Raw genomic sequence first — 72,089 nt, forward strand, 5'->3', positions numbered from 1 at the left:
ATGTTGACAATGACAAAGCTCATTAACACTCATTAACATAGGTGACTCTGACTTTGAAGAGATAAACTCATTAAGGTACCTCTGTTCTTCTTTGGGGCAGATATATCTGGGACTTTGGTCTCATAGAGGTATTCAGTACAGCAGTATTGCCTATCGATCAGTGTCCAGTGAATGAGATTTCAATGTGGACAGGGCATTAGCTATATTATGAAGCCTAAGAACAGAGGTGTCCCTCTGCTCCTGAATCCAAAGTTGGATGTAAAGATTGAGTGACTGTAAGAGTTTAAATTTAATTTCTCTATTTCAGAGGATGTACTCATGAAGGAAATTCAGATCCTGCACTTACTGAGAATAAGAGCTTTTTGGAAGTATAGACCCATGTAGTCTCCACATGGGGCACAAGCATTTGTGGGGAGCACATCTGGACCAAATTGACACTGCTATCAAAAATTGCCAAAGACTCAGACTCACCTGAAATGGAGCATGCAGATGGGCACTAATTGAAAGACTTAAATAGTTACAGCAAGGTAAATAAATTCCGTTTTTTATTTCAGGTGTTGGTCTCTATGTACATACTGCTCTGAGTGTAGGAGAATATGAGGATATAGGTGATATGATTCCCTGTAGAATCACTTCCCCAAAGGATTCATCAGTGGAAAAGTCTTGGAGCAACGTATAATGTCTTATGAATGTTTGGAAGGAACTCAACATAGCTGCCCTGCAAATGTCAAATAGGGGTATCTCTCAAAGTGATGCCCCTGAGGCTCATTCTGTCTGACCTGTGGGGAGAAATGCCAATTGATGTCAAAGTAGGATAGAGTTAGAGATCCACTTAGAGATACTCAAGAGAATATAATTTGATGTTGGACTCATTCTGGTATGGCAACAAACTGCCCAAGTACCTTTCTGATTTGTTTTGTTCTCTTCTCTTCTGTAAAAGGAAAATGCCAATACTAGCGTTACGTCAAGAGAATGAAGTCTCCTCTCATTACCAAAGACATAGCGCTTTGGGAAAAAAACTTAGCTATGTGAATTTGCTGATTTACATCAAATTCTAAAAACTCTTCTGGCCAAGGTAATAGCAACTAGGGAAGGCAATCTTCATCAACAGTGAAGTCATGGAATGTATAGCTAGAAATTCAAGTAGCAAGTTAGTGTATACTAAAAGTTAAGGTCCCAGTAAGAGAGTGGTTTCTTTACTGGTACAAAGGTTCTGATTACACCTTTTGAGAATCTGGTTTTTACTGGTTGAGTAAAAACTGAGTAACTGACCAATGGCAAGATGTGCTGACTGTCACCATGCAAACCCACAATAAGCTAAGATAAAGACTCATTATCAGGAAAGTCAGATGATAATCTAAAATAATGGAAATCTCTGCTGCCTCTGGAGGCATGATTTTCTGGATCAGATGGAGAAACATTTCCATTGCCCCAAATCACAGTTTCTGGAGGGTTTTTTTTTTTTTTTTGTCATTTGTAAGGATGGTTGTACATCTTCAGAGTAGGAATGTTCTAGGCTTGAGGCCTATCTGAGTACAAAGCCACGCAATGAGGCACTTTATGGTTAGGGTGGCTAATTGATGAATGGGGTGATATATAGAAACCAGAATTGTCGGAGACATTTGGGGACAATGAGTGTGTAGAAAAAGAATGCTAGACGGCCATCAAAGGGTATGTGAGAATTGCATGGAGATGGTATCAACAATGGTTCAAACCTCTAAAGCATCCCATCAAAAGTAGCTTTTGGCAGGAGTGAGATTGGGTTGAATGGCGCTGGGTACCATGGCTTTTCCACTGCCTGTAAGGATGTTTGTGGTATTTCCTCTTGGTAGATGGTGTATATATACCCAACATCTAGAGGGTTGCCATGGAGTCTTTAAGGGAGTGATTCAGCGACCTTTTTGTTACAAAGGCTGGTTTCATTGTAGGGCTCATGCTTCATAGTGTTGTGGACTTCCTTTGGATAACCCAAAGTGTGGTACCATGATTCTTGCTGCATCAAAATGGTGGTTGCCACTGATGTTAATGCGCTGGCTGCTACATCAGCCTCGGCCTGTAGCAAAATTCTGGCCTTCATCAATGAGAGCCTGAAATTGAACCTTGTCTTGCTGAGGTAATTTGTTCTTAAAATCCAAGCACTTGTATTGTAATTGAACGGAGAGTTTGAGTCATTGGGCTTATAATGTAATCTCTTCTCCTTCATGGAGAAGGCTTTTGTGTCATGCTTGCTCACTGTTTCTACACCAGTGACACCATCACAGGACCTAACCTGATCAGCCACACCATCACTGGTTCATTCACCTGCACATCTACCAATGTAATATACGCCATCATGTGCCAGAAATTCCCCTCTGCTATATACATCGGCCAAACTGGACAGTCCCTACGTAAAAGAGTAAATGGACACAAATCAGATATTAGGAAGGGCAATATACAAAAACCTGTAGGAGAACAATCTCTCTGGACACATAGTAGAAGATTTAAAGGTAGCCATCCTGGAGCAAAAAAACTTCAAGACCAGACTTCAAAGAGAAACTGCTGAGCTACACTTCATCTGCAAATTTGACACCATCATTTTAGAATTAAACAAAGACTATGAATGGATAGCCAACTACAAAAGCAGTTTCTCCTTTCTTGGTGTTCACACCTCCACATCAGGTGCTAGAAGTTGGCCTCATCCTCCCTGACTGAACTAACCTCATTATCTCTAGCCTTATTCTGACCTGCATATTTATACCTACCTCTGGAAATTTACACTATATGCATCTGACAAAGTGGGTCTTTGCCCACGAAAGCTTATGCTCCAATACATCTGTTAGTCTATAAGGTGCCACAAGACTCCTTGTCGTTATTTCCTGCAGTTATGCAGTCTTCTGCGTCCGTCAGTGATTTTTTATTAGCCTTTATCAGGTTTGTAGTCTATGTTTGGCCTGATGATGCTTGGCTTACTTCATTGTTGATTTCTTGTCTAAGATATTAGACTTGTGTATAGTATGCATGTGGGGGTGGAAGGTGAGGCAACAGCTTCCATGGGGAAGGCATATGGGGGAACAGGCGCCACACTCCTGGAAGGGGCAGTGATGAGGACAAAAGGGGCAGGACCCAGGGCAGCCAGCCATTGTCCCGAATGCACCCCATGCTGGCCCCTGGGCAACCCTCAATGCTGCCCAAAGCATAGCATGCTCCCCTACCCTTCCACACTTTAGCATTGGCTGGAGCATGTGGCAAGCACTCTGACACTGTAATTGTCCTTGGTGCATCCCATCATGAAGACCAATCTCTCCTTTTCTCTCCAATTCTCAAGTATGTCCCCAAATATACAAAGTGATTAAATCAGAAACAAATTCTTTGCTGCTTCTTTAAGAAATCTCCTGCTTCTCCTCTAGCTACACATGCTTTCAGACTTTTCACATGCTTTTCAAAAATGTTATTTTTAGCATATTTCATCAGATTCTTAGCTTACCCCTTTCCATTTTCCCAGATTGGCCACAAAGTGAGAGATTTGCCAGCTGGCAATTTAGACAGGAACCACTCCGGGAATGGTTACAAAGGTCAGTCCTGCTTTCCTGAAATGTGTTGATATAAGTGGGTTGCCAATAAAGATCATCTCTGAACGGAGCTGTTTAATCCTGCCTCATGTAACATATTAAGGGAGAAGGACACCTACCACCTACCCTAGGGCTCTTTCCTGCAAGAATGAGCATGGTGGCCTCAACCCAGGAAAGCACTCAAAACACATGATTAACTTTAAGTATGTGACTAGTCCTATTGGTTTTAATAGGACTGTTAACAGAGTTACTATGCTGGCTGGCTCTGTGAGCAAGGTATTTCTGTAGACTGCTCCTCCCAGATGGGAAAGACCTCAGAGAAAATTGAAGTGTGTATATTTCCTCTCTTAGGGAAAGAGTGAAACTGTAGCAGCAGCAGGAGTGGAGCTTTCTTTGTACCCTCATCCAGTTATAAATAGATGTACTGTTAAACTCAGCTTGTGCCAGAGTCATTATTCTAGGAACGCTGCATGGCTGTGCCATGGCTAATCCACCAATAATGAGGCCATGAGGTGAGGTAACAGGATTATTCACATGCTTCAAGTTTAGCTTGTACTTAAGAGCTGTGCTGGATTAGATCAGAGTACTCAGCACTTTTCAGGTTCAGCTTCTAATATGCTAAGGCACATGCTTAACTTTAGGCACACCAATGATTTGTTGTACCAAGATCTGAACAATATTACACACTGATATAGACTCATACAAATCCTACTAATGTAAAATGAAAACTGTACATGAGCAGCTGAGGGCAGAATTTGGGCCCATGTGGCTAACAGATATAAACTGATATTCTTTGTTTGGTAATTGCGGCCCATGCCTGAGTTCTATGTTGGGGCACCTATAAAAAAAGAGGACGCTGAAGTGGTTGCATTTCAGTAAAGAAACCATGATAGATTAATCCAATTTATTACCATCTGAATTGCTGTGCTAATTTTGCATACCTCTTAACGTGTATGCTCAGGTAAAAGCTACAGAAAATTAACTAAGCATGAAATTTTCACTTATAACCAAGAAAGGTACTTCATGTAAAATGATAAATGGTCATCAGTCTTCTAAATGAAGGACAGTATGCAAAAACCCCTGTCGTCACTATACCATTTCAGTGGCACACTGCACAGGTACAAAGGTCTGCCCAAGAATACTTAATTGGAAGATAAAAGTCTACTCTGGGTCACAAGGTAACCCTGATTCATTAATGTTAAAATAATGACATTGAGCCATATTCTCAACTTGTTCACTTTATTCTGTGGTACTGAAACAATCCAACTTTAACCAAAATATAAAAGTTTACAAGAGAATTTTATGGAGCAAAATATTGTAATCCTCATTTAATAAAAATTCCTTCCATTTGAAATCACAACTGATCATCATCCATTTGAATTTTAACTATCCAATTTTGTCTCACAATGAAGATAACATGTAGTAAATGTAATTTGTCACCACGAATGTATATTGTTTAATCATATGAAAGTTTTGGTTTATCATGAGCAAATATTTATAGTACTTTTAATACACAGGAGCCATTCTTGACAGAAATGATGAAACAGATTTATCATTCTTGACAAATTATATTACAAAATGTCCTCTCATGGCTGCCCACAATAGAAACAACAAACAACAACAACATATTCAACAGGAATGTCACCTGTGATTCTCATTTTTTTTAACTTTATACTGTGGAAGTCTAAAATCTCTTTCCATAGAGACCATATAATACTTAGTATGTGAGTTGGTTATAAGAGTAATTGTATGAATGACTGAAACCTGTAGCCCTTTAAATCAAACTAAGTAGTGTTTTATTAAAGTGCCTAGCAAATCAATCTAAATCCAAGGATAATAAAGCCCTAATCAGGTGGTAGAAAAAATAATAGGTTGTCATGCATGAGGAAAAATAGGCAATCATGGAATGTTTTCTTTAATTAGGTCGTATAAAATGGAAGGACTGAGTGGGAACTGGCAAGACATTCATCATGAGCAAGGTGGGAAATTATTTTGATTCCTGAGGGAGAAAAATTGAATGTGATACACTAAGATTTGACTGGACAGAAAATTAAATCTTCTTTACTATGCATGTTACTTATTTTTGGTATCTTATTGACAGGTACGGTGTTTGGAAGCAGAATATATTCAGCCATTCCTCTAATTTAAGTGTCATACTTTACCAACAATATATCTGACTTACCTTGCACTTTGATTATATAGTACTTACATCTTCCATATAGAGTTGATGTTAATATCTACAGAATTTTAGCTTTTAACAAACTTGCAAATGATTAAGGCCTTTATTTTCTAGTTTAAGTGAAAGGGTTAACAATCTCTGATTTCTAGTAAGCGGTCATGTATTACAGTTACTTTATAAATTATAAGCATCAGAAGACATGTATTTTTCAGAGCTAAGAGGAAAATAATCCAGAATTTGGAAATAATGATATTATCTTAAGAGTAAACAACAGTTTCTGAGCCAGTCAATGCTGTATTTTGCTTAACAACTTTATTGTGGAATGTAAGACAATACAAAATATGCTAAAATACATACTTTTAAAGTTTGTCAAACATTCTATCGTTTATATAAAATATTTCAACTTTCATATTTTGCCAAAATTCCAAGTTGGGGTTAGTAGTGTACGTTGTACTTCATATACAGTAATTCCTCATTTAACACTATAGATGCATTTCTGAAAATGATCATGCTAAGCGAAAATGTGCTATGCAGGGTCAATTTTCCTATAAAAAATAATGGAAAAGGTGGGGGTTGCGTTTCAGTTGGTGGTGGCAAAGACAATTTTTTCTTGGTGCTGGGTCGTCAACATCAACATTAGATATCTAGCAACACAAGTCGCCACGGTTTGTTAAAACACAAAGATAAACATGTGAGTGAGCAGAGGAGTGCTGTGACCATGTGTATTCATCCGCTCATGCGTATTACCACTGTTTTCACCAACTTATACTGCCATGTGAAGTAGTCCGCCACTTGATTATTTTTGTGTTATTTCGAGGACTGTCGTGTTATTCGAAAAACATTCATTAAAAAAAATCGTGCTATTGCAAAAATATGTTAAGCAGGCACGTATTAAACGAGTAATTACTGTATCATGCATATAATTTCAGTTGGTTAGTATACCTTATTTCCTAAATTGCTATGTAGTGTTAGCATACAATGTTGTGCCATTGCTGTGTTCTCTCTCAGAAGTGATTATTTCAATATTGGGTTAAGTAATCTTTTCTATTCCTTTCCTATCTCAATTGAGGTATTGTAAGGGTAAATTAATGTTTTCAAGTACTCTGAAACCCTCCAGTTACATATTCCAGTAGAAAAATTATTTATTGGCAGTAGTCAGTCAAGAGAGAAGATCATCATTCTCAATTTTGTATCCTCTATTATACGTAGCAATGCCATAGATACATAGACAATTAAGGGTCTGGGTATGTTTCCTTCAAAAATGTAGAGAATGGGAAAATGAGGAATATTTTACACAAAGTTTCTGAAAGTTTGCATTAGCAATCTCCTTTACTTACTGACGAAACAGTTAATTTTGTGCAGAATGATAAGATCAACCCAATTCACAGTGTAGTTGCTGTATCTGAACATCTGCTAACAACTCTATTCACATTTTTCTCCATGTGAGAGATTTTTCAGAAAAAATGAAAGTGGGTTTCTGAAATTATATACTTTTAGATGACTTAGTGCATATAGAAAAAGAAATTTACTAATATTAACTGACTTAACAGTTGGAATGGCATTCATCTTTTTCATTTGATGCCTGGCTAGTTGAACAAGAATGTGTAAGGATATGCTTCATTTAGAGTTTCTCAGAGCCAAACAGAAGAGTTGCTTCTACCTCTACTTTATCACTTGAAGAAAAAAAAAAATCTACAAATCACTTGTCAGCAACTTTGATCTACCTTGTTTCAGGTGGTTTCCTCTCTGTCTATTATTTCTGCTAAAAGACCCATGAAAATTAAATACAGACCCCGTCAATGCTTGAGTGACCTAGTGCTCCATCATAACAGCAGTGTAATAGCAATAAATCATTTCAACTTTAATCTATTGTTATTGATGAATGTACAATTATTTGTCATCTAATATGCTGAAAATGATGACCAAAGAAATAGATCAACTTTTTTTCTTCTTCCAACTACGGCATTGATGGATTGTATCCCTAAGCTGTTATTACACTTATAATGTACTCTTCTGCAATGACAGCACAGCTAGTTTTTTAATCATTCCATAGTAATCAACTTAAGACAACATAGCAAGACTCATAACTCATGTTCTTTTCATTTTTGGCAGTGATGGGAAATGAAAATGTTTTTATTCTTTTGAAATAATTCTTACCTGACTAGGCTGAAGATTGCTTTAAAATTGTAAATAAATGGTTGTTTATTGAGCTGGAACTGAAAAGTGACATATTAAAATGCCTGCTCTGAAGAAAAAAATAATTTAGGCCTGAGTGGAGTTAGAGTTGGTAAAAAAATACTTTGTTTTTCTTTTAACTAGTTCACTGCTAACTAAAATCTATACTAGTGTGCTTCGTGCTGAAAAAAGAACAAGAAATGCCTCTGATAGGAAAAACAACACCTGATGGGTACCTCAATAGTTAGACTTGATAGGCTGGTCATGGTGAAATCTTCAAGAACTCCTCAGCGGTTTAAATGCTTAAATCCCATTTACAAAAGTGACTTGGGATTTAGGCTCCTAAGAGCCTATGGCTTTTCTGTTTTGAAAATGGGACTTTGTAGATTGTATAGTAACATATTTTACCCTAAGAAACTTGAAAGATTTAACATATTGTGAGTTTGCTATTGGGATTTACTTACTCATAGTTTTCAGTTAATAAAAAGTTGAAAACTATGGCTTAGATGACAACCTGGGGTTGCATCTAATTCATTTGTAAATGCTTTTAGAAGATGAGTCACCCAAGTTCTACTTTCTAGGGGTTATCTTGCTACTGAGTTAACTGACCATTTTCAGTCTGACTTTTGGCTCCTCAAAACAGTGCAATTGACCTTTTACAGGTGACAACTGACCTATACTTTCCTTTTGATTGTGAATCCATTCTTGTCCTTATCTTGCTTACCTTTAGTGTGATTTATTCTGTCAGAAGTGCCACACCAAAAGATGCTGTTGTCATTAGCATTCACATGTTCCAAATCAGAATTGACTCCCTGGTTGCTTCTCTTGAGATGTTATGAGACAATATTTACCCTTATCCTTACAAACTTTCATCTCTCATCTTCTTTTATTTTATATTTGAGATATCTAATTGCTACCGTCAATCTTCCCTCTTTGTGAATGATACTCAATTCTATCTCCCTTCAACGCGGTCTCTGTTTCCTGTCTTCCATCTATCTGCCTCCCTTGACTGTCAGCTTCTGGGTAAACAATATCCATTTCTGAATAATGTTCAGAGACTGACATCCAATTTATCTTTATAAACTCTTTCCATATTTGACTACCCTAAAAGAGTCACAGAATTTAAAGGTCAGAAGTGACTATTATGATCATCTAATCTAACCTCCCATATTACATAAACAATGGAATTTCAACAAGTGATTCTATCATCAAGCACACAACTTCTGGTTGAGCTGGAGCACAGATTTTTTTAAAAAATTAATCTTCTTCTTAAAACTTCAAGTGGAGAAGAAGTTACTACCTTCCAAAGTAATGGTTAATTCAAACCTCAGTTTCATCCTCCAAATCAGAAAATTGGGAAATCAACCTTGACCTAGTGTTTCCTCCAAAATATCCCTTGACTAAGACAACTTATCCCCCTGTACTGCCTGCCTTACCCCATCCCTAAAATATTTTAAGGATTTATCCTTCTGAATCAACCTTGATTCTTCAACTGCTGAAATTTTATTCAGATCATAAACACTGCCCAAATCATTTTCTAGTGCAACCAAAACTTTATTAGATGATTTGTTCAACCTAAACTTTCAGCAATTATTTCTAATGTTTTAAATTCCCAATGTGAGACACCTTCAAGAAGCTTTATTTTCAGAAAGCTCTGGAGTAGCCATTCTTTTGGAAATCTGTCAGATTTATGGTGTCTCAGCAAGGGTACCCCAATAGTAAGGACTCCGTTTTTGTAGTCTTTGAAAACTAAATACCTTTAACTATTTCCACCTTTCACTTAAGAATGTAAGAACGGACATCCTGGGTCAGACCAAAAGTCCATCTATCAATATCCTATCTTCTCACAACAGCCAGTACCACTTGCCTTAAAGGGAATGAACAGAGCACATAATCAGCAAGTGATCCATCCCCTGTTGCCCATTTCTGGCACTTACAATCAGCAGCTAGGAACACCATCCCTGCCTATCCTGGCTAACAGTGATTGATGGACCTATCCTCCGTCTAATTTTTATCTTGTTCTTTTTTTAACCCTATTATAATCTTGGCCTTCATTGGAAGGAACCTAAACCTTCCTTGCTGAAATTTAACCACATAGCTTCTTGTCCTATGTTCAAAGCTTAAGGAGAATAATTTTCTCCCTTTTCCTTGTAACACCCTCTTTGATACTTGAAAGATGTTATGTACACCTCTCAGACTCTTCTTTTGCATACTAAACAAACCCAGTTCTTTCAATCTTCCCTCATAGGTCTTATTTTCTGAACCTTTCATTTTTTTTATTGCTCTTCTCTGGACCCTCTCCAGCTTGTTCACATTTTCCCTGAAATGTAGTGCCCAGAAGTAGACACTGTACTCTAGTTGAGGCCTAACGAATGCAGAATAGAGTGGAAGAATTACTTCCCATGTCTTATTACATCCCAGAATGATATTTACTTTTTTTTGCAACAGCATCACACTGTTGACTCATATGTAGCTTGTGGTCCATTATGACCTCTTGATCCCTTTCTGCAGTGCTGCTTCCTAGACAGTAATTTCCCATTTTGTATAAGTACAACTGATTGTTCCTTCCTAAGTGGAGTACTTTGCATTTGTTTTTGTTGAATTTCATCCTCTTTATCTCAGACCATTTCTCCAGTTTGTCCAGATCATTTTGAATTATAATCCTTTCCTGAAAAGTACTTGCAACCCCTCCCAGTTTGGTATCATCTGCAAACTTTATAAGCATACTCTATATGCTATTATCTAAATCATTCATTAAGATATTATACAGAATTGGTCCCCAAACTGATCCCTGTTGCTTCCCACTTGTTATGCCTTCCAGCATGATAGTGAACCATTGATAACTACTTTCAGGGAATGGTTATGCAATCACTCACCATATAATACCTCCATCCAGATTCTATTTCCCTAGTTCATTAATGAGAAGGTCATGCAAGATTGTGTCAAATGCCTTACAATGTTTACCACATCCCCTTCTCCACAAGGCTTGTTATCATAGAATCATAGAATCATAGAATAATCGGACTGGAAGGGACCTCGAGAGGTCATCGAGTCCAGCCCCCCGCCCTCAAGGCAGGACCAAGCTCCGTCTATACCATCCCTGACAGATGTCTATCTAACCTGTTCTTAAATATCTCCAGAGAGGGAGATTCCACCACCTCCCTTGGCAATTTATTCCAATATTTGACCACCCTGACAGTTAGGAATTTTTTCCTAATGTCCAATCTAAACCTCCCCTGCTGCACTTTAAGCCCATTACTCCTTGTCCTGTCCTCAGAAACCAAGAGGAACACATTTTCTCCTTCCTCCTTGTGACACCCTTTTAGATATTTGAAAACCGCTATCATGTCCCCCCTTAATCTTCTTTTTTCCAAACTAAACAAGCCCAGTTCATGAAGCCTGGCTTCATAGGTCATGTTCTCTAAACCTTTAATCATTCTTGTCGCTCTTCTCTGTACCCTTTCCAATTTCTCCACATCTTTCTTGAAATGTGGCACCCAGAACTGGACACAGTACTCCTGCTGAGGCCTAACTAGTGCAGAGTAGAGCGGCAGAATGACTTCACGAGTTTTGCTTACAACACACCTGTTGATACAACCTAGAATCATATTTGCTTTTTTTGCAACAGCATCACACTGTTGACTCATATTCAACTTGTGGTCCACTATGACCCCTAGATCCCTTTCCGCCATGCTCCTTCCTAGACAGTCGCTTCCCATCTTGTATGTATGGAACTGATTGTTCCTTCCTAAGTGGAGCACTTTGCATTTCTCTTTATTAAACTTCATCCTGTTTACCTCTGACCATTTCTCTAACTTGCTAAGGTCATTTTGAATTATGTCCCTATCCTCCAAAGAAGTTGCAACCCCACCCAGTTTGGTATCATCTGCAAACTTAATAAGCGTACTCTCTATCCCAATATCTACATCATTGATGAAGATATTGAACAGTACGGGTCCCAAAACAGACCCTTGAGGAACTCCACTTGTTATCCCTTTCCAGCAGGATTTAGAACCGTTAACAACAACTCTCTGACTACAGTTATCCAACCAATTATGCACCCACCTTATCGTGGCCCTATCTAAGTTATATTTGCCTAGTTTATCAATAAGAATATCATGCGAGACCGTATCAAATGCCTTACTAAAGTCTAGGTATATGACATCCACCGCTTCTCCCTTATCCACAAGGCTCGTTATCCTATCAAAGAAAGCTATCAGATTAGTTTGGCATGACTTGTTCTTCACAAACCCATGCTGGCTATTTCCTATCACTTTATTACCTTCCAAGTGTTTGCATATTATTTCCTTAATTACCTGCTCCATTATCTTCCCTGGGACAGACGTTAAACTGACCGGTCTGTAGTTTCCTGGGTTGTTCTTATTCCCCTTTTTATAGATGGGCATAATATTTGCCCTTTTCCAGTCTTCTGGAATCTCCCCTGTCTGCCATGATTTTTCAAAATCATAGCTAAAGGCTCAGATACCTCCTCAGCTCCTTGAGTATCCTGGGATGCATTTCATCAGGACCTGGTGACTTGCTGACATCTAACTTTCCTAAGTGATTTTTAACTTGATCTTCTAAACTTACCCTCTCTCTGCTTGTATTCACTACGTTAGGCACACCTCCAGACTTCTCGGTGAAGACCGAAACAAAGAAGTAATTGAGCATCTCTGCCATTTCCAAGTTTCCTGTTACTGCTTCTCCCTCCTCATTAAGCAGTGGGCCTAGCCTGTCCTTGGTCTTCCTCTTGCTTTTAATGTATTTATAAAAGGTCTTCTTGTTTCCCTTTATGCCTGTAGCTAGTTTGATCTCATTTTGTGCCTTTGCCTTTCTAATCTTGCCCCTGCATTCCCGTGTTGCTTGCCTATATTCATCCTTTGTTATTTGTCCTAGTTTCCATTTTTTATACGACTCCTTTTTTATTTTGAGATTATGCAAGATCTCCTTGTTAAGCCAAGCTGGTCTTTTGCCATATTTTCTATCTTTCCTACACAGCGGAATTGTTTGCTTTTGGGCCCTTAACAACGTCCCTTTGAAATACTTCCAACTCTCCTCAGTTGTTTTTCCCTTCAGTCTTGCTTCCCATGGGACCTTACCTACAAGTTCTCTGAGCTTATCAAAATCTGCCTTCCTGAAATCCATTACCTCAATTGTGCTGGTCTCCCTTCTACCTTTCCTTAAGAGCATGAACTCTATTATTTCATGATCACTGTCCCCTATACTGTCTTCCACTTTCAAGTTCTCAACTAGTTCCTCCCTATTTGTTAAAACCAAATCCAGAACAGGTTCTCCTCTGGTAGCTTTTTCAACCTTCTGAAACAGAAAGTTGTCTCCAATGCAGTCCAGAAACTTATTGGATAGCCTGTGCCCCGCTGTGTTAGTTTCCCAACATATGTCTGGATAGTTGAAGTCCCCCATCACCACCAAATCTTGGGCTTTGGATAGTTTTGTTAATTGTTTAAAAAAGGCCTCATCCACCTCTTCCACCTGACTAGGTGGCCTGTAGTAGACTCCTAGCATGACATCACCCTCGTTTTTTACCCCTTTTAGCTTAACCCAGAGACTCTCTACACAGCTATCTCCTACGTTCATCTCCACTTCAGTCCAAGTGTGTACATTTTTAATATACAAGGCAACCCCTCCTCCCTTTTTTCCCTGTCTGTCCTTCCTGAGCAAGCCGTACCCTTCCATACCAACATTCCAATCGTGCGTCCCATCCCACCAGGTTTCTGTAATACCAATGATATCATAGTTGTATTTATTGGTTAGCAGTTCCAGTTCTTCCTGCTTATTACCCATACTTCTTGCATTTGTATATAGGCATCTAAGATACTGATTTGATCTTGCCTCCCTGTTGTGCCCTGACCCTCCTTTCTCCTTGCCATAATAGGCCGTAGTCCCCCCCATTTCCAACCCATCTCCCAGTCCCGCACATTCAGCACTTACCTGTGGGCTTTGCTCACCTGTCCCTGTCGAACCTAGTTTAAAGCCCTCCTCACAAGGTTATCCAGTCTGTGTCCAAACAAGGCCTTCCCGCTCCTGGAAAGGTGAACTCCATCTCCGCCAAGCAGTCCTTCCTGGAAGAGCACCCCGTGATCAAGGAAGCCGAATCCCTCCTGGTGACACCATCTTCGCAGCCAGGCATTCACCTCCAGGATGCACCTCTCTCTGCCCGGGCCCCTACCTTTGACAGGAAGGATCGAAGAGAATACCACCTGCGCGCCAAACTCCTTCACCCGTACTCCCAAAGCCCTGTAGTCACACTTGATCCGCTCAGTGTCACACCTGGCAGTATCATTTGTGCCCACATGGATGAGTAGCATGGGGTAGTAGTCAGAGGGCCGGATAATCCTCGACAATGCCTCCGTAACATCTCGGATACGGGCCCCTGGCAGACAGCATACCTCTCGAGATGAACTGTCAGGGCGACAGATGGGTGCCTCCGTTCCCCTCAGAAGAGAGTCTCCAACCACCACTACCCTACGTTTCTTCCTCGCAGTGGTGGCAGGAGACGGCTCAACCTTGGTGGTGTAAGACCTGGTCTCCTCCACTGTGGGGGGTGACTCCTTGTCTCCTGCAGAAAGTAAAGTGTAACGGTTATGTAACAACACAGTGGGAGGGTTAGGAGCAGGGGTGGAACACTGCCTGCTGCCGGAAGTAACCAGCTGCCAGTGCTCACCCTGCACCACCGCCTCCTTCATAAGTGGCTGGTCAACAGTCCCACATCCTAGGACAGTGACCTCAGTGGACTCCACAGGAATACTGTCCAGGAATTCCTCATGGCCTCGAATGCACCTCAGCCTGGTCACCTCCTCCTGTAGCTCTCCCACCTGCTGCCTGAGAGATTCCACCAGCAGGCACCTTTCGCAATGGTTGTCTCCCCCAGCCTGGAGATCACTCAGTGGGAATTGCAAGCCACAAATACTGCAACACCACACCAGGACCTGGGTAGAGGCATCCATGATCAGGTTCTCTGTCTGGATACAGGCACAGGTGGAGGAGACAGGAGAAGTTCTGGCACAAGCGCTACGGGTCTTCATCACCATCAGTCACTCCCTCTTCAACTCCCCTGTCTGCAGTCCCCTGTCCGCTTCGCTCCCCTGGTCGCACTGCTCTGGCTTTTTAAAGCCTGCTTGCCTAGGTCAGGCCTGCCCCCTTCTGATTCACACAGGGGAAGGCTGAGCCTGAGGCTAATCAGAGGCAATCAAGGGAACAATGGCAGGCTCTCAGTCCCAACTGCCACAGAAGCTGAAACTGCTAGCACTCACCTGGAATCAGACTCTCAATTCACACTTCAAACTGTAAAATTCAAACAGTCAGGCACAGGCACACACTCACACCACAGCTTGTACTCTCACCGGGTAGCCTCTTCGGCGGTGGGGTCGCTTTGCTCTCCCTTTTCAACTCCCCTGTCTGCAGTCCCCTGTCCGCTTCGTTATCCTATCAGGTCGGTTTGACATGATTTGTTCTGTACAAATCTATATTGTTACATATCAGCTTATTGTCTTCTGAATGTTTGCAAATAGATTCCATAATTATTTGCTTCATTACCTTTCCTGGTACAGAAGTTAAGCTGACTGGTTTGTAATTCCTTGGTTGTCCCTATTACCCATTTTATAGATGGGCATTATGTTTGCCCTTTTCCAGGCTTCTGAAATCTCTTCCGTCTTCCATGACATTTCAAAGATAATAGCTAATAGCTCAAATACCTCCCCAATCAGCTCGTTGAGTATTCTAGGATGCATTTCATCAGCCCCTAGTGAAGACATCTAACTTACCTAAGTAATTTTTAACTTATTATTTTCCTATTTTAACTTCTGAACCTACTTTATTTTCACTGGCATTCATATATTAGGCATCCAATCACCATCAACCTTCTAGGTCAATACCAAAATGAAGAAGTCATTAAGCACCTCTGCCATTTTCCACATTTTCTGTTCTTATTTTTCCCCTTTCGTTGATGGGTTTATCCTGTCCTTGGAATTCCTCTTGCTTCTAATATATTTGTAGAATGTTTTCTTGTTACCCTTTATGTCTCTAGTTAGTTTGATCTCATTTTGTGCCTTGGCCTTTCTAATTTTTCCCCCTACATGCTTGTGTTATTTGTTTGCATTCTTCCTTTGTAACTTGACCTAGTTTCCACTTTTCGTAAGACTCTTTTCTGATTTTCATATCATTCTCCTGGTTAAGCCATGGTGCACAGTGCATATTAACATAGTTTACCCTATCTTTCCTATATAGTTAAATTGTTTGCTCTTGCATCCTTAATATAATCTCTTTAAAAAACTGCCAACTGTCTTTGATGATTTTTACTCTTATACTTGTTTCTGTTTGCTGGTGACCCCCTAGTTCCCTGTCAATTTTTTTGACCCAACTAATTTCCATACCAGGCAAATTGATTGGACCTATAGGAAAAATCAGCATAAGGAGAAACACAAATAAACTCAATATGTTGGGGAAGAGACAACAGAGCTTTTGTAAAGAGAAATCATGGCCTTACCAAACGGAGAAGTCTTTCATGATGTAAACAAGCATATCACTTGGACTTTCAAAAAGCCTTTGACCTGGTTCCTCATGAAAGGTTCTTAAGCAAAGTTGATAGTCACGGAATAAGAGGGAAGTTATTATCATGTTGGAAAGGCATAATAAGTGGGGTTCCTCAGGGGTCTGTTTTGGGACCGGCTCTGTTCAATATCTTCATCAACGATTTAGATATTGGTATAGAAAGTACGCTTATTAAGTTTGCAGATGATACCAATCTGGGAGGGGTTGCGACTAATCTGCAGATAGGGTCATAATTCAAAATTACCTGGACAAATTGGAGAAATGGTCAGAGGTAAATAGGATGAAGTTTAATAAAGACAAATGCAAAGTGCTCCACTTAGGAAGGAACAATCAGTTTCATACATACAGAATGGGAAGTGACTGTCTGGGAAGGAGTACAGCAGAAAGGGATCTAGGGGTAATAGTGGACCATAAGTTGAATATGAGTCAGCAGTGTGATGCCGTTGCAAAGAAAGCAAACGTGATTCTGGGATACATTAACAGGTGTGTTGTGAGCAAGACACAAGAAGTCATTCTTCCGCTCTACTCTGCGCTGGTTAGGCCTCAATTGGAGTGTTACGTACAGTTCTGGGCATCACATTTCAAGAAGGATGTGGAGAAATTGGAGAGGGTCCAGAGAAGAGCAACGAGAATGATTAAAGGTCTAGAGAACATGACCTATGAGGGAAGGCTGAAGGAATTAGGTTTGTTTAGTTTAGAAAAGAGAAGATTGAGAGGGGACATGATAGTAGTTTTCAGATATATAAAAGGAGGAGGGAGAAAACTTGTTCATCTTGGCCTCTGGGGATAGAACAAGAAGCAATGGGCTTAAAGTGCAGCAAGGGAGGTTTAGGTTGAACATTAGGAAAAAGTTCCTGTCAGGGTAGTCAAACACTGGAATAAATTGCCCAGGGAGGTTGTGGAATCTCCGTCTCTGAAGATATTTAAGAGTAGGTTAGATAAATGTCTATCAGGGATGTCTAGACAGTATTTGGTCCTGCCGTGAGGGCAGCGGACTGGACTCAATGACCTCTCGAGGTCCCTTCCAGTCCTAGTATTCTATGATTCTATGTATCAAAAACATGGTAAACAACAGGAAACAAAGGGCAAGCATAAACGGTTAATTTTCATAAAGGAAAGAGGTAGACAGGGGCATCACAGGGTGGCAAGTAAAGGAGCAGGATCAAGGAACTATGCCCAGAGTACTCTATGCGATACTTGGTTTCTGTACCACATGACACTCAGAATACAAATTAGATTCCTGACTGCTTTAGACTACAGAGAGCATAAAAGGTGGTTGAAAGCCATCTTTATTCCCTGCTCTGCAATTCCTGTCCGAAGTGCAGAAATGGAAGAGCTGATAATCAGTCCCTTCATGTTAATAATATAGACAACTGGGGCTACATGTTCAGATTGGATTATCATCCAGGTTTGGCTGTGAATCAAGCCCTATGTATGTCACAGTTTAAAAAAATGGCATGAAAAACAAACACTTAAAGGCATCCATAAATGGAGCTGCATGCAAAGCTACAATCAGTCCCTTCTCTCCCCTAATAAATACCAAATTTGCCATAAAATTTGTGAGACCATGTTCTTGAGCCGTTGGCAATTTGTTGAGGGATGCATCCAGTCTTTGTATTGCCATTTATACAGCAGTGATAACTAAGAGTCACAGACATTCAATTAATCATTTGTATTTATTATTTAAATTTATAAATATTATTACAATTAACAGGCATTCATCCCATGATCTGGCACCCTGACAAAAATTTAAGATCAACAATTTCAAAATTACTGCTCCATAAAAGTAAATGCTAATTGCTCAGTGTTTCAACAGTAAATAAAAATCACCCCTAGCAACATGGCCAGCATGCATGGGCTCTCGCAGAACAAAGAAACAAGTGAGGTCCGTAGGCAAGGAGTCTTCTTGAAAAATTCCATCAACAACCTTCTTTCCATTTATTGCAAGTGAGTTTTAATTTGCTTGCTTCTTCTGATCACAACTAGGGCAGAGCGACATCAGGAGAAAAATGGGTCCTTCTATCACTTGGTTCCAAATTACTCAGAGCTTTGAAAGATAAATTCAGTATCTTGAATTTCACTCAAAATGTTTCCTGTGAATAGCATAACTTCCAGAGGACTGTGATATGGGCCGTATAACTCTTAGTTCAAGTGCAAGTGGGCTACTGCACTCTGTCATAGCAAGGCAAATACAACAATAGCTCAGTTTTAAGTCAAAGATACTTGTAGCAAAGGTCACACTGAAAAAAAGTATTTGAAACTAACCACATTACTCCAAATTTTAAAAAATGACTTTCTGGCTAGGTTCCTTATTTGAGTATCCAGTAGGAGGGCTTGGGTCTAACCAACTCTTCAGTTGCAAATACAGATGTGCTCCTTCAGTGAAAGGTGACTAGGTGCTAATATGAAACACTTGCCAACTCCCACTTCTCCCATTTAATGATACTGTCTCTGTGTTGAAATTCAGTCAGATCATCCTAATTTATGCTTCAGTTTCTAGCAGAGAGAGGTACTGAATATGATCCACATACTGATAACATTTCGCCCTGGTCAATCACCCTAAACCCTCACATACATGTGAAACAGGGGGTGGGGAGGGGACAAGAAGGAATCAGTGACACTTGACACAAGAGAGCCCTTACTCATGAGGAACAATTGTGTGTAATTGCCAGTTGGATCCTCTTTACCTGAAAAGAGCACAGCCACTCAAACAATGCCACTGTGATGCATACCAAGCTAATCTGGAGATTTTATGGAGATTTTTATAAACGTAAATTATTGATGTAGGATGAGGTGTTTGTGTGTGGAGTTGCAGAGATCCTTTATGTCACCAACAGCTTCACACTGCAGGACAATCAGGCTATATCTAGACTACATCCCTCTGTCGGCAGAGGGATGTAAATGAAGCACTTCGAAAGTGCAAATGAAGTGGGGATTTAAATATCCTGCGCTTCATTTTCATAATCACGTAATGGCACTCTTTCAAAAAAGCATTATTTCGAAATTGAAACTGCCGTCTAGACGCGGTTCTTTCGAAAATGGGGTGCTTTTTCAAAAGATCCTGTAAACATCATTTTAGTCTAGACGGCGGTTTCAATTTTGAAATAGTGCTTTTTCGAAGGAGCTCCATTACATGATTATGCAAATGAAGCATGGAATATTTAAATGCCCGTTTCATTTGCACTTTCATAGTATTCATCCTTAGTATGCAATCTGTGCTCAGTGGCTGGTTTAAACAAAAACAAACAAAAAGGGGTCCCCGTTCTGTATCTTCATTTGTGACCTCCTAGCTTCCGGGTCTAGAGTGCTGTAGGGTCTCAGCTGGTTCTTGGTAGTTGGCACTGGGTCAGAGCTATGCTATTCTGGATACGGTTTTCTGCAAGGCTGGAAATGACTGAGCCACTGCAGGACAACCAGGGACCAGTTGACAGTGCTATACTAATGAACAACTGTATTTTGTAAAGGTTACAGGGGACAACTCTCCAATGAAACTGGAATCTTCATGCCACCGTGACTCCATTTGCCAGAGTTTTTCTATTGAATCATAGCTCTTCGATAGAACTTTAAAATCATTCAATTTCATATCACTGCATGGGATAATAGAGTTTCTGTAAACAGCCACCAAAATCTCACTTAATATTAAGTTCACCAGGATCTCACCAGGATTCAACAGCAGTACAAAGACTCAATTTGTGGGGTATGGTAGTGAATCAGAGACCCGGCACTATTCTGCTTCTGTCTCCACTCTCATACTTAAGCTCAAAACTTAAATTAAAAATTTGTCTTTAAATCATGCTTTTCCCTGCCACAGGAGGATTGAACAGCTCTGTAGCAAAAAAAGAGAGCCTGAAGCAAAGGCCTGATGTAATGCCTAAGGCCTGAACCAATGTGAGCAAGAGTTATACTATGAATAACAGGCACTCCTGTCAAAAGCAGATGTTTGCCTGCAAGACAGTGTCCAGGAGATGAACTTGGCACTAGAACTGCTATAATACATAGAACATGAAAATGCATTCCACTAAGTCAACACAAGGACACCACGATCTAGCACAGGATAAAATACTTTAACAAAAGTGAGTGAAATCACAGTAACAGGTGCTTTGGAGGAAAGTACAAGGAGAGGTAACAAACAGGTCAGGAAATGCGTAAGATAACACATAATGTACGTATCCCAGATTGTTTGTCTCAGTCTAGGAATGTTGGGGCAACTCAATTTAACTCTTTGTCCAGACGAGGGGACAATGGGACATCCCACTGACTGGTCCACTGTCAGGAAGCACAGGAGTTCATAGTGGTTCAGGAAAATCTGCTGACAATTATCACTGTACATCGTTTGACAATAAACCTGACTTCAGACCTTATCTGACTATATTTTTGGAGACTGTCTTGGAATCTGCTGTGCTGGCTACTCATGCAAAGCCACGGCAACATATAGAAGGAGCACATGCATGCAGCCAAATAGTTACTGTCAGGATACCACTCTGGTTATTTCTGACTGCCACAAGCCCTAGCTCACCACTCATGCTATTCATGCTTATCTTCATCATGCCATGCCGAAGACTTCCTTTTGGTCTTAATAAGAACTTCTAGTCCATTCTATCCACAAACCTCACTCCAAGTATGCTGGAAAAGGATGTCATAGAATCATAGAGCTGGGAGAGACCTTAGAAGGTCATCAACTCCAGCCCCCTGCCCAAGGCAGGACCAATCCCAACTAAATCAACCCAGCCAGGGCTTTGTCAAGCCAATACTTAAATACCTGTAGGGATGGAGATTCCACCACCTCCCTTGATAATCCATTCCAGTGCTTCACCACCCCCCTAGTGAAATAGTTTTTCCTAATATCCAACCTAGACCTTTCCCACTGTAACTTCAGACCATTGCTCCTTGTTCTGCCATCTGTCACTATTGTGAACAGCCTTTCTCCATTCTCTTTGGAACCTTCCTTCAGGAAGTTGAAGGCTGCTATCAAATCCCCCCTCACTCTTTTCTTCGGTAGACTAAATAAACCCAAATCCCTCAGTCTCTCCTCATAGGTCATGCGCTTCATCCCCGTAATCATTTTGGTTGCCCTCCGCTGGATCCTCCCCAATGCATCCACATCCTTTCTATAGTGTGGGGCCCAGAAATGGACACAGTACTCCAGATGTGGCCTCACCAGAGCCAAATAAAGGGGAGTAATCACCTCTCTGGATCTACTGGCAATGCTCCTCCTAATGCACCCTACTACGCAATTCACCATCTTGACTACAAGTGCACACTCTTGACTCATATCAAGCTTCTCGTCCACTGTAATCCCCAGGTCCTTTACTGCAGAACTGCTACTTAGCCATTCGGTCCCCAGCCTATAACAATGCTTGGGATACATCCATCTCAAGTGCAGGACTCTACACTTGTCCTTGTTGAACCTCATCAGATTTATTTTGGCCCAATCATCTAATCTGTCCAGGTCATGCTGGACCCTATTCCTGCCCTCCAGCGTATCTATCTCTCCCCCTACCTTAGTGTCATCTGCGAACTTGCGGAAGGTGCAATCCATTCCCTCATCCAGGTCATTAATAAAGATGTCGAACAAAACCGGTCCTAGAACAGATCCTTGGGGCACTCTGCTAGAAACCAACTGCCAACCTGACATCAAGCCATTGGACCCGACAGTCTAGCCAGCTTTCTATCGATCTTACAGTCCATTTATCCAATCCATATTCCCTTAGCTTGCTGGCAAGAATATTATGGGAGACCGTATCAAAAGCTTTGCTAAAGTCAAGGTACATCACATCGACTGACTCTCTCATATCCACAGAGCCTCATCATAGAAGCTAATCAGATTGATCGGACACGACTTGCTCTTCGTGAATCCATATTGACTATTCCTGATCACTTTCCCCTCTTCCAAGTGCTTCAGAATGGATTCCTTGAGGATCCCCTCTATGATTTTTCCGGGGATAGAGGTAAGGCTGACTAGTCTATAATTCCCTGGATTGTCCTTCTTCCCTTTTTTAAAGATGGGCACTACATTTGCCTTTTTCCAGTCATCCGGGATCTCTTCCGATCTCCAGGAGTTTTCAAGATAATGGCCAAAGGCTCTGCAATGATATTTGCCAACTCCTTCAATACCCTCAGATGCATTAAATCCGGGCCAATGGATTTGTGTATGTTTAGCGTTTCTAAATAGCTCCTAACTTGTTCTTTCCCCACCAAGGGTATGTCTAGACTACATCCCTCTGTCGCCAGGGGGATGTAAATTAGACATACCGAAATTACTAATGAAGCTGGGATTTAAATATCCAGCGCTTCATTAGAATAAAAATGGCTACCGCCTTTTGCCGACGTGGCAGTTTGCCTGCAAAAAGTGGCAATCTAGACGGGGATCTGTCAACAAGGAAAGCCTTTTCCAACCGATCCCTTATGCCTCGTGCAACGAGGTTTACGGGATCAGTAGGAAAAGGATTTCCTTGTTGACTGATCCCCATCTAGACTGCCGCTTTTTGCCAGCAAATTGCCACGGTGGTAAAAAGCAGCAGACATTTTTATTCTAATGAAGCATGGGCTATTTAAATCCCCGCTTCATTAGCAATTTCGGTATATCTAATTTACATCCCTCTGTCAACAGAGGGATGTAGTCTAGACATACCTCAAGAGCTGTCCACCTCCTTCCCATACTGCATTGCTTAGTGCATTTGTCTGGGACCTTATCTGTGAAGACAGAGGCAAAGAAAACATTGAGTACTTCAGCTTTTCTCACACCATCTGTCACTAGGTTACCTCCCTCATCCAATAAGGGCCCCACACTGTCTCTGTTCACCCTCTTGTTGCTAAGATGCCTGTAAAAACCTTTCTTTTTATCCTTCACATCCTTGCTAGCTGCAATTCCAATTGTGCTTTTGCCCTCTAGATAATTCCTCTGAATTCTCAAGCAATGTATTTATACACCTCCCTAGTCATCTGTCAATGTTTCCACTTCTTGTAGGCTTCCTTTTTGTGTTTAAGCTCACCAAGGATGTCTCCTGTAAGCCAATCTGGTCGCCTACCATATTTACTTTTCTTGCTGCTCATCAGAATGGTTCCTTCCTGTGCCTTTAATAAGGCTTCTTTAAAATACTGCCAGCTCTCCTGGACTCCTTTTCCCTTCATGTAAGCATCCCAGGGAACCCTGACCATCAGTACTCTGAGGGAGTCAAAGTCTGCTTTCCTGAAGTCCAGGGTGTGTATTTTGCTATTCTCCTTTCTTCCTTTGGCCAGGATCCTGAAATTTACCATCTCATGATCACTGCTTTCCAGGTTGTCACCCATCTTTATTTCCCCTACTAGTTCCTTCCTATTTGTGAGCAGCAGGTCAAGCAGTGCATGGCCCCTGCTCAGTTCCTCAGCACTTGCATCAAGAAGTTATCCCCAACATTCTCCAAAGACTTCCTGGATTGTCTCTGTACTGCAGTATTGGTCTCCCAACAGATATCAGGGTGATTAAAGTCACCCATGACAACCAGAGCCTGCGTTCTGGAAGCATCTCTCAGTTGTCCGAAGAAAGCCTCATCTACCTCATCCACCTGATCCAGCGGTCTATAGCAGACACCAACCACAACATCATCCCTGTTGCTTCCACCTCTAAATTTAACCCATAGACCCCCAACAGTCTTTTCTTCCTCTAAATACTGGAGCTCCAAGCAATCATACTACTCTCTTACATACAATGCAACTCCTCCTCCTTTTCTCCCCGGCCTGTTCTTCTTGAATAGTTTATACCCTTCCATGACAGTGCTCCAGTCATGCGAGTCATCCCACCAAGTCTCCATTATTCCAATCAAATCATAGTTCTTTGACTGGGCCAGGGCTCCTAATTCTTCCTGTTTGTCCCCAGGCTTCTTGCATTTGTGTACAAACACCTTAGCTAGCCACTTGATTGCCCTGCCTTCTCCATTCGAGTCAGAGGTCCTCCTTTGTTGCTTGTTCCTCCTTGTGTTCCTTCCCGGTATCTGACTTCCTCACTTACCTCAGGGCTTTGGTCACCATCCACCAGCGAACCTGGTGGTGGTGGTGATCGTGGAACTCCCATCTCTAGGACTACGCATCCCATGCCTTCTGGAAGATGGTGTTCCCTTCTGATATCTTCCCTGAGAGGTCCCTGACAAAGCATTCTCTACCACAGTGCCTGTGGAGAGAGCCTGAAAACAGTTACTTACCTCTACATGAATGGGGAATACCTGAGTTGGCCTTCTTCTTCTTCTAGAGGTTACATGCTGCCATTTTTCTTCCTTGTCTGGTACTACCCTGACTGGCTCTTCAGCCTGCTGTGCTTGCAGGATTAAACGCTGCCTTCTATCAAGGAAGACTTCATCTTCTCTGATGGGATGTAGGGTCGATACTTGAGCCTCAAGTCCTCTAATTTTTTCTTCCAAAATGGTGACCAATTTGCTCTTAGTGCACATGAAATCTCTTCTTTCTTCCAGGAGGAAAACAAACATGGCACATGCTGCACAGGTAACAACAGCAGACCTATCAATATCCATACCCGTGTTCCATATGTCGTGTCTCTGGTAACAATTATTGTTATTGTCATCCATAGTGTAAGGTTCAATCCAGAGTTTCAGGACCTGTCAAACAACATGTATGGTTTTTCAGTGCTATCGCTGTAAGGAAAAGGTCAGAGTATTATAGTTTGCTTGGGGTTGAGGGGAGGGTAATGATTAATATAAAGGTATAATTAGTCATGGGATATTTAAATTACCAGATTTCAAAGGCCTTCAACAACCACAGACTTGTTAAGGCCTCAAAAAACTGTCCTTTTGTAGTACTGTTGCTATATTCCAGAGATATTTAGTAAAATGATGTCTATGGAGTTTGTGGAACTCTTTGGGATGGTTCAGGGTGAAACACTATATAATTAAGGGAAGGCTTCACCCTGCACATGAGTGTGAAGTCATTTTGTTTCATGAGAAGTTCTGTAGTATCAACTTACTTTCTATTTCAGAACAGAATGAAAACAAAAAAAAATCCCAAAATCAAAAGTCTGAACAAAAATGTATATCAGATTGATTGGAAAATATTCTGCTTTGATAAAATTGAAATGTTGATTCAGATTTTGAGCTTTATGTTTTTTTCTTTTATTTTGAAAAATAGAAATGAAAAGTAATAGCTAAACAATGTCAACGTACAGTACTCTGCTGTAAAAAAAGACTCTTTCACCCTATTAATTTTTTCTCCTTTTTTTCTTCTCTAAAGGAAGTTTCATGGATATAAATAAACATTTCCACATTTTGCTTTTGGCAAACTGGTAACTTTGATTGGCTGTCAGTGGGGATACTTTGCAAAGGGAAATTTCATTACATTTTCTAGAGATGCCAAATACGCTTGAAAACATATGTTTTCCTTATAATACTTAAACGCCCAGAACATATTTCAAAGTCACATAATACTGCATTTGCTGTGTTTTGCAACAAGATACATTTAAATTTTGGGTAAATTATATTTGAAATATATTTCAAATATTGATACATCACTGTTTATACCATTTACCAGAGTCACTGCACATTTCTTTGGCTCTGTTTCTCCTGCTATCCTTCGTCTATATTTTTTACTGAGACTAAGCTCTTTGGTGCAGGAACTATGTTACTGTGAGTTTGTATCATGTCTAGTATATGAGCTCCCAGTCTCACCTGGAGGATCTTTTTGTAACACATATAATAATCATTTATGCATATATCAGTGCCATGACTTAACCACAGACATCGTCTCCTGAGTCCCTTATTCCTCTGTTTCTCATCTGTATAAAAAGGCACCCTAAAATGCATATCCATGTAGTGCAAGAGTACCATATATTAAACTCTATACATATACATATTTCTATAAAGGGATATTAGTCCTTTAATTTGCTTTTACAAAAATCTTTGGCATTGCTTTCCGAAGAGAGAACAGCAGCAATTCCCCAATACATGCACATACTAAGTCACATTTCCTGAAGTTCTGCAGTGCCTCAGCTATTGCACAGAGATTAAATAGTAATAATGCCTTCTTAATTTAGTTATGCGTAGTTTAGAAATATCATATGCAGTCTGTTTGAAGTCCCTGTTGTATACATACTCATTTCATGGAAATTTGATAACAAATAAAATGATCACCCCAGAGCCAACAGTGAACAAAAGTTTATATTCCTTAAAAGGTTGTTTGTTTAGAACGTCTCTCTTGTTCTTCACCTGTTGCAAATACTGGTAGCGTGTTACAATTGCATCAGTTGCACTGGACATAGTTTAACTGGTTTTTTTTTATCAAAGCACATCATCAAGCAATGAAATGAAAAAGTAATTAACTCATTACCAAACTGACTCTGAAAATTAAAAATATCGAATAGACTTGTATCAGGAGTATATACCGAATCTACATAGGAAATCTGCCTTTTGTTGTTATTAAGCTGTTGGTTAGCTTTAACCATGGCTTTTCCAGAGGAAAGGATGACAAATTATTAACATACACTGGGACTGTTACAAAAAAAAAAAAAAAAAAAAAAAGAGCAGTGCCTCTCTAAATAAAGGACCCAACATATTCAAACGTACACTGAGTCCTATTTACTCTGCTGCATTATTTGTTTGCAGAACTATGCTCATTGCTACAAATTTGCCTAATGCTCCCAGCCTACAGCTATCATTATCAGTTATCTATAAGGGTAATCATTTTTCTTAAAATCATGACCCATTTGATATCTTAAAAACAGCAACATTAATTTTAATTTGTCACATTGTAGGGTATAAATTGACTAAATGTTAATAGCATTCCTCTTGAGTAATCAGTTCTACATGATTAACCTAAAAATTGCCAAAATGTTGTTTACTATTCATTTGTATCTGAAGAAAAAGAGGCACGATGAGTCAGAGAGCTGGATTAATTTACTTTCAGATCTGTATTAAAACTTGCCACAATGATTCATAATCATTTTACTTGATATTTATCCTGACAAAACAACTTAATTTTGAGAGCTGTTCAGAGTAAAGTAATGCTGTGCTAAAGGCATCGCTCGTCTTTTTATTCTTATATTTGGTTTTAATGTAAACATACCTAGTTTTGTGTTTTATATTTATCTTGGTTAAAGTAAAGATTACTTTTTGTAGAATTAACTTTAGGTGGGGGGGGGGTAATATAACAAAGTGTAGTCTATGGTCTTTAGTACCATCTAGTGGATCTCAGTAGTTAAAGCAAGGTGAAATTATATCAAAGAACAGAAACAAAGAATGGGGAGATACCTCCTTACCTCATAGGGTTGCTGTGAGGCTTGATTCATTAATGAATCTAATTTATAGCTCTGGGAGGATAAGTATCTATCACAGGGATAGAGAAAGTGCAGAGCTTCCAGTTGTAGAGAAAGCTAGATTAATTTGATCAGATTTTTAAAATATGAAACCATGTTCTGCAACTACAGAAGGCCATTTTTTTTCTTTTCTGAACCTGGCAGAGATAGGAATAAATTAACATGAAATCTTCTATGATACTCAAATGTTCCCTGTAGGCTCTATGCATTCTTCCAATTGTTACCACAGAGAGAGCAAATAAGCGGGGAATTTGGAGAGAAAAGTGTCCTCAATCATCATTAGCAGTCAAACCAATATGGCACATTCCTTTTTTCCCCAAACACTCAAGAAATCTTTGCATACTACCTGCAAAGTCATGTGGAGGGAAGAGGACCCAACCATAGGCCAACTTCTCTATTTGGGAGGTCTCTCTCCATAGATTTCTGATTGGAAACAGTTTAAAAATAGCAGTAATTTCTGCAAACTCTTGTCTACCACTTGAACCACACAGCAGCAGTAAATAAGTGACTGACGTTGGATGGGAGTCTTGCTCCCAGAAGAGTCAGGTAGGCAGGCCTAGGTCTTGTGTGCAAATGTCTTTCAGAATATCATTTGTAATCCTTAGATTTGCAGATTTAAAGAGCAAGCCACTCAACATTTTTCAATATCTTCACTTCTTGCATGTTGGATTTTGCTATGGAAGCACACTCTGTGGCCCACCAAAGTCCTGGTTTTATTTTTTTCTACAACTGTTTCTTGCCCCAACCAATTTTTTGGGGAACAATTTGAATTTGTTGTGGAAGCAACATTTGTCTATATCTTCTACTACCACTATGCATCATGGTCAGCTGTCAGCCATTTCTGCTGAGTAGAGTCCTAAGGGATCATGTGTGTCCATTCACTTGCCTTCACAAAGATTCTAATGGCTTTAAATTGTATTATACAATTTGGGGAGGGGAGGTAGTTTAAGGATGTTCCTAAATAATCTTATGGAACTTAAGTTCATTTTCATAAACTATGCCCAAGTTACATCAACAATATTTTGATCCTCATTTTGTATTCCTCTCTCTTCCAAATGGACAAACATAGAGAGTGGCGTGGGACTGGCATACAGTTCCTGGGTTGTAATACTCAGTTATTAACTTACTCTGCAACCTTGAGAAGTCACAATCTCTCTGTGCTTCTATTTCTCATCCATGAAACAGGTATAGTATTTATCCACAATGTATGAAGTGTATAATCAATGTGTCAGATTATTTGCTGGTATAAATTGGTATAACTGCAATGATTAAAATATATCCCAATGTACACCAACTAATGACCAACTGATGTAAAAGCATTTTGATACACTCAAATGAAAGAACTTATGTGTGCACCAAGATAGTGGCGATTTCTTTTTAGACATATGAGCTCAGAGGCAAAAGTTGGCCAGCACAGCGACTGGCTTTTGCTGCCCCCAGTTGGCAGCCCTGCTAGAGCCGACCAGCATGTCCTCCAATACAAAAGGAGCAAAGGGGGCAGCTTCAAATAATCACCGAAGCCCTGGAGTTTCCAGCTGCAGCCACCCCAGATCCAGAGCTCCTAACCATGGCAGCCATGGAGATCTGCCTGGGGGTCTGGTCCACAGCCCCACCGCTTCTGATAGTGACTCTGCTCCTTCTGAAGACCCAGAGGCAACCCCATGCCTTGCCCAGAAGTCTGACCATCCCAGGCTGTGTACCAGCAATCTCTAGCTCCTACTTTCACCTTTGTCAATCTCTCAGTAAATTTACGGTAACTAACAAAACTTCACAAATACCATTTCTTTAAGCAGTAAAGCTAGTTCCACTAGTGACTAAAAAGCAATACTGAGATATAGCAATCTTCTCACTATTCCCACCCTCCTCATCAATTGTTTGGGGGGAAATATCATCTACGGCTACATCATTGAAACTCCACACTCTCAAATCCAGAACCTTTCCTAGCACGGGTTTCTGAGTTACTAGCAAAGTGTCTTTTGTTAATATTAATGGTTTTATTTGAAACTCTGGCCTCTTTTTAGGGGACAAAAAGGCAGAGGAAGAGCCCCGAGCAGCTTCTCTCATTGATACCCAGTAGAATGTACTGTGTCCTTCCTGGAGGGACCTTTGATTTTGCACCTGATTAAATAGTAACCAAGGATTAGAGTCATGCTCTTGGGGACTCACTGATTTGGTTGACTGACTGAAAATTTCCACAGGGTGAAGAGCAATTTACTTGTGTGCCCCAATTAGCAGTGCTAATTGGGGCACAAAATCTGTGCAATATTGGGCCCTATTTTTTAAAAAATCAGCCAGAGTTCAGGACATAGCAAGTAGCCAATCAACCAAAGGAGGATTTTTATTTTTTGAATACATGTTCAAGTCCTTTTCTTCCACTACTTATAAACACACAGAAGTGGTCTTTAAATGGCATAAAACATTTAAATGCTAAATAGTATTTTGTATTGTTTTGTTAAACTTATGAATTAAAACCTACATGATTAAAACTAGAATTGTACTTTACTTGCATCACATATTTGGGCAATTTGAGATTCTGTACTTCATTTTTTAAATCCTGTCAGAGCCACCGAAGTTACTACCAGCTGTGCTACTTAGAGGAAGAAAAATATTTCATTGTTCTCAGTGATATGATACCTACCAGGGTATTCTCTGGAGAAATCTTTAGATTATACGATCATTTTTTTCTGGTACAAGAAGCCCTTACCATTCGCAGGGGATATGTTCTTAAGATCACCATGAATGGAGAAATCTGTGAATATTGGGGACAGGAGGTGTTCCCAACACAAAACAACCCCTTTTTTCTACCTACTTCTAGTTTCTGGCATTGACCCCATACAATAGCGATGAATTGTGATTCTCATATTTATATCTATGATTATGTGTCACAGTGTCATAGTACCCGTGGCATTTTCTGGTAATATACAACTTTATTACTAGAGCACACTGAAAAAGCATCATCACACTGCATCCTGTGCTTGGGCTGGTGTGGTGCAGAGCACCATGAATATGTGAAAGCACAGATACCAAAACCGTGAATAGTGAGGGTTTCCTGTATATCTAATCATGTAACTGAGCCTGTATAAGAATCTCTTTAGGATCCTGTGGACTGCCACTTTAGCTGCATTTTTGTTAAGTATCAAAAAGAGCTAAATAACAGGTGGAGGGAGAACTGCAATACAGCATTTCATTACAAAATTTGAAATATTATTACTAACTTTAGATGTTAGGGATTTTAATCATTATGTTCTACTCGGAGATAATTTTTATAAAAACATGAATTTCGTAACTAGTCCTCATGTGCAATTACTTCAATGCACACCAGAAATCACAGGTACTAAATACATGATAGTTAATAAGATTTTTCTGTAGCATTATTTGGTTATCTATATGCACAAATGGCCATGCAGATGCTTGACTGCCTTGAGCATGCCCTAACATTTGTTTTGGACCACAATTGTGGTTAACTGCTTGGGTAAAGGCAAACATGAAATTACATGTGTATTTTTGCACACACAAATGGGGTCTCCTATTTGGTTGAATAAATAACCAGTAGATATTTTCCCCATCTAATTTTAGAGATATTACAAATAACATTCTGTATTGAAATTCAGATATATATTTATTCAAAAGAACATGAACAGTTAGCAGTCTATAGAATGAGATGCTTTGTGCTTTTTATTATGCCATTTGCCAGTGTTGTAAGAGAGTTATTGCATATCTTTTATGATTAAAAAAACTCATTTACAGAAGCAGAAGTTAATGTTATGTTGAAATTATTATTATCATAAAAGAACAATTATATCATTTCTATTAGCTTCTAGCGTAAGTCACCTTATGTATTTAATTCAAGCTACTGAAAATGCAGTATTAACACAGGGCCGTATCATGCTGTTCCACATAAATAAGCACTGAGGAGACTTAGAACCATAAAAACTTATGTCCTGAATCAGGATTTAGAAATTGCATTCTATCATTCTATTCTGTTCTGTTGGTATTCTTATTCCATATCTGTATCTGTAACATAAAACTTGTGACAACAGCACATCCCAAGCTGTGGAAAAGAAAGTACATTAGTCTGTTGGGAAGCCATACAAAAAGGTTGTTATATCAGCAGATCACTGGAATAGAAAAGTGGAGGGCAGTCAATGCACCTATTAATGTTATTCATATTTTCAAAGTACCAGCTGTCTCAACACTTCCAGAAGGGAAGTGTCCCTTCCCATGCTGATACTGACTCAGAAGGCTGAATACCAGTTTGCTTGCCACCATAGGACTTATATATGTTATTCAGAAGGAAAGAAGACATGCAATTTATTGATCAACTATGCAAATGTCAGAACTTAATTGGCTGCCCATTCAATCTCATTCTCCAAAATATAAAGCAGAAAGACACGTAAACATTCTGGGAAATGTATTTAGTCTACACACACACACACACACACACACACACACACACACACACACACACCTCCACCTGCACATTCCTTGCCTTGTTCTTTAAACATTTTAAAGAAACCAAAGCAAACCCTTTGATCTAAGCACCCTCAATCCTGAGAAAAGTCACATTGAGAACCAAATTTAGGAAACCCAGCTTGCCTGAATCTGGCCTTCAAGGTTCACCCCCCAGGCTTGGGAAGCCCACGCTGGCACTCCAGTCCAACACCCTTCCTGCAGGGCTGGAGTGCAGTGCCTGCTCCCTGCTGTGAGGAGAGGAGCCCCAAGTCTTGAGTGCTGGAGTAAGGCAAGCCAGGATAGGATCCAAACCTTGGGTTCTACCTAGTGGGGGAGAAAGTGGCTCCATGCACTGCCACTTCCCCTCCCCTTGGCTGGTGTGGTAAAGTGCTGCCTAGAGGCTTTTCCCACACAAAATCTATTCGCTCAGTGCCCTGCTAGACTCTGCTGTGCAAGGAGAATGTGGGGAGTGTCTTTCTGCTCCTTGGTCAGGGGCCATGTCAGTGAAGCAGGTGGTGGGTTTTTTTCTGGTTTTTTTGGGGGGGTCAGGCTTCTAACTTTTGTGCCATCCACAATTGCTTTTTCTGTGAGTCAGCAGCTCACAACCCAAAAAAGATTCCCCATCCCTGGCCAAAAGGATTTTAGCAGCTAACTCCTATGGACCTTCAATAGGGTTGGGTGCCTGACTCTTATTTAGACTCCTCTGAAACCCCAACTCTCATTTTTGGCATCTTCACATTTCTTCTTTGTGTTTTTTCCTATTTCATTCACTGATAGATATTTGGCAAACACTCCCAAAAGTTTCAAAAGATTGTACGTTATCTCCCCAAATTATCTGTTTTCCTGTTCTCTTTTGATGCTTACCTTTTCAGAACTAACTTCTCTCCATTTTCCTTCACTAACATGCAATGTCTTTCAGACCCTTTATACCCAGTAACTGGCAAGTCACCTGACATTAATGCTGCAGCCAATTCATTCTTCTTCTCCTCCTCAAGAGACATTGTGAATTAGCTGCATAGTCATTCCCTTCATGGACTTCAGTGGGACTACATATGGGCTTCAATTAAAGTCAATGCTTACTATATTATTCTATGAAATGCAAGAGTTTGGACCCATTAAAATAACAGTACTGGTTGGACCTCACTGACCCAGCACCCTTGGGACCTGACCATTCCAGAATGAGGAAATTTCCTGGATCAAGGGAGGTCCCCTGCCACCAGAATACTGCCCACCTCTCCATCTGGCTGGCTCCACTCCAGTCCTGCAGCTATAGGGCGTGGGCTCAGCACACTGACGCCAGCCAGCTGGGGCTCTCCAGGGATGGAGGTCATCAGCCATTGCAACCTTGCTTCTGCCCCACCTGGCTGAGGCTTTTCGGACAGGGCTCTGCAACTGCCCCGCTTCTGTCCTGCCTGCAGCTTCCTGGGGATTAGGCTTTGTGACTGACGGCTCGCATTCCTGGGTGCCAGGGCTCTATGGTCCAGCAACATCTGTGATACTGCCAGACCATGGATGTTGCTGGACCAGAAAGTCCTGGATTTAAAAGGCTCAGCCTGTATTGATTTGTAATGATATTTTGTCATCTAGTTACTGAAGGAACATAATCTATTTTAAACAATAGGGAAGGTAAATCTAGTAAAACCAGAATTCCCAACTAGTTTGATTGCATGTTTGCCATTGAAATAGATATCTCAAAACAGAGTTTGTTTCCCTTTTCAGATAACGAAGATGGGGAAAAAGGATACTGATGAATTTTTATCTACTCTTGGGTGGCAAGTGATGTGGGGCAGGAAGGATTTTGTAAAAGCAATTCATATGGGGAAGAAGGTTCATCTTACTGATATTTAACTTGAGAAAGCAGTGATAAGCTGTATGCCATTCCAGTTGTGCATGACTTTTCTAAACTGAGTGGCTAAAGCAAGGCTGCCATAGACTTTGTTGGGCCCCTGGGAAAGATGGGGCCCTTCAGCACACTCTAACCCCGGTTCAAATGGCAATTTAAAGGGCCCTGTGCTCCAGCAACTGATGCTAGAGAAGTAGTGGTAGTGGCCAGGAGCCCAAAGCACTTTTAAATCTCTGGGCCCCGGGGCAGCTGTCCCCTTTGCCCTTCCCCCACACCCCCTGCCCGTCAGCAACCTTGGGCTAAAGATTGATAATGTAAAATAAAAGATCCAAAGAACTTTTAGCTATGTGGATTCCATATTATTGAAAAGGGTAACTAGATGGAATTTTCCAAGGCATTGAAGTGATTTAGAGGCATAAGAACTATGGCAGGAGAGCAAGAAAGGGGCTAAGGCAGATTGAAAAAACAATCAACTGAGAAACCATCAAATTCTCTAAAAATATGACTCTTGTATCAGTGTACATGGCAGGAACACAAGGGGGCTAATTACAGAAAGAAAGTTTTCATCATACAATACAATATCCTGATTTCAGATTGGTAATACAGTTTCAGAGATACATTTTCTGAGTGTGAGGTTCCAGCCAACATCATTTGGAAGACTCAACCTGTATCAGTTTTATAACTACCTTTGTCCCCTACAAATAAAGCCGTGTTCTCCTTCAGAGCCGTAATAGGCTCCAGGTAGTTTTTTGGCTGAATACAGAATTTCTTATGCAAGACACACTCCCCAAAGGTGTAAGGAACATGAATGAACTAATCAATCAATGACACTGCTGTTGAGATTGTTGAACAGGCACTTCCACAGAGATCATTCCAGGTTGATACAAAATTCTGTGTTGTAAATAATTCATTACCCCTTTTTATTAACTAATTAGATATTAACAGAGAGCTGCTGATTAGAACGTACTAATATCATACCATATATTTTCTCTCTTGACTTTGTCTCTGAGGTCACTGTGCAGCCCAAAACGGAAAAGGATAGAGGGGAGACAATGGATGGGTACAGCTATATAAAGAAGCCTTTCATTAACCTTGCTGACCCACCATAATTTCAAATGTCAGAAGCTAATCAAGGACTCACTGACATCATCAATGGATGAGGAGAAGAGATCTCCTGTGGGACTAATCTTTGCTTACAGGATGAAATATATATTTATACCACCAGGAGGTTACTTCTATTCTGCAAATAAGTGACGAATTGTTGCCTTTTTGAAAAAAAAATAGTCTTGAAATACATGTTTTTACTGTTGAAGTGAATGATTTATTTTACCAGTAAAAATGTTTTTAAATGACAGATATATGACTGTATTATTAGTCAAAAGGACAGTCAGTCCTTATTAGTCCCCTCATGTAGAATTTTCTGAACTTGACCAGCTATGAGGTTTGGTCACTAACTCAGAAAAACAAAGTTACAATCTTCCTCCAGCTAATTTTAATTACAGGGTTATTTCTAACTCTCACTAGTTCCAATTACAAGAGAAAATGGGCATTTAAATATTGGTACTGCAGCATTACATTTCCTTTAGCACCTTTTTCCCCAAAGATCCCAGAATGTTTTACAAACAATATCAGTCTTATTAGCCAGAAATGATGTATTCCTGGGAGGAATATAGCAGCTGCTTTAACAATGCACCATTATGTCAAATGGGATAGGATGAAGAATACACTATCCATGTAAAATTACATATAAGCAGAGCATAATTCCAGAGGCAAGAATTTGGCCAGGATAGTCAGGTACACATGCCTCATTTTGAAAAAGCTATTTAGGGGCAAGAAGTGTTCAGATGTGGGATTTGTGATTCAAGAATGAGATAATCACTTCCAAGCACTGTGCTCTCAACACCTTGCTGGGGTTTCCATTTGGAAGGAAGACTGCCACCTGCTGAATTAATACCACTAATACCTGTACTATCCTGAACCCAGTCTGACATGTAATGTAAAGAGATCACAGCCCAGAGTGTTATAGCTGCAGGGATATTTCCAGCATATGGTGTGTAAGGAGTTAGCTATGGGACTCCTCATTAGTGATAGAAGGCACAGGGAAAGAACGCCATGGATGAGGGTTACCATACCTTTTTACAGCCTATAATGGAAAGTAAAGGGAGATATTTTATATAAATTTCTAATAGAAATATATTTTATTAGTCAACTTATTTTTGCACTCTTTCTGAAGTATATGGTAACTGTATTCATTTAACAACAACTCTGCTTATTTGGAAAGACAAAATGAAATAACCTCTCCAACTGTGCTAATTATATATAACACCTTTTTGTGATACTATAAACATTTTATTTTCACTTGTTATAGTGTCCTCAAAACTGATTTGGGACTGTTACTCATTCATGAAGCAATCATGCTAACAAAGAGAAATAAAAAGTACTGTATCATTATCCAAAGAGCTGATGTATTATCTCTGTATGGGCTGGATTTTGCAGAATGTATCTTCCCACGTCTTATGAATTTTGCATATATATTTAAGCTATGTGATGCTTTATGCATATGTACACAAAAGCAGAGAGAAATAATGTGAAACTCCTTTAAGAGAATACTAGGACTGGAAGGGACCTCGAGTCCAGTCCCCTGTCCTCACGGCAGGACCATCCCTCATAGATATCTATCTAACCTGCTCTGAAATATCTCTAGAGATGGAGATTCCACAATCTCCCTAGGAAATTAACAGGAAGGACGTTTTTCCTAATGTCCAACCTAAACCTGCCTTGCTACATTTTAGGTTTCTTGTCCTTATTTCTTCCTCTTCCTTGTGACACCCTTTTAGATACTTGAAAACTGCTATCATGTCTCCTCCCACACTTTTTCTTTCCAAACTAAACAAGCCCAATTCTTTCAGTCTTCCCTTATAGCTCATGTTCGCTAGACCTTTAATCATTCTTGTTGCTCTTCTCTGGACCTTCTCCAATTTCTCCACATCTTTCTTGAAATGTGTTGCCCAGAATATTCTAATTGAGGCCTAATCAGTGCAGAGTAGAACAGAAGAATGACTTCTCATGTTTTGCTCACAACACTCCTATCAATGCATCCCAGAATCAGGTTGGCTTTTTTTACAACAGTGTCATGCTGTTGGCTCATATTTAGCTTGTGGTCCACTGTAACCTGTAGATCTCTTTCTGCAGTACTCCTTCCTAGACAGTCGCTTCCCATTCTGTATATGTGAAACTGATCATTCTTTCCTAAGTGGAGTACTTTGAATTTGTCCTTATTAAACTTCATCCTATTTACCGGATATCATTTCTTCAGTTTGTACAGATTATTTTGAATTATAACTATCTTCCAAAGCACTTGCAACCCCTCCCAGCTTGGCATCATCTGCAAACTTAATAAGCGTACTCTCTATGCCAATAGCTAAATCATTGATGAAGATATTGAACAGAAACGGTCCCAAAACTGATCCTTGCGAAACTCCACTTGTTATGCCCTTCCAGCATGATTCTGAACCTTTGATAACTACTCTCTGAAAATGGTTATCCAGCCAGTTATGTACCCATCTTATAATAGCCCCATCTAAGTTGTATTTGCCTAGTTTGTTGAGAAGATCATGTGAGACAGTATCAAATGCCTTACTAAAGTCCAGATATACCACAATGACTACTTCTCCCTCATTCACAAGACTCGTAATCCTATCACAGAAAGCTATCCGGATTGTTTGACATGATTTGTTCTTTGCAAATCCATGCTGGCTGTTACCTATCACCTGATTATCTTCCAGATGTTTGTAGATAAATTCCTTAATTACTTGCTCCATTATCTTTCCTGGCACAGAAGTTGAACTGACAGGTTTGTAGTTTCCTGGGTTGTTCTTATTTCCCTTTTTATAGATGGGCACTCTATTTGCCCTTTTTCAGTCTTCAGGAATCTCTCCCAACTTTCATGATATTTCAAAGATGATCGCTAATGGATCAAATACCTTCTCTACCAGATTCTTGAGTATTCTAGGATGCAATTCATCAGGCCTGGTAACATGAAGACATCTAACTTTTCTAAGTAACTTTACCTTTTTAAAAAATTTTATCTTCTAAACCTACCCCATTTCCACTAGCATTCGCTAGGTTAGGCATTCCTTCATCATCAGACTTCTTGGTGAAGACCAAAACAAAGAAGTCATTAAGCACCTCTGCCTTTTCCAAGTTTCCTGTTATTGCTTCTCCTTCACTGAGCAATGGGCCTACCCTGTCCCTGATCTTCCTCTTACTTCTAATATATTTATAGATTGTCTTCTTGTTCCCATTTATGTCTCCAGCTAGTTTGAGCTTGTTTTGTACCTTTTGCCTTTCTAATCTTGCCCCTGTATATCTGTATTGGTTAGTTATATTCATACTTTGTAATTTGACATAGTTTTCACTTTTTATAGGACTCCTTTTTGATTTTTAGATCATGCAAAATCTCCTGGTTAAGCCAAGGCAGTCTTTTGCCATATTTTCTGTCTTTCCTATGCAGTAGAGTAATTTGCTTTTGAGTCCTTAAGAATGTCCCATTGAAAAATTGTCAACTCTCTTCAGTTGTTTTTCCTACTAGTCTTGCTTCCTGTGGGATCTTAACTACCAACTCTCTGAGTTTACTAAAATCTGCTTTCCTGAAATCCATTGTCTCTATTTTACTGTTCTCCCTTCTACCATTCCTTATGTAAGCAGGGCCTGAGGGACTGCTTGCAATCAGCCAGCTAAAAGGAGAGAGCAGCTCTGGGGGTGGGTATGCTCACTCAAATTGTTTAGCCCTGCAAGATAATTAACTGTTGATATGTAAATACAGCTCAGGCTGGGATGGGGAAGGAATCCGGGGTGTGGTTATGTAAATCCAATTCAGCCAGGGCTGACGGAGGATTGGTTGTTAGAATGGACTGTGGGGTATTGTAACTAATTTGGCTGTTGTGGGGTCACAAACCATGCTACCCCTAAATGTAGGAACTGTAAAATATAACACCAGTGCTTGCAGGAGAGACACCATCATCGTAAGGGGTCTCAGATAAACAAGTTGAGTGAATTGAGTTGAGGGGAAAGGGCTTGAGCCAGCCTGCTCCATGCCTGCCAGGTGTGAGCTGTAAGACTGGTTCAACCTGTCCCTTCTCCCCCGCCCCGTCCTAAGGATAGACCTAAAGCAGACTCCATCAGGAGTCTTTTTGTTATTCCAGTGAAAGCTGGAATCTTTTTGCCATGCTATTTGGTGGCTAAAGAGTTGAAATCACTAAGAGCTGAAGTCACTGGTTTGGTCTGGAGCCAGACGCATTGCGGCCAGCAGAACAGCTGCTGAGAGCGACTGGTGGGCAGCTGGTAGGAGCAGCTGCAGGGGGCCAGCAGGGCAGCTGGTGGGAGTGATCAGCAGGTGGAGGGAGAAGAACAGCAGGCAGCCAGCAGGGTGGCTGGCGGAGCAAGCAGAACACAGAAGCATCACAAAGATGGCATGGCCTCAGGCTCAATGAGTGGAGTCCTCAGGATGATGAGTCTGGATCCACACTGACTGGACAGAGCTGTAAGTGGGGCATTTGAGATGGGATATGGAGAAAGTTTGGGTAGGTGAATGGGACCCCTACATTGTTGGACTAGTGAGCCTGAGAGGCAAAGGACATTGGTCAATTCATTTGAGCTGGGATGGTTGCGAACTCTGGTTATGGTATTTTTCCAAGCTAATTCCATGTGACTTCTCTCTCCCTTCTTGCAGACTGATTTTGTGTGGAGAGTTTAATTAGAAAAGAAAATGTCTTTTCTATGCTCAGACTCTGTGCTTGTGAGTGGGGAAGCATTGCCCCTCAGAAACGCCCAGGAGTGTAAGAATTTCCCAGGCTACTGGGTGGGGGCTCAAGCCGACTGTATGTTAGATGATTGAAAAGGGACCCCTAGATATTGAACCTAGCCCTGGCTGCTGCCAGCACTACCTGGCAGAAGGGTTACACTTAGAATCATTAACTCTATGATTTCATGATCACTTTCACCCAAGCTACCTTTCACTTTCAAATTCTTTATCAAAGATGCTATCATAAATGACATAAAACATGTCCAGTTCTTTTTAATGCTTTGGACATCACAAAGTTACACATAAAGAAATAAGGAAATAGCTGCATTATGCATCATTAAATTATCACCATCAGCAATTTCAATGAAAACATTTTTAATACTCCTGATACACTGAAAATTATTGAATTTGTCAGTTAATACAAAATACAATCAATATGATGGCCACATTCAAAATGTGGAAACCCGTGAATACACTACACCTCTTCACACTAGGGCAGGCTAGAAATCAGAAAAACATTTTTGGTTGACCTCAAAACAACAACTTTTGCTTGTGTTTTTTTCTTTCTGAAGTGAACAACAACAACAAAAAGTTGGTTTGGATCAAAGTGTTTTGTTTTGGCATGGGTTTTTACTTACTTTTAGTTACATCTTGGTAAATTTTTAAAAAACAAAACATTATGAAAAAAAAGGCAAGACTTGTAGTTTAGAAAAATGTTAAAAGGAAATTTTTCAACTATTTAGGAATTTTTATCCCTATTTTTATTTGGTCAAAACATTCAGCAATTTGACCCACATTCATGAATAGTTTTTCAGCATTTTTGTATGAATGAACTTTTCACCAAAAAAATTCACTGAACTCTACTGAACAACATACCCTCCCCCCGCATAGAATTTCAAAATATCCAATTTTGCCTGTTAAAATAGAAACTGATTCACCCTCTATGTGCAGGAAAACTTTGAGAAAAGTCATCCCCAGATATCTCTTTCTTGGGCAGTAGAAAGGCTAGTTTCAGATTAATATTTTTAATCAGAGGGAAATATCAAAATTCCGTTTTTCTGCTTATCTGAGAATTAAACAAGTTCATCCACTGCATTTGGAACTAGACCTTGTAATGAGCAGATTATCTAGTTACTTTGAAAAAAGGAAAGGTTCAGAGAATTTATATAAGATTTGTGAGGACAGATCTGAAATGGCCTAGTAAGCCTGAGGAAAGGAGGCTAAAACCATGAGTTTACATCAACCACCATGAGGCAGGAGTTGCACTAAGGATGCCCCCAAATCATTGAATTAAACAAGGGGAGGAAATTCTTAGAATGGCAGGGAAAACTCTAATTAAAATGTTGAAACCCATAATTCTTCTAACAGTAGAAATTTTGTTAGGGACCACTAAGCATTAATATAGAGCAAGACACATTTTGATTTTTTTTCTTTTGCCTTCCTATGAATATTTTTAAATTGATGTAATTAGGTATATTATATTGTTCCTATTTTCATTTTGAATCATTTTAATTGTAAATAATTGTAGCAATTCCTTGATACCCAATGCTTCTCCATTTTCAGTGGTGAAAGAACTGAGCAACTTGATTGACCCACAATTAGCATATTATTGTTACATCTTAAATAGAGAGATAAGGGAAGCAGCCTTCAGCCACAGTATTTTCTATGGAAAAATGGTGTGTGTGGGGAGTCAGTTCAGAGAAATTCAATTTACCATCTAGAACAGCATTTGTTATGGCTGAGTTTGGGATTAGATGGAGCTGGCTGTAAAATAAGCAAACATCCTCTTAAATGTCTATGACTTAGAAAAGATTAGGAAAAAGGGAGAACAACCGTGTTAAATTCAGAAAAGCCGGTCCTCTCCATTCATCATCATAGATAACACATTCATTTAGTATGGTAGTCAAATTCAAGAGCTACAAATACTTATTAGCAGAATGTCAGAATCAATAGTACTCCAAAGGAGTCAGATTTTCCCAAGCACCTACATGACTTAAGAGTCCACATCCCATTTTCAAAAGAGACTTAGGGTATGTCTACACTAGAAAGTTAGTTCGAACTAACGGACGTTAGTTCGAACTAACTTTCCTATGCGCTACACTAGCGCTCCGCTAGTTCGAATTTGAATCGAACTAGCGGAGCGCTTAGTTCGAACTAGGTAAACCTCATTTTACGAGGACTAACGCCTAGTTCGAACTAGCTAGTTCGAACTAAGGGCTGTGTAGCCCTTTAGTTCGAACTAGTGGGAGGCTAGCCCTCCCCAGGTTTCCCTGGTGGCCACTCTGGCCAACACCAGGGAAACTCTATGCCCCCCTCCCGGCCCCGGACCCCTTAAAGGGGCACGGGCTGGCTACAGTGCCCGTGCCGGGTGCAAGCCTGCCAGCACCCAGCTAGCAGACCCTGCACCTGGCACGGCACAGAGCCACCCACCCGATGCCCCCCAGCCCACCCCCTCTTGCCGGGACCAGGCTGGCGGCTCCCGGGAGCTTGCCCTGGACCGCAAGAGGCGGGCACCTTCCTGGGCTAGTGCGGACATCGTGGACCTCGTCCACGATCTCCGCACTAGGCACAGGAAAGTGGCCGTCTAGGGCAGGAGAGCTGCCAGCCTGGCCACCCAGGACCAGGTGTGCATGAAAATCACGGGGGTCCACTGAGACCCCCGACCCTGAGCCCACAATGGCCGTCCTGGGTCAGACCAAAGGTCCATCTAGCCCAGTAGCCTGTCTGCTGACAGTGGCCAACCCTAGGGACCCTGGAGGGGATGGACCGAAGACAATGACCAAGCCATTTGTCTCGTGCCATCCCTCTCCAGCCTTCCACAAACTTTGGGCAGGGACACCACTCCTACCCTCTGGCTAATAGGACTCCATGGACCCAACCTCCATCACTTTATCTCACTTCCCTTTAAACTCTGTTCTAGTTCTAGCCTTCACAGCCTCCTGCAGCAAGGAGTTCCACAGGTTAACTATTTGCTTTGTCAAGAACAACAACTTTCTCTTACTAGTTTCAAGCCTGCTACCCATTCCTTTCCTTTGGTGTCCTCTAGTCCTTCTTGATGGGAACTCAGGAAGAACTTTTATGAATGCACCCTCTCCACCCAACCCCTGCTTTTAGAGACCTCTATCCTGTCCCCCCTCCGTCTCCTCTTTTCTAAGCTGAACAGTCCCAGTCTCTGTAGCCTTTCTTCATCTGGGACCTGTTCCCAACCCCTGATCATGTTAGTTGCCCTCCCCTCTCCCAGCCTTTCTCTTCCCCTCTCCCACCTCCTTTTCCCAGTCTCCCCCAGTTTTTTTCAATAAAGACAGAGTCAATGTTGGAAGGAACGTTATCTTTATTTTGTACATCAATAAGAAGGGGGGCTAAGGAAGGGTAAGTGGAAGGAGGTGAGGGAGGAATGGGGTACGAGCCCCCGATGGGGAGGACTGGGCTGGCTCTGCGGGCTTCTGGGGGTGGAAGCTCTCCTGCAGCCCCCCAATTACTCCCTCTCCCCAGATGGCAGCCTGCGGCAAGTGCAGCCGGGCTGATGGCCGAGTGGTGTGATGTGCCCAGTGTGGGCACTCAGGGCACTCCAAGCCAGAACTTCTTTGCAAGCGGGGCACCCCTTAGAACTGTGTGTCCGGGGTGGGGGTCGGGACCCTTTAAGCGCAGCCCTCGGCTAGCCTGAGACAGTATCTCCATGCTCTAAGTCCTCCTTTTATGCCCTGCCGGCACTGCTTCCGGCCATCATTAAGCCCTGTTCAGAGTCCACTCAATGTGGACTTACTAGTTCGAACTAGCAAAACGCTAGTTCGAACTAGTTTTTAGTTCTAGATGCGTTAGTTCGAACTAGCTTAGTTCGAATTAACTAATTCGAACTAAGTTAGTTCGAACTAGCGCTGTAGTGTAGACGTACCCTTAGAAGCCAAAGTCAAATTAACTTGCAAAGAAAGCACAGCTCCTAAGAGCTCTTCTGAAACTGTTCCTCATAATGTGTAAACATTTAAAATATAATAATGAAATGATTATGAAGTCAGATGTTGTAATTTCTTTGTAGAGTCCTAATAGTTATGTAATATTACAGTAAAACCTGACTCGAAAGCCCTTGCTAGTTAAGGCCCAAGTCATCAACATGGAGCAAAAACGTACCTAATTTAAATGGATGGGGGGAAAAGAAGGAAGACGAAGAGGAGGAAAACTGTCAATTAGAGCGTCCATAGTAAATGAAACTGATAGCATGTACACTGAAGTTATTTTTGTCACAAAATTGGCAATTTTTTCTCTTTTTTCCTTCTCTCCTCCCCCATCCCCTCTCTTTCTCTGCTATTTATTTGGAACATGGACTCCTTAACTCCATTTATGTGAAGAAGTGGGTTGTGCCCATGAAAGCTCATGATACCATCTACAAATTTTGTTAGTCTCTAAGGTGTTGCTAGACTATTTGGTATGTTTTAAGTTTTTTCAGCTACAGACTAACATGGCTACCCCCTGAAACTTTTCAAGAAGAGAGATTGTGTCATCCATTTAAAGTACGGGGCCAGGAGCTTGGTGCACTGAAGTAGTGCTGTCCCATGGGGCCAGGAATCCGGCACACAGGAAGCTGGGCTGCCCGGCATAGCAGGGAAGGAGGTGGGGACTGAGGCCTGGCCTGGGCCTCCTACCTGCCAGGGCCCAGAGGCAGACTACTGGCTCTCTGCCAGGGAAGCAGAGGCCCCGCACAGCCAGCCGACTCGCCCGGACGCAACGGCAGAGCCGCAGGGTCAGCCCGAACCTGTGCCCCAGCGCCTGCCCCGGGACCGGGAGAAGCGGCCCCAGCCACGGCCTCGGCTACCTCGACCGGAGGCGCCGCCGGGGATTTCCACGGACCCTGAGCCAGAGGCCTGCCTCAACTGCCCGACCCTAGCCGTACCTGGAGCCCAGCTGAGTCCCAGTGACCTGCAAGCAGCCACAGACTGGACCAGACCACCCGGTGGGACGAGACTCTCCTGGACTCCCTGCCTCCACCGCTGGACACCCAGGTACCACCCGAGAGGGAGAACGGAGGTGGCCCAGAGATAGTGGGGGTTGTTAAAGGCCCCTAGGCCGGCGCGTTTCGGGCTAGAGCCCCGCTGAGCCAAAGCAGCCTGCACTGCTGCCCTAGGGCCCTGGGCCGGGGTGAAGTGGAGTGGGTGGGCCTGCGCCCCCCCTGCCACTCACGGATTGGGTGGCAGCCTCCCCCTTCACCACTGCCACAGGCGATCCGCCTGCACCCCTCCTGAACAAGGAGCTACCTGCCTGTGTTTGCTGCCACGCCCTGAACTGAGGGCCTGGCCATTCCCTACAAACTGAGTGTTTGCTGCCACGCCCTGAACTGAGGGCCTGGCCACTGGTTATAAACTGACAGTGGTGGTTTGTGGGTGTCACCCCCTGAACTAAGGGCTGGACTGCGCCCGGTGAACTAACAGGGCCGGCCTTAAAGGGGCAGCGCAGTGGGACGGACTGGCCGCCCACTGAGCCGGAGGAAGAGGAACCCCTCCGGACAGGCAAACCGGCTACACTCCCATAGAATGGATGATGCTCGTAGAAAACTTGAAAATTATCTTCTCACCTATTTCTGGTTTTTCCCTAGTTTATCTCCAAGAACTGCTGCTGCATACTCAAATTGTAGAAGATCCTGGTCTCAGTTTTATAGGATTTTTCATGTTATCTACCCTGTAATTTTTATTTTTTTGATATTATATTCAAACATACAAAACTGTTTCTGTCAGAAAACTATGCTCGGAGTTGTGTGCTTAAAAAAATTATCAGCAGAAGCAAAGTCCAAGCTTCAAACACTTCTGGATGCCAGTGGATCTCCAATTTCACATTGAACTCAAGATACGAGAGTCTAAAATGTGAGTGTTAGTCAGTGATATTGTGAGTCAGTAGTTTCTCCAAGTCTATGGTAATGCGGCATTGATTTTCACTTATAATTGTTTCCTGCTTAAACAGCCCCATGGAGAGACACTCTCACATCCCTTCATTACACATAACTTATCGTGGCATTAAATTTGCTTAAATTGTCCTCTAGTGCTGCCATACTGCTGACCTGCAAGTGTGTAAACAAATACATTTGTTCTCTATATATTTATAGTTTGTCTTCTAAACTGTGAGAAAATGAGCCTAGAATCTTTGTATTTTAATTGTATCATCAAAGCCTGTTGAGAATACGATAAAGTAACCAGAAGTTAAATTATCAATAAGAGTCATTTATTTTGCATTTTTATTTTAAAGAATACTTATGAGAATTGTGATAAATTAGCAATGACAAACTACTTCTTGCAGGCTGATTTTGTGTGGAGAGTTTAATTAAACACTGCAGCTGTTTATCTCTATGGTGATTAAATTTTCATATGTAAATTACATGTATTAAGATCAAGATACTTATGTAAATGTCACTCGCCTTAATGTTTTGTGTTACTGTTATTAACATCTAACCATCAGCTTGTAATCTTCTTGTATTGCATTCTACTGGCATGCACTACATGACTAAAATAAGTAGATTTAGATCTTAATAACAAACATTTTTTTAAAAAAACCTACAGCGTTCTGTGTAATTGAGATGCAGATAGATAAAAATAGAAAATAAATTGCCAAATAGGAACCGTTGTGTGTTTCAGAATCTCATTGGTTAAAGCTCCATCTATGATATACCACCAACCTGACTACAAACAAATACTTCAGCAGAACATACCAGAATTTTCAGATTCAGGGGGTTAAATGGAATATTAGTTGTATGTTTGGTGCTACAATAGAAATCAATGCAAGTACCAGCTACACATTCTCAGATGAACAATTATTTTATATCAGGGGTCAAATACTTCACTTAGACTATTGTTTTTACCTTGCATCAATTCAGGATAGAGTTTTGATAGAAGTCTACAGTCACTTCCTGTAATCCCTAAACCCTCCTATAAACCAAAATGTGTTCTCATAGTATTATATTTAATTGATTTTCTATAATCTAATGTGATCCATCTATGCTAAACAGAAAATGTTTTCTTAAACATTTTAAACGCACATCACTTAAAATTAAAATTAAACACATATCACTTAAAATTTAAAATCTGGTTGAGCAATTAAAAGAACAAGAGCAAGGATTTCATCTTTTGCAATTGTATCCAAATCTTCCAGTGTTTAGACTCTTTCTTAAACACCGAACTCCTGGAGTTGTGACAATCTGTTTTCATTTCTTAAAAAGCAAGTTTGTTCCATGGTGTCAGAACAGCTGAAACATGTTACCTAATTAAAACCTAAAATCTCAAAAAACAAATAAAAGAATCCTCACATAAATATTTTTTTAAAATCGCCTTAGAACTTTTAAAACTATCCCATGACTCCTGAACACGTGACGCATGAGTTTGACTACTTGCAGTTGGCAACACTATCACAGTAAATTATTTTTCCTGGTATATTCAAAGGTAAGTACTAGAATATAGTTATATTTCTGATATAAGAACTCTCCAGACTAAGGAACATAATAAATGTAGATTCCAATCAAAAAGTTCTTAGATAGAGAAAACAATACACAAGCTCCATTCTTTTCTATCCTCAACAGTGAGCAAATAAATCAAGTGTTCCTGTAGAGCCATCGATTATCCTGAAACTCTGGATTTTACAACTGGACAGATAATGGGGAAAATGCTGGAATTTGTCAAACTTTCTTGATAAGTTTCCACATCTGTCCTCCACTCTTCCCATTACTTACATAGGAAGATGAAGATGTTTTGACAGTCAAAGCAAGCAGTTATCTGAAGAGTAGAGGGATACTTCTTTGGAAGATCTGCCATCAGTGTAAATGATTAGAAAAAAGGCCAGATTCTATTATGTTTGCAATCTGCTTTCATATGCTCAGATGATAGTGAAGCAAAATTATAATTTGTGACACAAGATTAAGGAACCAAATGAAAGAAGTGAATCATTGATTCACGAGAGAAGGAGATAAAACTTTGAGTTTAAATGAATTTTGAAACATTTGGCCTCACAAACTTGATTTTTTTAATCATAAAAAGAAGCATTTTTAATACTTATATATAACTGTGAAAGAAGTACAGTCTTTTCTAAAATTGAGCATCATTTCAGAAATCAGCTCCAAGGGCAAAAGAAACTGATCTATAATTGGTAACTATTTTCAATATCAATAACTCTCTCCACTAATGGTTTTATTTAGTAGGAGTCCCCTTTTTAAGATGTGAAACTGGTGTTTTCTGAGACCTTTTGACATGTAAAAGGAAGGTAGTAATGAATTTACCTTAGGATCTAGAATTATGCTCCAACATCTTTTTTTAGACTAATCCACTTGAGTCTTCCAAAACTTTTTGTCCAAAAGTAAAAACATAAGACGTGGCTCCCTCCAACTCCGTCTGTGACTGTGGCATCTGGAGGGGCTTTTCTCAGAATTCTGTTTCAGGGAAAACTGCAAGGAATAGGACAGATGATCCCTCAAAATGATGGCTTATTCTATAATTAGATATCACCAAAGCCAGGAACCAAATAGCTTCTCTAATACCTCATTGATCACCGAAAAGACACAGTCCCCTTTCAGCAAACCAGACTTTAGTTCCCATCCAGAAACACAAGTGCAATACAATGAAGGTTCCTAAAATCCTCATTCACTATATATAAAGTTCTACCAATCCCAAAAGATCAGATACATTACCAAGTCAATAAATATTTCAAATATTACCCAATTATAGGATTACAAGCTATGCTTATTGACTAAATCTAAGATTTATTAATCAAAAGAAAACAAGTGTTGCTATGGTTAAAAGAGCAGTATACAAACATATAGATATGCATTAAGTTCTTAGTTCATAGCAAAGATGGTGAGGCTGCTGATTTGTGATAATCCTTCTACAATCAGTTTAGTCCAATATGCGGTCCATGTGCATAGGTTATTTGAATTCTTCAATGAGAATTGCAGGACTATACCTGGAGACCCAACCTTCTGAGTTTACACTTTCCCTTTCAAAGTTTAAGCAGATCTGAAATAGCAAGGATCAGGCCTGAAACTTTCTTTATACAGTAAAACTCCAATTGTCCAGCATCTAGTGGTCTGGCACTTTGGATAGTCTGGCACCAACTGGAAACCGGAAGTGCTCCAGACAGCCGGACAATTGGAGCTGCTGTGAGCCCCATGGGAAAGGGAAGGGGAGAAGACGGGAAGGGGATTATACCCCTCTGAGAGGTCTGCTGGGACCTGCACTGCGTCCGGCCAGGGGGTGGGGGGTGGGCGGGGAATGGCGTGGTGAGGGGCGAACCCTCCGCTGTTCTGCAGGAAGATGGGGGAATCCTCGCGCAATAGCGAGAGCTAAATCCCCGTACTTGCCCCATTCCAGCTGTGCTCAGCCCCGCAGTGCCACCAAGAGTTTCCGGGAGGGGAGCAGGCTCCCCACCCCCCAGACTGAAGTAGTTATCGCCAAGCAGGCGGATGAGGGGCGGCGCTGTGGGACCAACCCGGCAGCACCCCAACTGCTCTGCTCCACGGCTTCCCCAAGTCTGCTGCTGCCACTGCTGAAACTGACGAGCGGTGGACTTGGGGAAGCCTATACACCTTTTTGTCTGGACCACCGTAAAGAACAACTATGCAAAAAGAAAAATGAATCTAGTTTTTGAAAGGAAGCGTATATAACCAATGTAAATCTGGGTATCTGATAGAATTGTTTTTACTGCAGGAAAATAGCTATCAAGTTCTATAGATAAAAAAAAAGCCTTCCAATTTCTATAGATAACCACTTTTCTTAGCAGATCAGTTCATTGTTGAACTGATCTTAGTTTTTATAAAGTTCTGTATACTGTAATAGTTATTCTAAAATCTTTGGTATGCAGTTTTTATAGGTACTCCTCTCAACAGCACTTGATGTCATTTCATAGCAGTTTTGCTCTCATTCGACACATTTTTGGGTAACGATGTCCAATTAACAATATGACATCATTAGTGAAAATTCATTTTGATAATGGTTTTGCATGTGGAAAGCAAGACGCTATCCTGAGCACCCTCTACAAAGGCTTCAGAAAAAGAGGAGGTTAATTAGGCCTCAGTTGGAGTATTGTGTCCAATTCTGGGCAACATATTTCAAGAAAGATGTTGGAGAAATTTGAGACGGTCCAAAGTAGAGAGACAAAAATAATTAAAGTCCTAGAAAACATGACCTATGAGGAAGACTGAAAGAACTGGACTTGTTTAGTTTAGAAAAGGGAAGACTGAGAGGAGACATGACAGCAGCTTTCAGGTATCTCAACAGGTGTTGCAAGGAGGAGGGAGAAAAATTGTTCTCCTCAACCTCTGATGACAGGGCAAGAAGCAATGGGCTTAAATTGTAGCAAGGAAGGTTTAGGTTGGACATTAGGAAAAACTTCCTAATTGTCAGGATGGTTAAATACTGAAATAAATTGCCTAGGGAATTTTGGAATCTCCATCACTGGAGAGATTTAAGAGAAGGTGAGACAAACATCTATCAGGCATTATCTAGATCAGCGGTTCCCAACCTTTTCCAGATGGGGACCTATTCTGACAATTCAGGAAGACTAGGGCTATGTCTACACTCGCGGCTTCTTGTACAAGTATGGCCATTCTTGCGCAAGAATCCTCAGAGCGTCGACACTGCCCGCCTTTCTTGCGCAAGGAAATTTACAGTACGGCGTGGTAAGACAGGGTTTCTTGCACAAGAGCTATGCTCTTTTTTAACAGGTGTAATCCCTCTTGCACAGGAGCTCTTGTGCAAGAGGGCAGTGTGGACGCTCGGCAGGGATTTCTTGTGCAAGAAAGCCCCATGGCTAAAATGGGCATCGAAGCTTCCTTGCACAAGAGAGCGTCCACACTGCCATGGGAGCTCTTGCGCAAAAGCACAGCACGCACATGGCAGTGTGGACATTTTCTTGCACAAAACGTCTTGCACAAGAACCCTTGCGCAAGCTGTTCTTGCGCAAGAAGCCGCAAGTGTAGACATAGTCTTGGTGACCCAAGGCAATTAAAAGACAGGGAAGGAGGAGAAGGGAGGGGCAGTGCCCTAGCTTGCTAATTTTGCACCTGAGGCAAGAATATAAAATTGTGCCCTCTCCTGTTTATATATTCATAGTAGTTATTTCATAGAAAAATTGAAAATACATTAATAATAAAATAATAACACTACCTTTACTTGAGTTGTGGTAGGGGAAAGACACTCAACCTCAAACTGCTCCCCCCCCAGCTTAAACCCCACACTCAAAGGCTGGAGGGGCTGGAGGAGTCATACTCAGGGGCTGAGAGTCTAACGGTCAGGATTCTGGGGGGCACACTCACTCAGGGGCCTGAGAGTCACACTCAGGGGCTGGGAGTCACACACTCAAGAGCCAGGAGTCAGGGACTGGGAGAGCCGGGAGTCACACTTAGGGACTGGAGGGGCTGGGAGCCACACACTCAGGGGCTGGGAGTCAGGGCCTGGGGGGCACACTCTGGGCCTAGGAGTCTCAGGTGTTACAAAAATATTGGAAACATAATACACACTATTCAAAAAAACAAGAAAAATTTAGTATTTTACCAAACAGTTTCTCCTGAACTTAAATTAATGTATATCACAAAATTTACTAAAATAGCCCCTCTCTTACCTCAGAGCCAGGCACCTTTCAGCCCTCCCGCTGCAACCCCAAACATAGTCCCAGGCCTCTATCCTAGGCCCACCGCACCACCCCCAGCACGGTCCCAGCCTCTCACCCCCAGGCTCCCAAACACAGTCCTAGCCCCCACCTCACCACCCCTCACCCCTCCAATACAGTCCCTACTCTGAGTCACGAAATGGTATTCAATTCAATTGATTGGTTTAACTGACTGAAGGTTGTTAAACCAATTGAGTACCACTTCAGGTGAATGGCTCCTTAAAACTAAGCCAGCTGCAGAGTTGCCCAGCAGGGGACCTTTTCAAACGTGTGAATGCACCTGGGGAGACACTTGGGGACCCTTTTGAAATGTAATGGTGACCCATATATGGTTCAGGACCCATAGGTTGGTAAACCTTGGTCTAGATGGTTCTTGATGTTTCCATGAGTGCAGGGGACTGAACTTGATGACCTCTCAAGGTCCCTTCCAGTTCTAGTATTCTATGATTCCAGCACTTGGCAGAGAGGTGTTGAGACCACAAGCTGCCTTCACCATAGCTACCTATACAGACACCTGATGTACCTCAGTGGGACTCTTCACAGACTGAGCTAACACAGTATAAGCAAGGATATCATTATCAAGTCCTCTCTGAGTAAACTGGTACATCCCATAAGGCCTATCTTAAGCATTTGCATAATTTCAATTTATTGCTATAAAATCCACCATGATATAAAAACTGGACTATGGTATCATAAAATGACAGAACAGAGGAACAGGCTAATTGAAAATGGAAAAGCTTATATTTTTACCCACAAACTACAATAATCAATAACCAACTTAAGAATTAATGTTTTATAGGTTTTCTGTAATTACCTAAAAGATTTCCTGAAAGTCTCAGTAGCTCTTAAAACACAGATAGATAATGATGAAATTCACCAACAGACATTTTTTCAAAAAGAAAGCCTTGTTGTTCTGTGTTTAAGTTTAGTTTTCCATAAAACACCTCTTATTGTGTGTCTACTGAAAATACAACCCTAAGTAATATCTATAGCTAGTTTACTTAGCAGTAGGTCCACTACAATTACAGGAGTTAATTAAAATTATTAAAATAACAAAACACAAAGCCATTTATATTATATGCCTACATGAAATAGCAGAAGCCAACAGTGCATCTGACTCTTGAATTATGTTTTATTTTAATGCCTTTTCAGGCTTACCAAATTACATACTGATGGATTGTCCTCTCAGGATGGATTGTGGATTGCACTATATTTATATGGATCCTAAAAACAAAACTATACAGCAGAACTATAAAGAGCTTGTTGTCGCAGTGGAACAGTAAAGTAATTGGTTGATAGTTTGATATTCAGAGTATAAAATCTTGAAAGTGCAGTCCCACTGCAAAAAGTGACTAAGCAGGCACAATTCGACCTTTTATCAAAGATTTCATCTCAAAACCACTTTTGGCTCTGATCCTGAAGGCTGATCCATGTGGGTAAGCCCCTGTCCCCATATGGAACTACAATGAGGTTATTTATAAGTGACCCATAGAGGATAATTCCACACGGAGTTCTCATTGCAAACTCAGGGTATGTCTACACTACCCCGCTAGTTCGAACTAGCGGGGTAATGTATGCATACCGCACTTGCTAATGAAGCCCGGGATTTGAATTTCCCGGGCTTCATTAGCATAAGCGGGGAGCCGCCATTTTTAAATCCCCGCTGCTTCGAACCCCGTGTAGCGCGGCTACACGGGGCTCGAACTAGGTAGTTCGGACTAGGGTCCTATTCCGAACTACCGGTACTCCTCGTGAAACGAGGTGTACCGGTAGTTCGGAATAGGCACCCTAGTCCGAACTACCTAGTTCGAGCCCCGTGTAGCCGCGCTACACGGGGTTCGAAGCAGCGGGGATTTAAAAATGGCGGCTCCCCGCTTATGCTAATGAAGCCCGGGAAATTCAAATCCCGGGCTTCATTAGCAAGTGCGGTATGCATACATTACCCTCCTAGTTCGAACTAGGAGGGTAGTGTAGACATACCCTCAGAGCCTTAGTTTATGAGCACCAGGAAGTTTCTCCTCTGCCTATAGAAGTGTTTGTATGACCCTCTGAAGACTATTTTGGTTGTAACATGTATCTATGGCATATCTTGATCTTTGGTGTATTTATCATTGCTGATCATTTATGAGAATGTAAGGACTCATGTTTACTTTTGATTCCAAATTCAGTCCTGAAGAACTTGGAATTAGAAAAAATATTTTTAAGCTTGTAAATTGAGTAAATTTGATGTCGCAATCAGTGACAAAATTGAATCAGATAAATTTAATGTGGCAGTTAAATTCAGGAACAATTTTGTACTTTAAGGCAAAATGTATAGTTATAGTTCCCTATTATGAATTAATTTAATCATCAGAAAACTTTTAAAATCAGCTCTCCTAACCAAATCACTAACAACATGAGCATACCAAGTTTAAAGATATAACACCTCTTTAGTGATCACCAAACCATCTCTTTCAAATGAGAGCTTTCAGAACCACATAACCAGCTGAATGTTTCTATTCTCTCTCCATGTTCAGATCTCTGAGCCTTGGTCTACACTAGAGAGTTATTTCAAAATAACCCCTCATTTTGAAATAACAAGTGAAATAACTACCAACACCAAGCCCATTATTAGTAACACCTGCTTTCCACAAAGAATAACTCTTATTTTGAAATAGTTATTTCTAAATAGCAGTAGTGTGGATGCACCACTGCAGCTATTTCAAAATAACTTCTCCCCAGAGTCATTCAAAGTAATTACTCCTCATTGCTTCCTGGGACTCTAAGTCGAGATAGCAGGTCCACATTAAGGGTATGTTTACACTAGAAAATAATTTCAAAATAGCATGTCCATGCTACAGGAAGACTTGAAATTAGTCCAAGGCAGGCTCCTCATATGGACACGCTACCTTGACTTATTCTTTGTGGAAAGCAGGAGTTATCTGAAAATAATCATCTCCTTATTTAGAAATAACAGGCTTGGTAGTGTGGACACTCCGCTTGTTATTTTGAAATAAGGGAAATTATTTTGAAATAACTCCCTAGTGTAGACCAGGGCTAAGGGAATCTGCCTCAGAATAATTTTGAGGCTTCCCTATAGTGTGGACATGCTATTTTCAAATAGTTATTTCAGGAGATTTTTTTTTCAAAAAAAGTTATTTCAAAATAATTTCCTTATATAGACATGCCCTCAGACATCAACAGGAATTCTGTATGTATAGACAGTATCAGAATACATAAACACCTCATAGATGTTAAAGTATAAAATGGTTCCCTTAAAACTGGAAACAAAAAAAAATTGAACTAAAACTTCAGTATCCAAGGTCAATTGTCTGTCAGACAAATAGTGACCTATGCAGGTCAAAAAATAGATTTCAGTTCATTTCTCGGTGCATTACATTATGGGTAGAGCTAGACCAGTATTTTCAGATTACTAGTCTATTTGCTGAGAAAAATGCCATCTCTGATCAACAAAAACTTCTCAAATTCTACAATTTTGGTCAAACATTTTAAAATATATTTTAAGCTAGATTCACAAGGGGACTCAAGCAAAGCTGGTAGTTCCCCCTTATATCTTTTAACCAGGGGTGAAAGTAATCTAAATATTTTACCAGTATGGTGAGTCCCAAGATGAGTGGAACACTGAGCAGAAAGGGCAGGCTGGGGACTGTCAGCTAGCCCTTCACCATAGCCCAGCCCATGCTGGCCGGGGTTCTGGTGATGATTTAAAGGACTTGGGGCTCCAGCCACTGCCACGCTAGCAGCAACAGTGGCTGGGAGCCCCAGGACCTTTTGAATAGCTGGGCGGGGGCAGCTGCCCCTTCCACCCTTGTATCAACAGCCCCGCCAGTACAGTTCTGAAAGTGCTGCCGCAGCAGTGCTTTAACGTCAACTGTGCACCACCAGTACCGGTAAGTACTTTCTTACCAGTATGCTGTACTTGCCCTGTCAGCCCACTTTCACCTCTGCTTATACCTTTGTCATTAGAGAATTTTCCTGGTAAAGATCATCACTCTTCCAGATTCATCACCATTGCAGGAGAATTCCCTAGCTATTGTTATTCTAGTGTAAATCTCTCCTATTGAAGCTGTAGCACTTTGCATAAATAATTAAATTTTCATCAGAGGAGACCCAGGCATTCCTCCTCCCAGGTGACTCTCCGAACTGCAAAGCTTTGCAATCTCTCTCTCTTTCTGGCCCACCAAATATTTACAGATAAAACTTATACTTAAAGTAAACTGTTGTAGATATAGGGATACCGACCCATCTTGGTGTCCCCAGCACAGAGTGTTACACAGGTATAACCCATATAAGACATTTTTATAGTGATATAGTTGTGTTCATACTAGGAACATGACTAGCATATTTAAATAAAACCACACTGATTACCCAAAATAGCTATACCAGTTCAAAACTATTGTGCATCATAGGTCTTACACCTTCATCCGCTCTGCCTAAAGAGTCACTTAACCCTTTCTTATATCCTGGTTTCAGCTGACAAGATTCACCCACAAGAACGACTCATGGATAATTACTCAGCAAGTTTGTGAAAAACTTCAGTTTGCACATCGTAAGAAGAAATTTGTTAGGATTCAGCAGAAAAAGTTCTTCAGAGATACTATTTGCAACAAACATGCTCCCAACAGCACTGCAGGGCCTGAGCAGAGCTTTCCCTGCAATTTGTTCCTCCCCGCAGATGGTAACAGGCACAAACTGACAGCAAAGAACCTGTGTGTCCTATGCTCTCAGTGTCTCCCTGCCAGCAGACAGGCAAGTATGGAGGAGGAGGATCCTAAACAATGCAGAGAGATAAAGAAAGAAGAGGTATAAAGTGGGGCGGTGTAATTAGCTGATGTCTGTTGCAGAAGCCAGTGTGAAGATGAGCAAATATTGTAGTGTACCTCAGACTCTTAAAAGGGAAGTTATTTTAGAAATCAGAATGGAGTCAAAGAAGCTGTGCATATCCCTAAAGAGTAAAGGCCACTAAACCACTTTCTGACGTCACACAGAGGTGCAATAAGATGCTATTTCTTTTGTTTTTCTAATTTTATTTTACAGAGCAAATATTTATATTAAAAATAATATAAAGTGAGCCTGGTACACTTTGTATTCTGTAACTAAAGCTTCAGAGGTGTGGCTGAGTTAGTCTGTAACAGGAAAAACTTTAAAAACAACAAATAGTCTAGTAGCACCTTAAAGACTAGATGGTATCATGAGCTTTCCTGGGCACAACCCACTTCTGATTCTGTTTTATAATTGAAATTATATTTGAAAATGTAGAAAAACATCCATAATATTTAATACATTTCAATTGGTATTTTATTTTTTAACAGTGTGATTAAACATGATTAATTTTTAATCATTATTTTTTTAGTTACTTGCATGAGTTAACTGCGATTAATCAACTGCCCTAAGGGTCCACAAATGAAAAAAGGTTGAGAACAGCTGTCATAGAATCACTAAATGGCTACTTTTTGTGAAAGTCAACAACTTATAATATTAACCAATCAGATGTACTGCAAGGTTCCCTATGCAGCTCTGCCAGTGCATTTCATTCCTGACCAGTAGCACCTTACCCAATTTTAATTAATCAGATAATTATTCTAAGGTTTTTTTAACAAATTAATTTTAAATGACAAATAGATGTTTACTTCATAAATAGCATTTCCCATTGTCACATTACCAACCTTAAGTGCCCAGCGATCAAAAAATACCATACAGGTTGAACCTCTCTAGTCTGGAACTCTCAAGACTGGACCAGTACCTGATCTGAATTACAGAACTTTCCAAACCATAAGAGGTCAGTATTGTCTAGCAGCATTATCAGTACTGCCACTGCTTACTGGGCTCTTAGAAGACATTTAAGGGTAAATTAGAGCTAAATAACAACACAGGATACTCAGCGCCAGGACTGGTGGCTGTAAACAAACTTTATGGGACTTCAGGAAACTTGGCCACATGAGCTAACTAAAGTGGACATCTGGCTGACTAAATTCATGCTGGACCACGAATGTTGCCAGACCAGAAAGTACCGTACTAGAAAGGTTCAACTTATAGCGCTTCTCTTTACATGAACGCACAACCAGGGGCAAAGGCCTCAATCTTTTCTTTTTTCTTGTATTTTTCTTTCAGTAAAACAGATGAGACAGAAGTTTCACTAAGAGTTGCTGATGAGGAGATGAATTATGTACTTTTAAAGACTGATTCCTTCAGGTTTCACAGTTGATTACTGATTCGTCCCCAAGGAGTCCAGGGTCTCCTCAGTCCCATCACCATAGAGGATCTAATGGCCAAGAAAAATCTAACTTCCAAATAGGAAAAAACTTAGTTCACCAAAAACTGGGTACTAAGGCGTCGGAAGAACTCATACAAAGCTCTTTCAGTTAGCAAGTCCCTGAAAATAATCAATTATAGTAGTGGGGCATCAAGAAAAAAGTCATGCAAATACTAGTAGTGCTTATGACATAAAATTCTGTTTCTCTTGGTCTTTCTCCTTCTATGCCACACAATTATTAAAATTAAAGCAGATATCCTTTATTGACCATCAGCAGAGCTTGACAAACAGCAGCGTAAACTGCTCACCAGCCCTGTACTGTGCATGTGCAAGAGCTGCATTGTGCATGCACACGCCGTGAATGAACAGGGCGCACGGCTGAAATCTACTCGCCACGGGCGAGTAGATTGTATAGTTTGTCGAGACCTGACCATCAGAATTGTCAAAGCTATTTTTACATTAGATCAATAAAGGACTAATAATGATTTGGTGGAATAGGGTATTTGAGAAAATAAGACCTATCAACACTGCTGCTTTGCTTAGTGCCTTGGAACAATAACTATGAGTTGATATTACTTTTAAAATAGTGTACTTTGAGCTTAAATGTGTATTAGAGGAATACATTAACATACTACTGTTTACTGTTATATGGCAAGACTGGTGCAAGCAGGGAAAGAGAATGTGGGATGTTTGATCTGTATTTGTATGTCAATACCAAGAATGCTCTTCCAAGTTTACTGTCATTTCATGGAAATGAGTGTGTGGGAAGAAAGGGATTTTTGGTTTTAGCATATTAATTTGAATTCTTTTCTTAGCACGTTGTAGACAACATAAAAAAAGGAATATGATGAAACCCTTGGTATTAGCCACAAGATAATACTTTTACAGTGCTAATAGCTCTCATTCTGTGGAAAGTTTTGTCATATAGTGTCATGCTGCTGAAGAGCACACTTGTCATCTTCCAGTAAATACAGTGGATATTGAGAACAATTGATTACAGTTCTCTTTGTGAGAGCCTGGTTTCATATTTGAAGACTCTTATCAGGTTCCTCGGTAAGTTTTCTTTTGTCAGTAGTCAATATACCCAGATGTTTTTCGTTTGTTTGGTAAATTTGGTTTTGATTTTTAATTTGTTTGGGGAGTTTTTTAGCCTTAATTCATAGGTCAGATTTTTCTAAACTTTTTATCACTTATAGCTCTACTCTGGACTCTCGTCCAGATGGGAGAGGGATGCATGTCTCCTGGCTGGGACAGATCCTGGTTCATCTGCCCCTTGCACTCCCCAGCCAGAGTGAGGAATGCAGCAAATGATGCACTTTCCCCTTGTTCTCTTATGAAGGATAGCACCCATCAATGTTCCTGAAAGAAGGGGGGGGGAAGCTTCAGCTTCCCCAACCATGTTCCCTAAAGGTCACCTGGGGCAGTGGCTTGTGGTCTGGGCAGCTCCGGATGGCGGGGGTATGTCCCCAGTCAGACCCTTTCATCTGCTTGGTGATTCTGTCTCTTTTCTATATGGTGTTGTGCATCCCTGTATGAATCAGCGGTGGGAAAGTTCCAGGTTTCCTGCCCCTCTACCCCCCCCCCCCCCATCCTCCTAAAGGGATCTGGGGAGGAGGTGGGAGGCTTGGTGCTGGGACACATTCCCAGTCACTCTCTGATGATTCAGGCGCACCCCCAGTCTGATGACTTTGTTTCTTTTTCAGTGTGATCTTATGAGAAGCAAAGCCATTCTAGGCACATCCCACTTTCTTGGCACAGCCAAACCACAATCTTGCTTTAAGTTATTGTAAGAGGAAGCTGCATACCAAATTTGGTGGTTCTAGCTCTTACTGTTTAGGGGGATTTCTTGAACAAACAGATACACTTTCTAATATAATATTCTGTGTAGTGCTGAGGTTATTGCTTTTCACTAGGACTACAGATATTTCTGAAGCACTTTATTAATAGCTGAAAATAATCTTGGGTCCAGAAGACATATATTGAACCTTGGGAGTAGTTTACATGAGACTAAAAAGCTTTTGTTGAAATGCTTTGCACTGTTTACCCTTAATATTCCCCAGACCTTTGTACTGTATAGTACTTTCACATTTTTATTTATTTATTTATTTTTGCCTGGCTTACCTTACACCCATGTACCTTGAGAACCAATAATGAAGCTGAACATTGAATCTCCTACCAGTGAAGCCTCCCAGCAGCTTAACTGAGTGAAGTCATGCACTGTATTTTAATAGAAACTTTATGGACAGGTTTTCCTCTCTGTGTCAAGAACGGATGGTAGTGGCATGGTTGGAATCTGCAAACACTCTAATCAACAGCAGAAATAAAAACCCACAATGTTTCATATGCAGCAATGTGTCTCGCTTTCTTTCTCCCATCCTTCCAAATAGCAGAAGGAATAGACACTCTAAAATTTGTTTCAACAAAATTAGTTGCTATCATGATGCAATAATAAAAATAATTACTTTATATATATAAAATGGAAACCAAGAGAAGTCTTATGTATTGTTACCACATGATGGTGCTATCTCCTTAAAAATCCATATGCTTTGAAAATGACAAAATCATATCTGGTATAACCAGCAGTTTCTGGTCCAGCATTGTACACACACTGCAAAGGCCACCCCAGATAGTCAGACAAAATATACGGACACATATGTAGGAACTGCGAAATATACGGACACATATGTAGGAACTGCAAGGTTGGCTTTAGATGGATGAAATTCATATAATGGAAAAAATGCAATTCGCTGTATTACTCTCAAGTTTGCTTAGTGAACTCAGAGAAAACTGGTAACACATAATCACAGCTGTTAGGCACTGGAGCAATCTGAGGAAGCATTGCCCAATAACACGGAGTATGACACAAAGCTAATAGCAGCAGCGATCACACATGCAGGAAAAAAGCCACAGGAAGTAAGTAAAGCAGCATTTCTCAAAATGGTCCACAGGCCCACTCTGAGAAAGCTGCTACCGGGCTGTTCCAGTTTGTTTACTTACCGGCTCTGCAGCCACAGAGCATCATGGCTCCCATGGATTCAGTTCGCCATTCGCAGCCAAGGGGAGCTGTGGGAAGCAGCATGGCCCAGGACACTGCTTCTCCCAGCCCTCCTTGGCTGAAAATGGTGAATTGGAGTCAGTGGGAGCTGTGAGGCTCCATGGCTGTGGAGCTGGTAAGTAAACAAACCAGATAGGCCTGTGAGCAGCTCCCTCAGGCTACGTCTACACTGCAGGCACTATTTCAGGATACCTCCAGTATCCCAAAATAGCAATTCCATGTCTTTAGAGTGCTCCCATTATTTCGAAATATAACTGGCTTGCTTTCCTGACGTCCTCGTAAACCTCATTCCGTGAGGAGTAAGAGCCATTTTGGAATAGCGATTTATTTCAGAATAAGTTCTGTGTAGGCAGTGCCAAATTTTGAAATAAGCTATTTTGAAACTGACTCAAAATAAGCTATGCAAGTTGTGTAGCTCAAATGGCATAGCTTATTTCAAGCTATGGGTACTGTGTAGACACGGAATGGGCCCGTGGCCTGCTTTAAGAAACACTGAAATAAAAGAAGAATAATTCATAAATAATGAATTTGGGCAGACGTAATAATATTTTTAAATCTAGGTGTGGAAAATGTGTACAAAAACTACTGATGGACATTTGTCCAGAGTCCAAGTCAAGAGCTATATCCAACCAAACATTCATTTTGCAGAAATCCCACTTTGAGAAGAGATTCATTCACATCAACAACATGTTCTCCCAAGCATAAACTAAGCCCTCTGTTAGGCCTCTTAGTGGTTAATTCACAGAAAATAGCTACTAGTATGTAATGGCTTTAGGCCTTTCATTCTTGTGGTAAATGTCTGTGCTGCTGAAGATCCTGGGTTTAAACCATACCGTGGGATCAAAATGAGGGTCACTACAGGAAAGTCCAATAAAAAATGGTAAACTCAGCTTCCCCTTACCCCAACTCACATGTCTGGTAACATTCCCACCCAATTCCTATTCTCAGCCTCTCCCATATAATCCTTCCAAGTTTTATTGCTAAGCTTGAGTACCTATTGGGACAGGATTTTGGACACTGTGTGAATATTGATACAGCCTAATCATGATTAATAAACCTCAATATATAGTCTTAACACGTTGTTTCAAACATCTCCTGGCAACTAGGGATGTTACCAGAGTGATGATTCAGCTTCGGTCTTTCATCTCAGGTTTCAGTTTCTTCTTACTCAACCCAAGATGAGAGAACGCAATATTTATATTTTGTCCAACTGTGTCCCACTAAGTGCTAGGTCAATCTGAAGTCAGGTGGCTGGTTAACACCTTGTGGAAACCCTAGATCTGCTACAGGCAGTCCCCGGGTTACATACAAGATAGGGACTGTAGGTTTGTTCTTAAGTTGAATTTGTATGTAAGTAAGAACTGGTACATATTGTAGGGGAAACTCTAGCCAAACATTTCTCCAGAGCTCAGTTTTATTCTCCCACACCTCACTTCCCTCAGTCCTTTATTCTCAAGCTGAGGTGTCTGCTGAGAAAAGCCGCTCCGCATCTCCCTGGTCTGCTGGGGAGGGGCGCTAGTGTCACATCTCCCTGGTCTGCTTGGGGGAAGCAGCTAGTGCAGGGTTGCCTCACCCCGTTTGTAAGTAGGGATCCGATGTAAGTCGGATCCATGTAACCCGGGGACTGCCTGTACTGACTCCTTAGCTAGAAATGCTTCTTACAACTGAGAAATGACCTCCAATCTTCCAAAACAATCAACAGACCACAAAGGCCAGTGATATATTTAGATTTTCAAATTTATCTTTGCAAGCAGTGAGGCTGAAAACATGCTTTAAAAAAACTATATTGATGAATGTCAGTTATTGCCTGTTGAGATCTCCAGAATGAAAGGAAGCCATCAGCTTTGTCATACCCCAAAGACTTGCTTTACCTTTAGAAGGACATAAGTAGCAACCATGTAATACCCCACATACCAGTAGTAACAAGTCAGGTTTCATTTGGATGATAACACTGAATTGTTTAATGCTTTTAATAAATGTGATGATTTTAAACTTTAGCTGTATTTCTGCTTCTTTCTCAAATACACATAATATGATCATTAGACCCTGAACAAATAAACAACTACCAGCCAACCAAGCACTCCAGAGACTGGTTGATACTATCTCACAGCACCGGCCCTCACCATCCATCCTTAGCAGTGTCATAGCAGTGTCTCATCTCCTGCTATGACTTTCTCCAGTGATGAAGAGGAAGGAGACAAAAAGAAACCTAGAATACACTAGAATAGGGAAATTCCCCTCTGACTCCTGAACATGACTGGCTGAAGCCCTGAAACATGTGATTTTAGGAACATCTGACAAGAACCAAAAAGGGGGAGACAGGCTATTTCTCCCCCACCCCCATTCACAAACAATACCCTCTTAGGGTGTGTCTAGACTACCTAGTTTTGTCAACAAAAGTGGACTTTTGTCGACGAAACAATACCAGCGTCTACACTACCGCGGAGTTCTGTCGACATAACGTCGACAGAACTCCGCGGTTTTGTCGACGCTGGTATACCTCATTTTACGAGGCATAACACTTTCTGTCGACAGAACTCTGTCGACAGAAGGTGTTATTGCCTGTAACACTGCGTCCAGACTACGGAGTTCTGTCGACAAAGCAGCTTGCTTTGTCGACAGAACTCCATGTGTCTGGACGCAAATTGTCGACGGAAGTTTTGTCGACAGTATCTGTCGACAAAACTTCCGTCGACAAAACGCGGTAGTCTAGACGTACCCTTACAATCCCACTCATATATTTGTCCAGCTTTCTATTAAAATTAATTAAGCTGTTTGTTTGCCCTCTGTTCCTACTGGGAGACTCTTCCAGAACCTCACTTTTTTTTATGGTCAGAAATATTCTTGAAATTTATAGCCTGAATTAGCTCATGGCTGGTTTCTACCCATTCTGTGCTAAGCCTGTCCTTTAGCTTCACCATATCTGGCATTTATCTCCTGATACCTAGTTAAAGAGAGCAATTACATCCCCTCTCAGTCTTCATTTTGCTAAGCTAAACACATGAAGGTTCTTAATCTACTCTCCAGTCCTCTTAGTATCCTAAAAGCTCATCTCTGCGCCTTGTCACCTAGGTTCAATTCATCTTCCTGGTACACAGGCACCCAAAAAGCTACACTATTTTTGATAAAAAAAACAATCAAAAATATTTTAGCAAAAAAAACTTTAAACAAAAATCAATTACATTTTTTCTACCAAAAATTGATTTGAGAATTAAAAATCTTGGGAGAAATCTGCTTTTTCATTGGAAAAAAATAAAACAAATTCAGCCAAAAAGCTATTTTTCATCAAAAACACTGAAAATATTATGTCAAATAAATCAGTTTGATGAACTCTTGCCAAAACTGAGGTTTTACTGATGCCTCATACAATGGCATTTGTATGTTTTTCTCTAATGCAAGTGACTTTCCTGATATATTCTATGATCATATTTGCTGTATTTGAGGTGCATCACATTAGTGGCTCAGTTTTCCTATGATGGACCAACACACCTTCTCCTATCCTGCTAGTTGTATGCTTCCAGCTGATTAGCCCCTCAGTTTATAGAAGCAATTGTAATAAGGGCATCATCTTGCACTTTGCAGTAATCCTCTGTATTGGTGATGCCCTCCAACTTTGTAACATCAACTAATTTTATTATCACTCTCCTATTTTTTGTGCCAAGATCATTAATAAAAATTAAGTAATACTGGACCCAGGATTTACCCTGAGAAAATCCATTAGAACATTCCTGCCAGATCTATAGATCTTCTTTCAGCAAACAAACTGTTACCTTCTCCCTTTTAGTCAGTTCCTTACCTGTTTTATGATTCTTGTACTCATTCCCTCTGTCTTTTATAATTTAGCTAATACTTTTAAGCTGGTAGTATTTGAAAAGCTTGATTTAAGTCCATGTATAGTGGCTCAACTGCATCTCCCCTTATCTAAAAACAGGTTCGATCTAGTTGTGGATATCCATGCTGCATTCTTCCCCTTTTTCATCTACCTCCTTGAATTTAATAATTTTTCCTCACAATTTGTTTTAAAGCCTTGCATCTTACTGGATATCACTAACAGATATAATAGCTTGGATCACTTTTTTTCCCCTCCTTTCTTCCATATAGGCACAATGTTAGCAATTGTCCAGCATATGGTGCAACCCCTGAAATATATTAAAAATCCTTGGTAGCACGCTGGCTAACTTGTGCCATTTCTTTTAGTATTCTGTGTTGCAAATCATCCAGTCCCCCTCATTTAAGCACATTAGCTCTACATTTTTTTTACACTTCAGATGTGGTCCTTTCCAGTCCTACACAGTAACTTCTATCAGCCATCTTGCTATCATGACCATGCCCTGTAGTCTCATCCTTCCTGGAAATGGAAGCAAAGTACTCATTCATTTTAAGCCATATCTAGGTTATCTTCAAGCCCACCAATGGGAGAGGGACTTCCAAGGGAGCAACTGCCGTGGGGGCCAAGCAATTCAAAAGAGTCCAGGACTCCCAGCCACCACTGCTGTGGCAGCAGCAGTGGCCAGTGCCTTAGACCCTTTAAGACACTGCTGGAGCCCCCAAGGACATGCTCAGGGAAATGCTCAGAGCTGTCTGGGGATGGGCACAGGCACGGTATGGTCCAGGTGGCACTGAGGACAGGCTTCCCCCAGCCTTACCCTTTCAAATGAGACCCCACCACTTCTGGGAGGCCAGAGCCAGGCTCCCGCACTTTTCCCAGGGGCCCAGCAATTCTGTCAGCCCTGCTGGTTTTCTTTCATCTCCTCCCCATCCATGGCACAGTGGCCCAATAGTTTCTATATTTATTCTGTTTTTATTCATATAATTTTAACCAATTGTTTACATTTCCTCGACAAGATCTAATTGAACTGGAATTTTAGCAGCCTTTCCCAGTCATGGACAGCATTTCTCCCTTAGTGACCATCCCAGCTATAAAGCTTGTAGAAAAGCTCCCCACATGCACAGAAGCTTAGCTCCATCCTCCTTCTTTGCAAGTCAGTCCTGAACTAAGCCAGATTCTCTTCTTTTCTTCCTCCTTCTGCTGGTCTAGCAGGGCAGAGCTGACAGGGCCCACAGGCTCACATTAACCACTTATGTGCTGGCTCACAATTTCTTTGCTTCATTACAGTTGGTTATAAGGAAAAGATACTCTGAAAAATGCATGTTAATGAAATACAAATTTTGCCCAGATTCTTCTGGAAACATCAAAGGAAGAAGACGTTCCTCCTAATTTAAGGACCAGTTTTGATACATTACTACACATAGTCTTGTGTGACCTATAAACACTAAGACAGAATGAGAAGGCACAGAGTTCTCAGGCAAAAGTTAAACCAAAAAAGGCCAATGACTTATCTAAAATAAATCTTCAGAATAAACTTATCACACTAAGAAAACAGATCGGCTGTGTCTAGACTGGCAAGTTTTTCTGCAAAATCATCTGCTTTTGCGGAAAAACTTGCCAGCTGTCTACACTGGATGCTTGAATTTCTGCAAGGACACTGACAATCTCATGTAAGATCGTCAGTGTTCTTGTGGAAATACTGTGCTGCTCCCATTCAGGCAAAAGCCCTCTTGCAGAAATCATTTGCTCAAGAGGGCCAGTGTAAACAGCACAGTACTGTTTTCCGCAAAAAAGCCCCAATCATAAAAAAGTGCTTTTGCGGAAAAGCATCCTGCCAATCTAGATGCACTTTTCCGAAAATGCTTTTGACGGAAAACTTTTCCATTAAAAGCATTTCCAGAAAATCATGCCAGTGTAGACGTAGCCATCTTGTTTGTGCCTTCCTACTTGCTGTTACAGCTTTAGTAACTTCTATTAATATTTCTATACATATGCTTAATCTGATTATATTTTATCAAAAGACATATACCCTTCAGAAGCTGATCGGGGATCATACCGTCAACTAATGGAAATGATTAAAGGGAAACTTACATTAAAATGGTTGACGTAGTACCAGGATAGAGGAAAGATCAGAAAATAGAAAACACAAATTAAATTGAAATTAGATTAAGGAAGAATAAGAAGACCATAGAGACATCAAGTGCAGCAGGAATATGTTGTGAAGAACAAAGAAGCCAAAAAGACTGTGAGGAAAACACTTTGACAAAATAGTGTCAGATGCATAGACAGCTGTAGCATAAAATGACATTAAGACACTTTACAACATCATTAGATAGTTGTGAAAAAGAAATACCAATTAAACAACAAAAGCAATTTAATAACAAAGACATCTGAATAATTAAATAAATGGAAGCCAGACAAAATCAACTATCGAACAGTGAGCCAGTGGCCAGTCTTCCTGAAACAGAGAAAGCAGAAGACCTGAATGTCAAACTAGGACCTGGTACCAAAGTAGAAATAGTGAGAAATCAATCTGTTAAAAAAAATGGAAAGGCACCAGGTCTGCATAACATTTCAATGCAGGTTTCTAAGGGTAACTTGAAGAACACACTAGACATTTTGACAGTTCTCTTACAAAAGATATGGGCAGAATTAAAAATACCAAATAAGTATAACAAGGGTAGTATAGCAATACTGCCAAAGACCTCAGTCAGGGCACATCTACACAGCAGCACTAAGGCTGAAATAAGCTATACAACTTGAGTTACGTCAATTGCGTAGCTTATGTTGAAATAGCTTATTTCCACTTTTGGCGCTGTCTGCACAGCAGGAAGTCCAAGAAAGAGCACTCTTACTTTGACTTCCCTTACTCCACGTAAAATGAGGGTTACAGGAGTCGGAGTAAGAATTCCTCCAACTCAATACTATTTTGACATATTTAAATAACTGCTGGATGTGTAGACACAGACTAAGTTATTTTGGAATAACGCTAGTTATTCCGAAATAACACTGCTGTGTAGACGCGTCCTCACTGTTACAACTGAAAGGAATTCAGCTGCTGTCTACCCCAAGTAAAGCGTTACCCTTTAATACTCCCCTCTGAATCTGTCCGCTAACTCCCCATCTGCTAAGTGCATCAACTTTAAGCGTCTTCTCTTTCTACCTAACTCTGCCTCCTTCTCTGTTAAGCTTTACATCAACCCTACCTCATTATCTCCAATATACCAGTTTCCTGAGTCTTGCCTGCCCATTTGCCAATTTCTCATCCAATCACTAGAGGTGTGTCTAGACTACAGGGATTTTTTGAAAAAAGTAGACTTTTTTCAAAAAATCTTTACCTGCATCTAGACTGCTGCCGCGTTCTGTCGACAGTAAATTGAAAGAATGAAGTGGTTTTGTCGACAGCGGTAAACCTCGTTTTAGGAGGAATAATGCTATTTGCCCTGGTGGACACTACTGCCAGACCTTTCACCTCTATTGTTCCTGCCAGTAGCCATCTTTTAAAGGCACAGGCACCTAGGAGTAGCATTGTGGCAGCAAGCCAGCTCCAACCTGGAGCATAACTGCTTGGCTTTTGCTGGAAGGCCCACTCAGAGCTATGTCCCAGGGACAAGCCCCCCAAAACCTTCCTGGCCCTTCCAGGGACACGTCCCTGCACCAAGCCAGGGGAACCAAATGTCAGGCACCCTCCTGGTCTGCACCTGAGATGAAAGCCCTCTTGGAGCTCTGGTCTAAGGAGGAGTCTCTTCAAGCCCCGCAGTCCAGGAGGAGGAATGCAGACATTTATGGCAAAATTGCTGATGGCCTTGCCAAAGAAGGTTACCACCCCTGCACACTAGACCAGGTCAGAACCAAGGTGAAGGAGCTGCAACAGAAGTATGTTAAGGCCCATGAGTGCAGCTCCTGCTCTGGGGAAGCAGCACACTATTGCGCATACAATGAGGACCTGGACCAGATCCTGGGGACAGGGGAACCCCTGTCTCCAGAGAAGGTAGTGGAGTCTGGGATGGAGACCCCTGTGCAGCAGTGGCTGCAGCTCCAGGATGACACCCCAAAGGACCAGCAGCTCCAAGACGAGGAGGAGGAAGACACCAGGAGCACAGTGACCCTCACCCTGGAGCTGGACACCCAGATGCAGGAGGCCTCCCAGACAACTTTGGACACTGGAGAGGGAACATCAGGTGAGTGTTGTGAGGGTCCAACATGCACAGGGCAGGGGAGGCAGGAGCAAAGTGCATGGTGCAATACTGTGATGTGTCATGCTGATCACAGCCTGGGAGGCCCCCACACATGGCCAACCACAGGGATGGCCATCCTATCCCTGCACCCGCATAAGTGCGAGGCACCACATGCTCCTGCAGACAGTGATGCCAGGTGCAGGCATGGGTGGGGGCCCTGGGATTGCCACATAGCTTCAGGCCTCTCAGCAACCTCTGGGAATACCAACTGTGGCCTGACATTTGTCTGTGCTGCTTGGCCATGGTGTGTGTGGGGGGGGGGGAGGGAGAGGAAAGACAGTGGCCAGGCCACACCACGCCTTGCTGAGACCACATGAGCATCCCCGACACTAAGACAGGCACTGACTGCTGAGAAGGAGGGCATGCCCTCTCAGGGAAAGTGTGAGCATGCCAACTGATGTGTGACTGACAACTTTTCCCTCTTGTTCTCCACAGATGGACCAGCTGTCCAGGAGGCAAGTGCCACACCTGTCCCACCACCCAGACGGCTGCATGGAACCCATCGGCACTGGTGCACATACTTGGACCTGACGCACCAGCACATCTCAGTCCTGCAAGGGATGCAGGAGAGAATCACACAGAGGATGCAGGCAGAGTCAGAGTGGCACAGTTGCTTGCTGGATGAGGTTGTTCAGAGCACACTGCAATTTGTGCTGCTATCTGGGAGGAGATGGCCTTCCCCGGTCCTATGCCTGTTCTTCCTGCTCAGCCTGTCTCCCCCTCCCCCTCTGCCCCCCCTCTCTCCTGCCATCCCAGACCCAAGTGCGGCCCCACCTCCTTCCCAGTCCCCTACTGTCCCAGCCCGCATGCACGGCTGTCTCCAAGCAGGCTCCCACACCTGAGGTGGCAGGAGCTCTTCATCCAGGCAGCACCCTCAGCCCTGAGCCTCCCTTCCCCCTTCCAGATTTACATCCCACCTGTGAGAGTAAGTAAGGGAAGCACTTTACTTTGTTAACAAGTTTATTTTTCTTTACAAAACAGTTATATAGGTTTTGTAACATACAACAGTGTGGTAAGCATCTTGTCAAGCACACCTGTCTTTGTTCTCTGTGTGAATGTGTAAAATGTGGGGCAGAGATGGGTTTTTGGGGGGAAGGGACTGTGGGCATGGGGCATACCCACATTTGGAAGGTCCTGGGGAAACTCTCCCTCAGGGATTCCCAAATGCATAATCTCGACTGGTGGGCTTGGTGGATGGCAGCTGTCCAGGGCTGCTCAAACTGCCTCCTCTCCACATCAGCCCATGTCCCCCACCCTGGAAGGAAGGCCTCCCCTTTCCTTTCCAACAGGTTGTTCAGCACACTTCAGGGATGTTGCATTCCCCCATGTCCAGCCGAGTGAGCAGGCATCTAAACCTGCCCTTCAGACAGCCAAAGGTGCACTCTACGGCTATGTCTAGACTGCAAGCCTCTTTCGAAAGAGGCTCTTTCGAAAATATCTTTCGAAAGAGCCTCTTTCGAAAGAGCACGTCTAGACTACATGCGGAACTTTCGAAAAAGCGGCTTGCTTTTTCGAAAGAAAGCACCCAGCGAGTCTGGATGCTCTCTTTCGAGGAAGCCCTATTTACATTCAAGGATGCCTTCTTTCGAAAGAGGAACTTTCGAAAGAAGGCGTTCTTCCTCGTAGAATTAGGTTTACCGCCATCAAAAGAAAAGCCGCGTTCTTTCGATTTAATTTCGAAAGAACGCAGCTTGAGTCTGGACGCAGGTGAAGTTTTTTCGAAAAAAGGCTACTTTTTTCGAAAAAAATCCTGAGTCTGGACACAGCCTACCTGGAAGCGAGCCTGATTCAGGTGGGAGGTTAAACAGTTCCCTGCTCGCATCCAGGTGTCCAGGGAATGGCTTCATGAGCCAGGGCACAACGGGGTACGCCGCATCAGCCACGATGCACATTGGCATCTGCACATCCCTGACTGCAAAGTTTCACTCTGGAAAGAATGTCCCAGCCTGCAGCCTGAGGTACAGGTATGAGTTCCAGAAGACGCAGGCATTGTGTGCCCAGCCTGACCACACGACACAAATGTCTGAATTGTCCCCGGTGGTCGACCAGGGCCTGCAGCACCATGGAAAAGTAGCCCTTAATGTTAATATACTGGGCTGATCGAGGGAGCAGTGTGCGGATCGGGATGTGAGTTTCATCAAGTGCTCCACTGCAGTTCGGAAATCCTAGCCCTGCAAATCTGGCCACAATGTATCCAGGTCTCCGAGGTGGACAGTCCTGTGAAGCAGCTCCAAATTGATGGCCGTCACCACCTGCAGAAAGGGACAAATAGAAACACACATAACAGGAAATTAGAGGAGTTGCCTGAGCTGAAGAGAGGTGCTTCCCCATTCTTCTCCTCCCAGACCCCAAGAACCCCCCTTAGGCAACCCTCCCACCCCCTGCACCACAGCAGGGTGAGGGCAGGAGGGCTTCTACCACTCCCATCCCATCCCCTCTGCACGGTCCTGACCATGCCCTTTATCCACCCCCACCATGGACTGTCCCCAGAAAGTGACTTACCTCCATCAAGACGGCCCCAACATTAGACCTCTATACGCCAAAATGGTGTCCCACTGAATGACAGCTGTCGGGGGTGGCCAGCTTCCAGAGGACAATAGCAACCCGCTTCTCCAGGGGGATGGTGGGCCAAAAGTGGGTGTCCTGGCATTGTAGGGCAGAGGCGAGCCAGGCACACAGCTCCTGGAACAGCTCCGTATACAGAAGTTTTGGAGCCAAGCCTCGTCGTCCCACTGCTCCCTAACAAGATGGTCCCACCAGTCTCAACTGGTGTCCAGCCTCCAAACTTGCCTCTCCAGGAGTAAATTAGGTGGCAAGGGCAGTGGGGCTGAAGCTCGAGTGAAGGGCTCAAAGCTGGGTTCTGAATCCAGCTCTGCCATGAACATGATGATGGTCTCATGAACATGTAGCAGAACTTCCAGCATCACAGTGTGGGGGCATTGCCTGCCCAGGGGCAGCTCCGGCTCCATGGCAAAAAAGTAACTGAAAGCACAAAAACCAACCAGGAAGCAAAATGTTGTGATGTCCCACAAAGCAGGACACTCAAAGCAAGCACTGCAGAAGCTTTGTTGTCCCTCTAGTAGGTTGGCAAGCCAGCTGCAGGAGCAGAGCAATGGCTGTTCCAGAGGATCCCTTAAAGCATGCGTCTCTGAAAAAAATGAGTAACATTAGTTCGGACTAAGGGCTTTAGTCCGAACTAACGCGTCCCGGCGCGCACTTCCTGGT

The sequence above is a fragment of the Pelodiscus sinensis genome, chromosome 7, assembly GCF_052426305.1.
Source record: "Pelodiscus sinensis isolate ZL-2025 chromosome 7, ASM5242630v1, whole genome shotgun sequence".
Taxonomy (NCBI): Eukaryota; Metazoa; Chordata; order Testudines; family Trionychidae; genus Pelodiscus; species Pelodiscus sinensis.